Genomic DNA, 72089 nt, shown 5'->3' with positions numbered 1-72089 from the left:
AAGATAATCTTGGTGACAAATAAAGAGAGCGGCGGAAGAAGAGGTCGGAATAGGAGGCAAGGGGAATACACTATCGAAAAAACTCTTTAAATTATGAAAATAGTTTGAACGTCAAATACTAACCTTCATTTCTAAACAAGTATAACAGTTGGACTTTTATATTTGTCAACGTATAATTTTGACCATTAATATTTCTGATTAAGTATTTATAAAAATTATAAAAAGTTGAAATTATGGAAATATTCATTAGAACAAATCTAAAATCATTTTATGCGATCGTTTTTGTTTTTAATATTAGTAAAAAACTATGATCAAAATAAAGTATGTGAATAGTGCAACTGTAACACCCCCGCCAACCCGAACCCTTTTTCATTTAATAAAACTCAAGATGGGAGAAAATTCACGAAGGTTCGACTCAACGGGCGTGCTACCACCGCACTCATCTCCTTGGAAATAAATGCAAGGCTAGATTAAAGCATACTCAAATTAATTAATCCTTACAACCAAGTAAATCGTTCATTAAATATTACTAATTATTTAAGTGTTTCAGTTCCAGCGAAAGTTAAATCATAAGCTAAGTGGATGACAACTCTAAATGATCTCCCTTTTGTTCCCTCGTCGATCACCCAGAGAGACAAGCTTCCAAAAATCAGAAAAACTAAGTAATCCCAACTTCATCCCGTAAAATACTTAAGTTGAAAATACTTTGTAGAATAGTAAGTTAATAGGTTTAGAAATCATAACACATAGACACATATATATAATGAATAATCACATAATTAATTCAATTAATCCGGTTATTCAAGGAGAGGAAAGAGAACGCTAATAAGTCGGGGTCAATCCGCTGTAACCACTTACTTCAACATTGTACGCCGGGGTCAATCCCATGTAACCACCTATGAATAACATAATGGCCATAATAATAGAGTTTAGAGTCCCTAGTGTGCACACCCCTTCTACTTGGATCACAACAAGATAGAAGGAAGACAAGTAACAGAGAATCAACTTAGTAACAAGATAAACATGTAGGTGGCCGTTGAACCTCCCTTGTAGGGCAACATGTTCATCATTTCCTCCGATATTTCACTTTAAGTGATTGATAGCCTTTTTAATTCAAGTCGTGACATAAAACATGTACGCATCTACATCATCTTATTTAATCAAGTGTGAACATATCCAACATGATTTCAATCCATACATAGTGGTTTCAATCATTTATTTCATAAACACAACCGTCACTTTGGTTTCATTTAGCACTCTAATTCATAATTATTTAATTATCACAAGTTCTTACTAATTCCAACTTTCATAAAATTCCAATAATAATAATAACAATAATAATAATAATAACAACAACATTACTAAATGATATTAAACGATTTTACTAACATAAGTAAAAGATTAGTGATTAAGTTGATATTAATAACGACGTTAACAACGTTATAACAATGATCATCTTATCATATCGTACATCGTCCATGGTCATGATTCATAATCGTAATCCATAGTCGTTATCCATTTTATTCTTTGTATTCATAATCCGCATTAAGTCGGTAGTTATAACCCATAATTATAATCCATACTTATGAATTTTATAAGCACATAATCACGAAATCAAATTGTTTTACACTTATGGGATCTACGTTAGATGGACATTGGAGATTACCTCGTGAAACATGCCCAAAAGTTAAGTTCATTGACGGATTAACACTCTTGATATTCCTCGTCTACACAATCGGAGTCTACAATAGACATTAACGACATCTAGGTTAGTTACCTAAATAACCCTTTTTTATATATAAAATAATTAACATAATTCAAATAACTTAAAAAAATTCTTAATGATTTTAAGAGAGTTTATAAATCAAAGTTTATGATTTTCAAATTATTTATGAAATTATTTTAAGTACTCAAAAATTACTTCAACTTAATTTTCATTAACTTAAACAATTATAGAAAGCTAACTTTATTGTACTCCCTACTTTGCTTAAGAAATATTTTCAATTTATAAAATTAATTAATCTAAAATACACCCACTTAATAAAGTAAGTTAACTTATATGAAAGTTATTGGTTTTGTTTTTCTTAAAAATAAATAAACTAATAAAAGGGAAAAGGAGGGGCTTTTGTTTTACTGATTCAAAGAACCAGTTTCACAAACCAAAAAAAGAAAAAAAGAACGAAGAAGGGAGGGAAAACATGGGAGGCACGCTGAGCAGGGGAGGAGAGCGAGGGATAGAGGCTGTGGTGGCTTGGCGCACGACGTCAAGAGTCGGGCAGGGTCAGGGTCAGGTGGTTCGAGTGATGGCTGGCACAATGCAGCGGCAACATGGGTGCTGCGAAGGGGAGGACGTGCGGGAGAAGGTGAAGGGCTGGTGGTTTCGTGGCGGTTGGGTGGTTGCGGTGGTCGGAGCGAGGTTGTTCTGGCGAAGATCGGGGTGGTTCGTGTGATGGTGCACATTTGTTACAATGGTGGGCTTTCAAATTTCGCTTATTTCCTTTTTTTAAAAATCAGAAATTAGAAGAGAACAAGGGAAGAAAGTGAAGTAACCTTCGAAAGGGTTGGTTGCTTGAGCAATTGAATGTGTTTGGGTTATATTTACAGAGCAATTTTCTGAATTTGTGGAGCTTAGTCAACCTCCATTAATGAAGGAAGTATAGTGTTGAGATTCTTTTTCTGATTTAGGAGAGATTTTGGACAGAAAAGTTGAGGTTATGGTTGAATTGTGCTTGATTTTCAAAGTCCTCTGACATGGAGTTGGTGCTACTGATTTTTTTTCTTTACTTTTGTGGTTGAGCATGATTCATGGTGAAGAAGAAGATGGTTTTCTGATTATTTTTTTCTAATTTTTTTCATTTCGTTAGTTTTCCTAATAAACACTAGTTTTCTCTCTCGAGACCTAATTAGCATACTTTGGAGATTGTTCAAGTTGAATTCAAGTTCTTCCTTTTTCCTTTCAATGAGTAATTTATTCTTCCATAGTTCTTTACTGCTTTTCAAGTATTTGTGTCTTTATTATTCTTAATGCTTCAAAGTATAAATATTTCAATAGTTATTACGTTAGTTACTTTTGCCATGAGTGAGTAGATTTGTTTCTAGGGGATAGTGAGGGAAGCAATGCTTATGTCATGATTTATTGTTCTTGATTTCTTTTAGTATTTAGGTTGTGATTAGAGCAATTCTAGTGTGATTCATTTAAGACTGCGATTTATGTTAGACCATGTTCATTTGAACTTATTTTGGCTGAACTGAACTACACTGAACTTGTAACTAGGGGTGAGCACAACCGGGTACCCGATAGAATTTCATAGACCCGGACACAGACCCGACCCAATGGGTATTAAAAATCTGGAATTGGAATTGGAATTGGTCTAACCGGGTCCTAAATTTTTGGACCCAGACCCGGAACCGCTGGGTACTAGGTCCAGAACTGGTTACCCAGTTGTAAGTTTAACAACATATTAAGATGCGCCAATTGAGCTATAAAATTTTTTTTAAAAAAAAAATAGGCCTAAAGGCTACTAAGTACTAACTTTTTATTTAGCAACTATTATCCTATTACAATTTACAAGCACCTCACTGTTTAGATATTACAAAAAACCAATTCTAAGTACCGGGTACCCAGATCGAGACCCGCTCCCATCGGGTACCCAGATACGAAACCGGTCCGGCAAAATTCTACCCAGAATTGAAATTGGATGCAACTAGGTCCCCTTTTTTGGACCCGGACCCAGTTAGATCGGGTCCGGATCCGGTGGGTCCATACTAGGTCCGGGTCTGGGTCTGGGTACCCGGAATTTATGCTCACCCCTACTTGTAACACCCCGATAAGTCTCTCTTTACAACATACCTTTTCAATATAAAACATATAGAATTACCAAAGTGTCATGATGTCATCACCCGTGTGACAACGTATTGGCTTATTCAGAATTTTGCAGCAATAAGAATGACACTCTTTTCCGTCAACCAAAATCAGACGCTAAAAACACGGGATCGGACGCTAAAGAGATTAGCGTCCGTTTTCGGACGCAAAAAGGCTGATGCAAAACCCCTGGTCGCTAATTGTCCAATTAGCGTCCGCTAAACGGACGCTAAACATTTAGCGTCCGAAATTTTATCATTAGCGTCCGTTTGCAGGTTGGACGCTAATTAGCGTCCGTTTGCAGGTTGGACGCTAATTAGCGTCCGCCTACAGGCGGTCGCAAATTATAAGTTTCGGACGCTAATGATGAAATTTCAGACGCTAAATGTTGAAACCAAATGCTCGCTCAAAGAGACCCATCATTATCAGCTTTCACTTGCCCAAAGTTTTACTTTATTATTTTTATTTAATTCATTTTATTAACTTATAATTATTATAATGTCAGAATAACAAAAATTGAGAATTAAACAAATGAGAATTTTATTTAAATTAAATATATATCATTAGAATCTAATACCAAAATTTAGTACTATAATAGTATAATTACATTGTAACTAAAATCTAATACAACAACTTCAATCTAATACTAGTCCGAGCCACTGCCAATGCCAAGGTACTGCACCACCAGGCCAGCCACCGCACCACCAGAAACCTCTTCCTTCGTGTTCTCTTCCTGAAGCTTTGCAAGACTCTCTTCCAATAGTTTTTCCACAAAAGCTTGAGATGTGCTGAGTCTTCGAGCATCAGACTGTTCTGATTGGGTTTCCCATTTGTGATGGTCTGTGGCTGCTACTTTATGAAGTAGTAGTCTTAAACTGCAATGAAATTTTGGAAACAGACGGTCAATCACTTAATAGATAGGAAGTTTTTATGTTGGTATTTACCCACAAAATAATTAGAGCATGGGAAAGAAAGGAACATAGTCTAGAGTCCAATGACACCCCAAAAAAAGAAAATAAAAACCATATTCAACAGCTGAAACTCAAGTTAGCAAATCAGAGATGGTGATCTGTTAATATTGAGTGCATTAGCACCACCTTCAGGCTGATCAAAAGTTTCTATGCTAGGTGACAATGAATCGACAGGTGTATCATCTTTGACTTCAACCTTCACTGTGACGACGTAACCAGCATACCTCAAGTTTATAGAGCTTAAATTGCTGATATCCTGCAATAAAAGCAGAAACTTCTGTTAGCCAACTTACTCCTCAATCAACCAAAAAATTTGGGCTCTTAATATTTTAATCATACATGAGCAGCAGTATACAAAAAATCAAACAAGGGAAATTTATAGTACATCTCATGACAAATACAAAAGATAATGAGGAGACAATGAGCAGATAAGGAAAATCAGATATAACCTTGAAGCGCTTCCATAGCTGTAAGTGCACATTTTGAGTCATTAAATTCAACGAAGCACATAACCGTTGCCTTGTCTCCAGTCTGAAGTATAAATACAAAGAAAATTTTTAGGAAAAAAAGAAGATTTTTTTTTTCAGCACCACTAGCAGCAAACATTCGAGAACCAGCATTAATAACATTTAATTCCAATGACAGACTGCAATCTCAATGTTCATATGATGTGTTATGATGGTTGAGACTGTATAGACTGGCATCTCTTACCATATTCTCCTTATCTTTTCCCATAACTCCATCAGCAAGTGAACTAAATTTAGTTACAAAGCATAAAGACATTACTTAAAATTTGAAAGAGATTGGAAACATTTGCCATCCATAATACATCAGTTACATAGCACAGGACAAGTTCCACTCAGCACATACACTCAAAACAACTTTTAATCAGCATGCCACTTGGAATTATACACTAAAAAACACTGTTTAGCCTAAGAGTCGATTTAAGATTAATGTCATAGCTTCTCTTGAAAACCCGCGCTGTCAATCTCCATCACAATCTCGTAAAACACCAACTAGTCTGCCATTGACCATAAGGATAATAGCAGATGCATTTACATGAATCATGGACCAATTAGTGGGTATGGCGAAATCCTCAAGAGATAGAACCGAGGCAGATGGGTTAAGGATCGAATCAGAACGTCTCATGGTAGACATAATAGATCATTAAACCATAGAACATGGAGTACTTGACTATTTAGTTAAGCTACTTTTATTGTGTGTTTGCAGGTATCGCGACTAGGACGCCTTTGATTTTACAGCTATACAAGATAGAGCAAGGAGAAGAGGAGTATGCAAAGTTTTATCACTTGCCTGAAAAAGCGATTCACATATTTTCGTATGTTTATTTTCTTGGTTTTCTTCTTTGTTGGGGTTTCAGTATTGTATCATTGTATTAATTTTAAGAAAAAAAATCATAGGTTTCATTATGTAGAAACATCTTTGTTTATCTTATGGCTGCCAAAACCAAAAACCAAAAAATAGAACAGAAAATCAAGGATGCATCTAATTCTAGTTATCTATTATATTTTTCATAATTTTTTCTAACTTGATGACACATATCACTCAATTACTTCATGTGTTGATAAACCAAACTGGTCATCCATCATGTACAAACAAAAATGTACTCAAAATCCAAATCTACAAGACTTTCACAAAGACAGTCTAAAATCCTCGTAAATTTCATAAAATTCACTAAAAATGCTATAATTTTAAGGACTTCAATTAGATCCTACAGATTATAGAAAACATCTACACACAAATTTCAACATACAACAAATCAAAACTTTTGAAAAACATCATTCTGAAACGTAAATCATTAGATCTGGCATTCATTATATCAAAATACCATAGACACCAGATCTGCATACATGTTTTACCAAACTACGAAAGCTTAAAAAATTAATATGACACCAGATCTGCATACAAATACCATAGATTTACATGTTCTACCAAAATGCGATATCAAAATCAACGAATTCAACCAAATCAAAACAGTATAACATCAACTTTTCGGAATATAGAAACATTAAAAATGAAAGATCGAAAGAACAAGAGAGATACCTGAATAGTGAATACCGTGCTCAAGACAGTAAAGCTCCCAGCAGGCATTTCCGACCTGGATACCAGCTTGACCGATGTGGATTGAAATGCACTCCCTCATTTTGGCTAAAGAATTTAACTAGATCTGAAACGAAGAAAGAATGTTGAATAGGAGAGAGAAAAAGAGCATAAATGAAGAAGAAATCGAAGGCGTTTATGAAGACGCCTTCTTTGAAGAACAGGAGAGAGAAAGAGTAGAGCGAAGAAGAAGGGTTTTTGCGTTTGTGAGAGAAATGAGGAAGTTACTGGACGGTTTGGTTTGGTCGATTGATTTTGGTAAGACCAATAAATTAGCGTCTGCCAAACTGACGCTAATTTACTTAACGGACGCTAATTAGCGTCCGTTTTTGTAAACAGACGCTAATTAGCGTCCGTTTTTGTAAACAGACGCTAATTAGCGTCTGTTTACAAGAACGGACGCTAAAAAATAAGAAAGCAGACGCTAATCTGCGTCTGTCATATATCAAACGCTAATTTAGAATTTACCGTCCACGTATATTGTCGGACGCTAAATTTAGACGCTAAAAAGGAAGATTCTTGTTGTGAGAAAACATATATAACTAAACTTCATACTTTAATATAATAAATAAACAAGTACTTAAAACCAAACACACTGTAAATGTCTACTTCAAAACCAAACTTAATATAATATGTTCCTACTAAAGTAATAGATATAACAATTTGTTACACAAGCTCTCTATTCCCAGATCCCCATGATGCAACATCTGCAAACCTATAGATGTCAATGCTCTAAAAAATCTGCTCACCAAAATGGGTCATCACTTGATCAATAAGGCAAAACCATGATCACACACACAAACAAAGCACGTAATCAGCAAAGATGAGTACTACATAATAATACATAACATTCCTAAACATGATACTAATAAATAATAAGCAGAGATAAATAATAATATAACAATCTAACATTATGCATATAACATTTACTGAACTAAACTTCAACCATCTTAATTTTATTATTTTAATGGAATATTGGACCGAGTTGTCCAACCAAAACATGCCTTCACCTAGGAAGACGGAATACAGGCGCAACTTCGTATTTCAGAATGACTTGCGATATCGAGGAAGCTTTGAAAAATAGGAATGATGATCGTCCAAAAAAGCCATGGCACGCTCACCATGAACCCCAATTCCTGATTGTACAACTTCAAACGTGCACCAATCTAAAGTTTATTACTATCCATGTTATACTTTACGTGATTTACAAATTATTACCTGTTATGACACACAAGTAACACGGACTAATACAATCAAACATTCACAACAGAACTCCTTTTTATCTTAGGATTAAATAAGTGATCACACAACTTACAGTCCAACATTAATTCATTTTTACTTCAATCTTTCTTATTTGTTGAACCTAGCCAACAATCAACTTACCTTTCATATGCGTAACTTATCAAGTTACCAAATAAGGCCTACAGTCCTCATAAAGTACTAAAAGTAGTGAAAATAATAATATAAGGGAACACATGATTCAACATAATCCAACTCAATAAATATATTAATTTCCCCATGTGAATTAATAACTAATATTCCCAACCAAAATGCTTGCATCAATATTTCATACAAATCTTCAACTCACAATCAAATCTCATAATTAACATGCTTGCACACAGGCATAAACACATTTAAAATCCAATCGTAATAGAAATCACATACGAACTTACAAAGATCCTATACATGATACTACAACTTTTCCTTCCTAAAATCATGATACTACATCACATAACACATAGGTATGTACGTACCTTGTATAAACAAACTGATAAGCCACCTTTGATCACTTTAAAAGTCACAAACTGAATAATCTCCGCCTAAAACAACCAATTTAAATCAAAGTCAATACTCTATATAAAATCCATCAACTATAAAATACTTTAAATAATCCTCTTTAAAAATATCTAAAAGTTGTTTTTACCATTAAAACTTCATTTACTTATTTTATCTAGCATAGTACTACTATACTAGTAATTAAAGTACATAAAACTCCATTATTATTAAAGCCCTTTCTAAAAATTTCAACTCTCTTTAAACATACTTAAACATGCTTAAATTCATAATTTAAATCAATTCCATGGTTTATAACATGTTACTATGATTTTCCAATATTTAACACCCTAAAAATTCATGCTTTGATAATTAAAACTCATATCTAAAAGTAATAATCAAATCTAAAATTTTATTCTTTTAATACATAATATATAGAAAAATTATTTTAAATAAGTCAACCTTTGCGTGATCTTCCAATTTCAAGTCTAACTTTTAATTATTCCTAGTCAATTTAGGCATGTAGGGCTATTTTCTTCTATTGAGTGTTAACCTGTTTGTGACCTATTTAGTAGGTTACATGTGCCACGTGTCGCCAAATGATTGGTTTGCTATTTTTTTTGTTTTATTTTCTCTCTGATCCCCTCCTAGCTCCTCCTGTCATCTTTCTCTTCCCTATTCCTTAGGACCACTCCACACCCACCCCCCACCCCACCCCTCCCCTTCCTTACCCCTGCACCCCCACCAGCAGCGTCCACCACCCCACTCCTCCCCTCCCCTACCCCTGCTGCGTTTCCACCAGCAGCACCCCCACCCCCACCTTGCCCACATGCACCTTTCCTCCTCCCCCCGCAGCCCCCCACGCCTCCCCCTCCCTCACTCTCGCCGGCACACTCGTCTCCGTCCTCCTCCCTCACTCTCGCCGGCAGTCCGCAGCCGTAGTACTTCAAATCAGTCGCCTCTTCCGTTTCATTCTGGGAAGAAACGAGGGTAGGAGAGGGGGGAGGCGCGGGATTCAATTCAAAGGGGTGAGGAGGGGGAGGCGCGATCGGAGGGGTGGGGGAGGGAAGGCGATTTTCCGGCGGGGGAGGGGAGGGGGAAGCGCGGGATTCGAAGGGAGACGGGGAGGGGGAGCGATTTTCCGGCGGGGAGGAGGAGGAGGAGGCGCGAGATTCGAAGGAGGACGGGGAGGGGGAGCGATTTTCCGGCGGGGGAGGGGGAGGGGGAGGCGCGAGATTCGAAGGGGAAGGGGAGGGGGGTGGTTGGGCTGTTGTTGTTGTGGGTGGGGTGGGGATGGTGTTGTTGTGGGTTAATGGGTGGTTTTCAGTTTTGGGGTGGGTTAATGGGTGGGTTTTCAGTTTTGGGTGGGTTAATGGGTGGGTTATCAGTTTTTGGTGAGTTATCAGTTTTTGGGTGGGTTAATTGGTAAAATTTTTTATTTACCAATTTATCAGGTTACCGGTCATTTATCCTAATTAAAGTTAATGGTGCTACAAAGTTGACTTGACTAGGAATAATCAAAAGTTAGACTTGAAATTGGAAGACCACGCAAGGATTGACTTAATTAAAACAATTTTTCCTAATATATATAATCCAAGATTAATCATTAAAATAGTAAATTAAAGTTATTAATCATGATTAGTACTAAAATAAAACATAAAAACATGATCTTTAAATAAAACTTGAGGAGGAAGAAAAGAATTAAACGAAAGAATAAAGAAATAAGAAGGACAAGGCGCCGACATTAAGGCAGCAGCACCGGCTGCAGTGGCGCACAAGGAGGACGGTGGTTGTGGAGGTGTGGTGATGTTTCTTGGCGAAGACGAAAGTGTTACTTGAAGAAGAAGAAAGAAAAAATGGGAGAAAACAAAAACACGTGAAAGAGAGAGGAGGAGGAAGGGGCCGACAACTTGGAATTGTGAGGAGAGAGAATAATTTTTTTTGTGTGGTAAAATAATTGGGTTTAAGTATTTATAAGTAGGCTTTTCCTTTTAATTTGGGCTTAGGAAAAGGAGATTGGGTTTAAATAAAGTTTGATGATGAATAGAATCGATGAATTAGAACTTCTAACATCAACACAAATCCTTTTCCTAATCCACTTAGAATTTGGATTTCTCAAGCCCATTTAAACTTCTTTTCCAAATCCAATTAGTATTTCAAACATTTTTCAGAGCATGCCTTAACAAAATATTTTTAACTTCCTTAAATCCTTATAATAATTTCTTTGACTTTCAAAATAGTCAACCTTCTTTAAATAAATAAATCATTCTAAACTATACTATGTTTAAATATAAATATATAAATAATAAAATATATTTATAAAATCCATAAAATTACGGGGGATTACAGAACTGAACTGAATTGCGCTGAACTGAACTAGATTGCGCTAACCTGAACTGAACTGGGCTTGAACTGAACTAAACTAAAGTGAATTGTATTAACATAATATTATCAATACCTACTACTATAATAATCGATAATAATCAATAAATAATAATAATAATAAATAAATAAAAATAAATAATAATAATAATAATAATAAATTACTTAAAATAAAAAAAATTAAAAAAAATAAAAATCAAATTCATCGTAATTATAATTATAATATTAATAATAATATTAATAGTAATAGTAATACTGAAAACAAAAATAATAATTATAACATTATTAGAGAAGACTGGACTGAACTAAACTTATTTTGGTTGAACTGAACTGAAATTATTTTGGTAGAATTGAAACTGAACTTATTTTGGCAGAACTGAAACTGAACTTATTTTGGCTGAACTGAAACTGAACTTATTTTGGCTGAACTGAATTGAACTGCACTAAACTGTGCTGAACTAAACTAAAAATAAGTCCAAAAGAACAAGACCTTAGTGTACAATTTCATGAATTGTAACCTGGCTAATAATTGTTTGTATTAATGAAGATCCTACTTTTAGAGGCCTAGAACACACTGGTGAGTCTGATTATGTGAAATGACCATACTGGATATAATGCTTTAAGAGCATTAAGACCTGACCATAGGATTAACACCTGCTATAATTGCTTGATAAGTGCGTTTCAAACGTACTTTATAGACTCCTTTTAGCTCATTTTGATCCCCTTTCTCCCCTTTCTTCCCTCTTTCTTCTCCCTTTTTCCCTTCTATTTCATTCAGTTGATCATACTTGATCATAGTGACATTTTGCTAGATTTTTTAGCCATTTTTGACCGAATTTTTGGTACATTTGCTTTCACCTTGTTTTGCCATGTTCTTGATATAGGTGAAACTACTAAGATGGCTACGATTTGTAAAGTTGAAAAAGGTAGCAATAAAACAAAGCACACATTGAGAAATGGTGCGCTTGCACCATTCCCCATGCCCACTCACACAAAGGAGCACATTGCATAATATAATCTTGAACAGAGAACTTCAAATGGACATAAATTTCAAACCACAAATCAGATGAAGGTAATTCCAGTTGGAGGTGAAATCTCGTTTTGATATATTTTCAACGAATGGTCATAAGCTTGATTTGAATATAAAACGAAGAAGTTATGCTCGTTTTAAGTTGAACTGTCCAAGTTTGAGGCAGAAGGGTGAGGTGCGCCCGCACCTATTTGTGGTGCGCCCGCACCTATTTGTGGTGCGCCCGCACCTATTTGTGGTGCGCCCGCACCCTTCGTTTCCGGAAAGAAAAAAATCGAGCCTTCATTAAAAACGATAGTTTTGTTTTTTAGTTTGGACTTACGTTTTATTCTAGTTTTTAGAGAGTATTTTAGGGTTTTATACTAGAGAGAAAACACTTGAGTTTTGATTGAGAATTGAGATCATTAATCATAGTTTGTGATTCCATTAACATCGAAGGTACTTTTTATTGAATTTAATTTGAAGTTTTAGTTTTTATTTCATTCTCTTAGTGTTTGTTCTTGCTTTTAGTTTATTTTAGATCTTCATTCTCATTTTCTTATAATTGTGATTTCTATTAGTTTAATTATCTTTTAATCATATTTAGTCTTAGATTAGTTATAGATTTTATGTTTAATTGCTTAAAATCCATGATTAGTGAGTAGTTTCATATCTAGGGTTAGGGTGAAAGTATGAATTAGGGTTTTAAATGTTTTGTTGATGAGATTGTGGTGTTCTAAAGAAGTTATGCATTGATCTTGGTGTTTTGAAACCTTAGGACAGATATTGATCACATTTATACTTTGGTATTCTGAAGTCAAATATTCTTAAATCGAATTTTGAACTCTTTTATCATCCCCAAGAATCAACTTAATTTCTATGCCAAGATATTGGATAGAAATTAAGGGGATCCTTTATTAGGGGTTTTTCGAATTATTGAATCTCTTAATCAATTAACTAAAGACCATTCGAGAGAGGATTTAGTTGATTGATTAAGTGATTATTCTTGAGGACCATTCGAGAGAGGACTCGAGTATTTTAGAGGGAAACTAAACCTTGCATGATCGTCTCCATTGCTTTTACAATCCCATCAACAATTATTATCCATTCTTATTCATACTAGTAACCTTAACTCTAGTGTCTTCCTATTTGATACTTAAACTCTTGTTATTTGCTAGTTATAGTTTTTAACTAGTCATAATTGTTACCAAACCATTTCAAACCCTCAAATACCGATCAATTAGGTAGTCTGAACTTGATAGACTTTAACTAATCCCATTTTCCCTGTGGATCGACCCTTGACTTACCCTTACTATTTTCTTAGTAATTGCTTGTTAGGACTAATAGATGTTATTTGGAAAGCGGTTTTTGGTGCCTTAACGACACACTAAAAACCTCTTATCATTGCTCGACTCTATATCTAAGTTCTATTAGTTGCCTGAATATCCCTGATTGGTATAAGCATGGTGGACCGATCGAATGCCCTAGATTTTTAGTTATTTAATAAATATTCATCCATTGTAATCTAGTTTATTTTACTTTAGTTCTTACTCATTCAATCAATTTCTCTCTTGAAATAGTTAAGTAATTGAACATCAATCTATAGAAATCCTCTCCCTGTGGATCGACCTGTATTTGCTAAGTTTCTTCTAACAACAGACATCGTGCACTTGTGGTACTATTTTAGAACCCATCAATCGGCAAGGCGACAATGTCTTGGTATAGAAGCGACTCGGCTTACCCTAGTTCAGACCCGACTCAACTCCTCTTGAAAGTTAGCTTAAGCCCACCCAAGCGGCCAAGTCTATCTGAAAAGACTGTTTGAGCCAACGCAACTTCATCTAGGCTTTTGGTATAGCGTAAAACGTTTTCCAGAAAAACTGTTTTCCTCTATTTTCAGTTTTACATTGTTTGGTTGGCAAAAGAGTGTAAAGCCATTTTTCCTTGGGGTAAAATAACTCTCACAATGATGGAAAACCATTTTCCCTTCAAAATGAAGGGAAAATTGTTTTCCTTATCTCTCTTGTACATTCCTCTCACTACCTTCTTGCTTTCCCTTTCATTTTCCTTTCATTTCATCATTTTTCTTACATGGAACCAAACAACGGAAAACTAATTTCGGAATTGTGTTTTACATTGTAAATTGTTTTCCATGAAAATCATTTTACACTGAAAATGTTTTACGCCCTACCAAATGGAGCCCTAATTCCGGATTGAGTCGACCCAAGTTACTCCGAGTGACAACTTAATTAAGCCGACCGAACTCTTCTGATGTCGGCTTGAGCTAACCCAAATCATTCCGAAAGCCAACTTGAGTACACCCAAGTCAATTCGACTCCGGCTTGAGCCTTCTCAAGTCCAATCGGTGCCACCTTCAGCTGATCAAAGTCTTTCTTTCGATTTGTTTAGACCCAAGTCCATACGAGAGCCAATTTGTTTCAACCGAAATCCTCGACTTCAACCTATTCTATTTCGATCCAACTTTACCCAACCCAACCACCAATCGATCCAACACCACCCTCACCCAGTTGTACTCGACCTAAGGCCATCCAAACCCTCCATACCCGTCCCACAACCCACTCTTACCCAAATTATTTTGATCCAAGATGGGTCAAACCATACCCACCAAGTGACCCATTCAATACGACTACTTCTCAAACATCCATAATTTATTTTAATACCTAAATGTTTTTACACCTTATCATCACTCAATACCAAACCAACCAAAGGTACTTTCCCACATTCCCACTCACTATTTAGTATTTAGTGGTTTATCTTTTACTCTTTGCTAACTGCCCCTACTCTCTCTTACCCACTTTATCGGTGTATTATGCTCCGATCATTACCTCGACCTCTAATCTTTTCCCGTCCACTAATGTCGCACTCCCCCGTCGCTTCAGCTGGCACTTTCACCGGCACTAAAGCTAGGTTACGAGGCGTCGTATTCGACATGGATGGGACTCTCACTGTCCCAGTCATTGATTTTCCGGCAATGTACAAAGCTGTTTTAGGAGAAGATCGCTATTTATCCATTAAATCCCAAAATCCTTCTGGAATTGATATTTTGCATCACATTGAAACGTGGACTCCTGTTCAACAGCAGAAAGCTTATGAAATTATCGCCGATTTCGAGCGCGAAGGGCTTGACCGCCTTCAAATCATGCCCGGTCAGCTTCATTTCTCTCGTTTCTTCTCCTTTTATTATTCAATTGTGTTATGGATTCATTGGAATTATTTTTTATTTCAACCTTGTTGCTATGACGGTGGAAGTAGGGTTAGGCGTTACTAACTACTAGATGACGGTAATGATTATGAAATTGTACATAATTTGTAGGAGCACCAACATCAAAATGTTGTTATGCTCTAGGAGCATGGTGCATTAAATTTTTTCCACTTTTGATAAGTAAATGTTCCATTTCGATAAATGTTCTTAGCATGTTTTTGAGCACAAAATATTTTATTTTTCATGAAAATTGTTCTATTTTTTATTAGCAAATGTTCTATTTCAACAAATGTTCGTTTTAAGCTTATCAAATATGTTCTATTTTTAGTGAAAACTGTTCTATTTTCGATAAGCAAATGTTCTATTTCAACAAATGTTTTTTTAAAGCTTATTTTTAAGCTAGAAATATGTTCTATTTTTTTTTTTGAAAATCTGTTCTCTTTTTTGTGAAAGTATGTTTTATATTTGATGAGCAAACCTGTTCTCAATGAGCAAATGCTCTATATAAGTCTCATATTCATAACTTTTTAGTCCTAATTTAGTACATGTTACATTTATATGTTCGAATATTTGGTTGTATATAATGAAACAAAAATTATATGAATCACACTTGTTAGAATTGAAGTACAAAAATGTGGAGTATAAGTTCATTGTTTTAAATTTAAAAATGTTTTTCACTTGTTCCTTATAGACACAATATGAACAAATCAAAAAAATAGAAAATAGAATCAAATTCTTTTTCGTTATTTTGATTTTATAAACTTTCTACCAATCTATCTATAAAATAGATGGGGTACTACCTTTAGGTATAGCCTTTGAGACAATTAGTAGCTTTCTTGGACTGAAACTTTCTAAACGTCCGTCATATTGCTCAAAGTGTTTTATATCTCTTACTACAACAGTTATGTGACACGTATGTTTTTTTATCATATAACTACGTCCTCGTACCTTTGTTTATGTTTATATAGTACTAGATTTATTCCGTTGTAAAAATGTTCTAATTCAACAATAAAATATTCATTTTTGTAATGCCTTGTTTGGATTAGAGCATTTCATTTCAAATGAAGAATTTGGCTAAATTCAGTTGTTTGGGAATAGAAAGCATTTGGAATTGGATTTGGTCCAATTTCATATACTTGCTAAAAACAAGCTAGAATGAGAGATTTCAAATCACACTTTAAAGATGGCATTTCAAATTCCAATCACCACATTTTCGCTGCTCCTTGAAAATCTCCATCGCCAACCATCACAATTCCCACAAAATCTTCAATCTTTCTATCCTCAATCCACTTCATCTATGAACCACCAAAAACAAAAACAAAGGAAAGGAAACTCCCTCCATTAATTTTAGCTGGGAAGAGTAGCAACACCATGAAAGTGAGCTTGGAAGAGTAGTAACAAATTTTATAATTTTTTTTTGTTTGAAGAGAGAGAAATGTGAGAATGATGAGAGTAATGGAAATGGCAGAGATCAAAAACTTCATTTTTTGGATCGCTTTTTTTTCAATTAGTTATATACAATTTTGAATATAAAATCTCCTTCTTTGTTTTTCTTCCAAAAAGTTATACATATTTGAAATGATGAATTCATAATTCTTATTTTTCCCAAACAGATGCTTTGAAATTGAATGTGAGTATTTGAAATGTAAAATTTGAAATGTGTCATTGAAGCATATGCATCTGACCTGATCTCGAAATTAATCATAAGTTGTTTCGCCTTATTATTACCTTTGTTTGGTGGTTATTTGGGTTGTGGAAGTGGTGGTTGTTCGTTCATTCGAACCGGTTTGACACAATTGTTCTATCCTTTGTTCTTTCCAATTTCGAATGCTCTTGTTGTCTAAGTCTTTATGTATCACTCATTTGAAATTAATTCATTCTATCCAAACACTACCTAAGTGAATTCTTGTAATGTTCCATTTCAACAGTAAAATGTTCGTTTTCGTAAGTAAATTCTTATAATGTTCCACCTCAACAGTAAAATGTTCCTTTTCGTAAGTAAATTTTGTATTTTGTATTATAAAAACACAGTTCTCATTGTGCTCCTAGGAGCAATGCACGGATTTAATATAGCTCTCGAAGATAACTATTTAACCCATTTTAAACTTTTGCTCTCCTCAAGATCACCCCTTCAAAAATTGCTGACAACGGTACACTCTTCAATATGCTCTCCGATTTATTATTATCTTTAATTCCTATTTTTGAATATTTTTGATGACATGTGTCATCATACTACGCCAAGAGCATGCTCTCTCAATGCATTGGGGAGAGCATTTCTCCAAGTTCTCTCCTCTTCCCTTATACTTCCTCCGTTCTTTTTCTATTGCAACAATTACCATTTTGGGTAGTTTTACATCTATTGCAACAATTCCAATTTTTGTAAAAAAAAGCTATTTTACTTGACGATATTGCCCTTACTCTATCTTACCAAAACCATCATCAGTTACTTACTTTGCCTCATAAAGTTGCATTTACTTTATCAATGATTAATTTCTCTCCTACTCTAGTTAATTAAAGGGGTACCTTTATGCTAAATGACCCACTTTTTCTATTTCCTTAAAAACCGTGCCCAAACCCATTGTTGCAATAGAAAAAGAACGGAGGTAGTATAATAGATGTAGATTCTAGTTATTATTATGGTAATGGAGTTACATCTCCAAACATGTGATTTTTTATTTTATATCTTTTCATTACCGCTTAGTGCCACCTCTAAAGTTATAATAGATGTCAATGCAAAATTATGAAGAGAAACAATTTTTAGGGGTTGATTTTTATTACCATGGATATTGACATGTGCCTTTTCTTAGGTCTTACAAAACTATAGTAAAAGTTATTAGGAATTGCGGAATTGTTACGTAAGTGTCTTACAATCTAGTAGACTAGTATTGTTATGAGTTTGCTGAATTATGTACCTGTCAATGCTAAACTTTCATTTATGTGATTAGAAGAATTTAGGTTATTACAACTTTACAATGGTATATGATGTGCCTTTCGCGTTGTAGTATGTTCATAGCCTTTCTGCTCTAAAAGCATGCTGTACCAAGACAAGAAGAAGATATATTGTACCTAGGAATATAGTAAGTAGTAACCTAAAAACACTAGGAAAAACTCATTGAAGCACGTCTAACTACTTTGATAATCTACTTCAAGAAATACTCACATGTTATGTGAATAACATAGGGAACTTGTCTAATGTTATTATCCAGACCATGAAAAAAATGTCGTGCAGAAGTGCTATTTTTTTTACCCTTGTGATAGAGAACTTTTAAAGAACCTAATCTTATAAGCTTAGTAAATATTGATGGCAAAATTTGATTTTATGAGAAGGCAATCAGCGCATCGCTTGATGGTGCATACTTAGGGTCTATTCAGCCCAACTTATTCTTCATGAACTTATTATTTTTACTAAAACTTGGTTGAGAATTTTCTATAAAAATTTTAGAACTTTTCCTGATTGATATTGCCAACTCTAACTTAACTTGTTTAATTAGATAGGTTAGTTGTGTTGACCCATTTAGTAAAGTAGGTTGAAATCCCAACCTTAATGCTCTATATGACGTTGTGTCAACCTTTGCTGATCAGTCCATGACATGAGAAAATAGTCTTATAAGGGACTTTTTGGCTTGTTTTGTATGAGGTCATAAATTGAGGTGATGACAACGATTCTATTTGTAATTTTACATGGAACTTTCATGTGTATGTCCTTGGTAATAATTCTCCACCTCCAACAATGTTCGTCACATTACCACTCATCTCAAACTTAGGTCTAATTGAATCCTTTTGTGATGCTAAATTATCTATGCTTGTTTGGACACTAGAGAACTATATGCAGTTTAATCATTAATGTCTGACTAGTACTCAGTCTGGGTGCAGGTGCAGCACAACTCTGTGGTTTCCTTGACTCAAAGAAAATAAGGTAGACAGCCCTTCATTTTGGCTCCTTGGTTTAGTTCTTAGAATAATTTGAAACTATGAACCTGTTAAAGATTTAGATGCAATTACATATTAAGATTTAGGAGTATTAATTTTGTGTTCCAAACTCAATCTTAGACTTTGAAGATCAAAGTTTTTAGGAACTGTTTTCTATGTTGATCCATATATAAGGATCATTGCAAAAATGATGCTTTTGTGCCTTACTCTTCGAAACACATGTTAGAGTTGAAGCCTGGATAATTTGATTAGTAGTGGAGAACTAGAGAAGGTTTTCTTTTTAAAATTTATTTAAAGGTGTTGTATGTCACAAGGGAAAGTTCCACAAGTGAATTCTAGAAACTATTAATGGTGTTGCTTATTTGATTCACCAAATTACTATCGCAAGGCATAATATTTGACTTTTGAAGCTTAGCTTTAGTGGCTGGAGAGGCTTACCTCATCAAGCTAGTCTAAGATGTCTATCGAAAGGTTTTTTTTCCTCATAAATATCATTAGTATTTTTGTAGGGGCTATAGAAAGCATGACTCCCTCTATCTATAGCGTTTGTTGCTTTGTAGAAAATTGTGAGTTGTTCCAAGAATTCTTCTCCAACATGTTGCAATGGAGGGAGTATTGCATACTACACTGACTAAGAAACTCAGGAAAACCTTGCAAGGGTGCAAATCTGAACATTGATGATGATTCAGAGCTGGTACTTGGTAGTAGCTGTGGTGGGAAAAAGTAAACAAGTTAAAATGGAGGAGGCAAAGGTAGTGAATCATCCACTACCAATTATACACTCCCTCTCTTGAGAGGGAATATCAACTTTTCATGCAAGAAATTGGGTACTCTTAAATGCAGACTCTACCTCAAAGAGCTGTAGTAGCAATCATGTGCAGCTTGATCATCGAAACAACCATAAGAAGGTGCATATAGATTATAATAGACGTAACGGCGAAATAAGTGCTGTACAGGTTAGGGCATTTTTGAAACCTTGGTATATTTCTTGGATATCTCTATTGAACCAGTGCAATCGCTTGTATTACAATGTTGACAACCAGGTTGTAGTTTTAAAAGGTGTGCATAGCACACATCTCTTGTGTGGCCGCTAGTCTTTGCTCATTGTTGCTGTGTGTATCTTAGTCCACAAGAACAATCCACATGACCAGACTAACTACAGCGGTTTAATTCCTTTACTTTCTTGTGTGATCCAAGAAAGCTTTCATCTTAGATGAGAAATTACTTTTAGAGATAGAACCTGATACATTCTTTTTAAGAGCATAAGATGCTCTCTTCAGAGTTCAGACTAGTATAGGATTACAAGAAAGTATGCCAATCATACTTAGTACTGGACACTGGAAGCAAGAACTTGGAGAAAGTACCCAATACAAAACCCATTAGTTATAAATAATCATTTCGTTGCAGTTAAATTGTCATTTCATCACAGTTAAAAAAGGAATTTGGTTATGATCTTTGTACTAATAGATTATTTTCTCTACTTTTAGTTTTTTGCCATTTTCCCTGGAAATGCTTATTTGAGGAAATATGTTACTTGGGATCCTTAAGCATCTTGCTGAGTTGCTCATTGATGTTGCACTTTTGATAATGTACTCATAAGTCATGATCTCCCACTTGTTAACCAAGTTATCTATGCAAGGCATCTCATATTAGGAAAGTAAACTCTTGGAATGCAGATTCTCTGTAAACGCATGGATAAAGATTATGTCTTTTTTGGGTTTCCGGTCTTAGTTTAGAAAGCTTGGAACCACTCAACGAAGATTTTTGTAATATATATTGGTGTTTACATAAAGATGTAAATTTCTATTGTTTTTTTCCAGTTTCAAGGTATTCAGCATTGTACATGACTAAAGAGTAGATTTTCTTGCACTCCTACTGGGTGTATAGTTGTAATTTGTTTCATATCTGGTTTGGAGTAGATTATGAATAAATCAAACCTAGCTTTGTTGTCTAGCCTTGATCCAAAAAGTATACGAATCTCTAGGTTTCTCTTTCATAAAATGAAAACCTAACATTCTTTTACTATATTTTACTTTTAATATGAATCTGAGGGATTTAAATTAATCTAAAAGAATAGATCTTCTTGCACTCCTACTGGGTGTATAGTTGTAATTTGTTTCATATATGGTCTGGAGTAGATTATGAATAAACCAAACCTAGCTTTGTTGTCTGACCTTGATCCAAAAAGTATACGAATCTCTAGGTTTCTCTTTCATAAAATGAAAACCTAACATTCTTTTACTATATTTTACTTTTAATGTGAATCTGAGGGATTTAAATCAATCTAAAATTGGACTCATTGGAACTGGGGAACATGATAAGCTAAAAGAAATGTGATAGCGAGTCTTGAAATCAGACTAAGCAGAGGATTTCTTGTAAATGGAACTTTAATCTTCTTGTTAGCGCAATCTGTTGGATTGGGGATTCGTCAGTCAATATATGGTAGAAAAAGAAAGTAGAATGGAAAAATATAGGTGGATGAATGAGAATATAAAAGGAGAAATGAGAATCTAAGATATGATGAGCAATCTTATGTAGACATCTATTACTAATTGAATGTCTAACCAAATAGTACTCTGTTGCTGAGTCTTACATTGTTAACAATCGCCATTAACATCTTCAAAGTTCAAAATTTGTAAGAATCCAAAACTTAAACAACATGATATATTTATTGCACACATTAAAATTTTATTGGGTCAAGGATACTGAAATGTTCAATCAGCATACAATTAATCATACCATTTTTTTGTGCTAAAAATCATACTGTCTACGGACCATTATTTAATCTGTGAAATTTGTGAATAAAACAAGACAAAATATTGGAAAACATATCTAAAATTGTAAGAAGGCAAAGTAGGACATCACTAGTAACTTTTGAAATAATTGTAACTCTGAATTTTACTTCAGCTTGACTTTGTAAGTTGTATCCCGAAGTGATATTGTGTTTGCTTAAACGAGGAAATGTGAAACTCAACAAATTAAAAATCTATAGATTAATCAATATTAGTTAGACTGCCTTCGTGGAAAACAGAATAAAGTAGAACACTTAAGATTGCAAAAAATATTGAAATTGATTGAGATGACATCCTCAACCTCAAATCCAGATTTCGAAGCCAAAATGGATATTGCCATGGCTAGAACGTACTATGCTCTCTATGCAACTTTGCAAGTATTTAAAATCTAGGACTTTTAGCTCCTGCTAACTCATATGTTCATCTTTGTCCTTTTGGTCACTGACTGAGTGACTGTAATACTTGGCAAACTTTTTTAGTAGTCCGCCAATCTAATTGGGGTTTCCTCCTAATAAGTTAGTTGTACGTTTTATAGTTAATGCATTTCCTTCTCTCCAAGTGGGATACCTGATGCTTGCTCATTACTGCACCCTTACCTGTAATCATCAAAGGGTGTCTACTCTGTAGGCTCCCCTTTGATATGCTTTTTAATTGTTATCTTATACTTCATAATGCCCTGTGTGGAGGTATTACACTAATACTACATGTAGGCTTCCATTTGATATGAATTTAGTAGTATGGTGATTGCAACTTATTGAAGAACACTTACAACAGGCGGCCATAAGTGTCAAAACTGTTACTCTTTCTTGTTAACTTCAGAATTGGTATTTTTAAATCTGATCTGTAATAATAAAAGTTTAAATTTGGTTTTTAATAGCCAGCTTACATATAAGAAATTTGATGAATTAGTGTTTCAGTCAGAATTTATCATTGGCTTGGTTAATATCTGGAGTTTGATATATCTAGAAAAATGTATATGTGAAGGCCTTCTCATGATTTGTTGCTTTGGTTGAGGTTTGCAATTATATGAAACTGTAGAGTAGTTTCTGATATAAGTAGCAATATGGAGATTAATAGGTGATATGTCATGTTCTTTTCTATTGCGAATTAGCTTGTAAAATTCTGTTTCTTGCTCTATGGGTTCCCTGGTGGAACAGATGTCTGTGTTCTCTTGGTCGTTTGATTTGCTTTTCTGAGCTTTAAAGTCATCTTAAATTGATGCTTATTACAGTTGTATTCATGAATTATGCACGTGGTGCATTGTGATAAATGTGTTATTCTTACCTCCAGTGCGTGAGTTTCCTCAGTTTTTGTTTTTAGCAGATGTCAAGCTTATTTGACCTTTTCCTATTTGCTCCGAGTTCTTACATTTGATTCTTTTTAACTAATTCACTTTTCATAGGAGAGGACTTATCACAAGGAATGTGAAGGCTTCAGTTGATATTTTTCATCTAAGGTTCGGGGTAAGCGCCTTTTTAGGTGTGTAATTAGGTACCTGGATCAGGTATTACAAACTTCTTATTGCTGTTTTTGGGGGACAGATTCTTGCAATATGGAACATATTGTTTTTGCAAACTGTTAGTCGTAATTCGTAAATGTTCTGTTATGATATTGTATTTGCTTATTTGCATGCACTCTCTGATCAAAGATGTATTCAGTAATATAAGATGGCTGATGCTGAAAAATGCTAACAGGTTTGATATAGACTTCATTGCATTTGATATGTCATGTTTGGTACTTAGCCTGACATTGCTGGATATTAGGTAAAATCCTTCGATGCATATGATGCTGTCTCTTTACCTGGGATCTTGATAGTGTACATCAGTTTATCTGTTTCAATGAGAATGCTGAATCTTCTAGTTTCTAGTTTTTCAAGGAACACCATGGTATCTGGTATGTATGACATGTCATGGTTGACACATATCCATGACTGTTCCAATTTATTTAACAAAAAGTATCTTAAAATTTTGATATCTGGTCTGATACAGCTAAGCTTCAGTAGTGGTTAAACCTCTTACTGATCTAGGAGACTTTATTTTATCTGCATATTACATGCTATCTGAGGTTTACTTTCAGCAAGATAGAGAACCATTATGTAGATGTTAACTATCATCCAAGTAATCTGGTCTAGTTTTTGCTGATGATTTCGTACTTGAAAGTTTATCAAGCAGCAAATAGCAAATAGTGTCTTCTACTTAAAGTTGACTTGAGTTATGCTTTCTGACACCTGATCATGTTGAAATGGTTGGCTCAAAGTTGTATGCTTGACGGTCATATTTTATCTCTGCAGATGACATTCTCTCCCGCCCTCAGCAGGGAATTTCGCCCCTGCAAACCTGATCCAGCTCCGCTGTTACATATATGTTCCGCTTGGGAAGTTCAGCCAAATGAAGTGATTATGATTGGCGATAGCCTCAAAGATGATGTGAGTGTCCCCCCCCCCCCCCCCTAAGTTATCTGCAATAATTGATTGGTTCTTTCTTCACCATTTACTAAGCATCCAAGAGAAAAGGCTGGGCATTATGACTTATGAGAGAAAAGTTCCAATTGTCGGGAGGTGGCGAGAAGAGGAGTTTAAATGCTATCACTGTACTTAAATCTATTTAGGAAACAGGGAGTGTGATGTGTACGGTTCAGACATTTTGTCCTGCTGGCCAATGAAATTCTTGAGGTATGTCAATGTTTTACTTGAGTGTGTAGCAATTAAGCTAAATGAGACACGTGTTGTACATGGCTTAAGTAGTTGAATGGGAGTGAATTTACCAGTAGTCTAACACTAAAATTAAAGCATAAGTTCTGAGCTGTGCGCGTGTGTGTGTGCATGTGTGTAGGCGTGCGTGCGCACGCGCGCTTGTGTGTGTGTGTTGTGTGTGGCAAGGGAGATGTATCACTCTATGAACGCTGCACCATTGCATGACAGTACAGTCATATTGTTTTGCTCTGCCTTTTGTTTAGAAGTTCATGCATTTGGATTGCCAATCTCTGTAAACCTCCCTCAGAAAGTTTTTGTAAAATGCATTTTTACTGTAGGTTTGTATGTTGGGTGGGAGGCATGGTGGTAATGCTGGTGCATCCCAGAATTAGCCGATATGCATTCTGAGTATGTTATATAGTTATGACAGAGAAGTTTAAAATGCATCTAACAGACTCAGATGATATTTGGAGTTTTGCTTCAGTGGAAGTGATCTTTGGTCCCTTTGTATCTTAATTTTTTTTTTTTGAAAGAGAAAATTCATTAATTGAAGGCCAAACGACATCTACAATAGATATTAAAGTAAAATAAGATATAATCAAACAAGGTTAAATCAAATTCGTTTTCGAGGAAACTATAATGAATCAGATCGAGCAATACGTCGCATCCCCCTTGTATTTGGTGAATCAAGCAGCTATTGATGAGAAAGTCTATCATTCTGACATAGTTTGGGAAGAGCATTCTTTATCGAGCCATGTTTACTGCATCCGAGATTTCAATATCTTCATGTTGAGTCTCGAACTTCAACCAACGAGAACAATTTCTCATACTTAAAAACAATAATACCATACTCACAACTCCCATAGGAGAGAAGGAGATCTCCACAACAGAGACTAAAGAAATCTCATAAATAGATACTAATTTATTCAACAAAAAAAAAGAACTAAAAACTGAAAATAAAAAGGGAGAAAGGGGCATACCATGGATGAAAACATCCATGGCAACCCCTAACTGATGAAGAAGGGGTAGGGGAGGCTAGGATTTTAGAGAGAAGAGAGAGGGGGGCGGCCTTGTAATTTTTTTTTTATCTTAATAATTTGTTCTTCGTTGTTTCATATAATTTTTTTTTAGTTTATTGATGACTTCCAAAACAAAAATTCAGCTTCTTTTTTACGTCTCAAAGCTAATCTTTTCTTTACCAATAATATCTAGTCCAAACAAAGTCTTCAAAATTGTCTCCCTAATGGCCTAATCTATAGAAGGGGGAATGGGGAATTACTTGTGATAACCTTGAGATTTAGCATATGTCTTTGAATAATCATTATAATTTGGAATTATTGCTGTTAAGCCTCCAGATTGCTTTCCACAGTTTCACTTAATCTTTATCTCTCTTCCTCCTCCCTTTCTCTTTCCTCTTTCTTCCCCCATAACATAATAAAGGAACAAGGCTAGCCTATCAAGAAAATTTTTCAGCCAAGGGTCAAAATTATTACACAAAGACCAGAAGAAGTAAATGAAGATTCAAGAAGAATAGTGTTCGCCCCTCCACAAAACTATCTTATGTCTTTAACTCCAAATTCTGTCAAAATTGAACTTTCCTCCAGTGGAAGGGGAGTGGTTGGAGTAAGTGGAAGGGAGGATCTACGTGTGTTGCTGTAGGTTAAATATGTTGTTTGAGTAAAAGAAATTAGTTCAATGAGGAGGTAAAAAAGACTTGAAATAATTAACTGCTCCTGGTTGCTTGATAAGAGTGAGATTGAGGAAGATGACTTGCTTGATGATGATTTCAAGAGAAGGGAAAAAAAAAAGAGAGAAATTGCGTTGATATCTGTAGTTGTTACTCTGTTGTGTAGTGTTTTAATTATACCTTAAGAAAGAAAGAGAAAAGGGCTTAATGTGTCCAATTTTTTACCATAAGTATGTGTATCCCATGAGGACCTTGATTTGATAACCAATCAACCACAGTTTGAGTCATCTTAATAATTGTAAAATCAATCAAAATCGACTCAAGGATGCATCAGAAAGAACAATCATGAGCACACACACAAACAAAGATGAAACTGTGAAAGGCAATGATAAACTCCTGGACCCATAAAGTGGTATCAAATCCTAAAAAGACAAGTTATATTGTAACACGTATTTTTTCTAGAAGTAAATAACTACTTGGAGATACAAAATTCTTATAAAAAAGCAAGATGAGATAGATTTGGGGGAAAATATCATGTAAATGCAAGTACTTTGGGATATGCAATGGTTTCGTCTTAATATGTAGTGGGTTCATGATAAAAAGAACACGTTAGACAGTGCAACAGGTTGCTCTGTGCTAATAGGGGAAGATGGATGAAAAGAGAATGAGGTTAGGAAAAGTAAAGAAGAGAAACTGGAAGAGATGACCTGATTAAATTGTTGTCACCATTAAATTAATTGAGGATTAACCACATTAATAATTTTAAAGTACGAGGGATATTTGAGAATTATGCTAAACCTTAGCGTGGTCGTGTATATCTCCCAAAAAAGAAAGAAAGAAAAAAAGAATCAACTCTTGTACTTCTTTGTGAATGTTTAATTATTCCTTCTTTTTAACAGGTTGCTTGCGGGAAACGAGCAGGTGCATACACATGCTTGCTTGATGATACTGGGAGGTACGACTCCCCTGAGTTTGATTCAGTTGATCACAAACCAGATTTTAAGGTCTCTTCTCTGGCAGAAGTTCATTCATTGCTAGAAACCCATTTTGACTTGAGACCATGATGGCTAAGAGCCCTATATGTACTAAAATGACAGCTAAAAGGTCATAATTGAGCATTGTGCATCTTGTGATAAAAAGAACTCATTGAGCTGTATGAGAATGTTCTCCTTTTCGTTGGCCTGGAAAAAGAAAAAAAAACAGGAAGGGAGAAAGAGAAGTGGTTTGTGATTGAAGTTGAGTCGCCACTTTCAGATTTTGGTGATTATAGATAGAGTTCATGTTACAGACTTTCTCATTCAGTCCTATAAAGATTGTATAATCATGTGTAATTGCATGTTTGGGAGAAGATTAAAAGAACCTCCCATGATTGTATTCTGTATGTCCTTGGACTTGCAATTACAGGACAATTCTCCCCAATAATTTAGTTTGGCAGCTAAGCTATGTACCATATTGAATTATTGATGACATTCAGAAAGACAGGTGCTCAACCCAGATAAAGTAAAATTTGCCCTGGTTTTTTCAGGTTCCGAAATGTCGTTAGCCTTTAGCATCTTTACCATACTACTTTCTCTAGCTTTTTAGCTCACTCATTTCTCTTGTGTCAATGTACTATTATGAGCATTAATATTTGTAATTATGTACTCACAAGTTAAAACTATAAAAAAGTTATTTTTAGAAAAAATATATAGTGAGATAAATCTTATAAAATATCACATGAATATATGGTTCTGTTTTTTCTACATAAAATACAAAATGGTCAAAGTGATTTTGTAAATCACAAGTTATGGTAAAACTTAAAAAATGGAGGTGGTATATGTATCATGTGGTGAAAGACATACCAACAGAAACCACCTTATAAGTTAGCACATTTTCAAAGTGTCTGCTCGCAAACTCAGGTCGGGTTAACTTGTGAGAGGTACTGGTTTGGCATTGGTAGGGTCCTTTATCTTACCATGGGGTTTCTATTGGGGGGCTTTCAGAAAAAAGTAACACATTCTTTTTCTTAAAAAATAGTGGGGTTACTAAACTAAGTTTGGCCTAGTGGTAAGCAAAGAATCTTCCAATTTCAAGGTTGGGGATTTGATCTCTACTAGGAGCACTTTGGGAGAGAGTTTCCCTTATCATCCCCCAATCTCAAAGTGCTTGCCTACAAACCTAGGCTGGGTTAATATGTGAGAGCGGTCGCTTTGGCAGAGTTCTTCATCTTACTATAGGTCTTCAGTAAGGAAAAAAAAAGATTAACACATTCTTTTTCTTAAAAAATAGTGGGGAATGCAATTGTTATTGCTGTTTATTTTAAACGGAATTTTCTGATCAAATTTATTTTTGACTCCTTGAACTTTTTTTCTTTAACTAATTTCAATTCTCATGAGACAAGAAAGTGATTGCTAGTGGGGTTTGATGGACGGCTTAGAAGGTTCCAGGATGGCATAGTAAGTAGAAGCAAATTCTGGAAAAAGCTTGAGCCTATAATATGTATAAGGTGTGTGATCCTGGGCACACTTTCGATGTAACAGGTAGATTGTCGTGTTTGGTGATTCTAGATATGACGAACCATATTGAATTGGTCTTATTATGATGTGGTTTTCTGGGTGGATGTTGATGTATAGCTTTTCTTATGATACTAACCTTTGACTAATTATATTGATGCATACGACGATTTTAATTTTAGACTGCAGTTTTGTCTTGACTATGTTGTACTTAGTTAGCCGACATATACCTTAAGGAAATATTAAGCCCGATACTTGTGTTGTAGAAGTGGAACTACGGAAGAAAGAGCTTGGCTTAGGCTATGTTCAGTTCACGTTATTTTTGCTTATTTCAGATCTAATTAGATCAGATCAGTTCAGATCAGAAAAAATAAGTTCAGGTCAGATCAGATCAGATCAGAAAAAATAAGTTCAAATCAGATCAGATCAGAAAAAATAAGTTCAGATCAGGATCAGATCAGATCAAAAAAAATAAGTTCAGATCAGATCAGATCAGACCAGATCAGATCAGATCAGATCAGATCAGATCAGATCAGATCAGATCAGTTCAGATCAGATCATGCTTATATTTAAAAACTCATTATTACTATTAAATATCTTTCATTACATATTAGTAAAAATTATACTAATTGAATATTAATAAAATACTCATTGAGACGAATCAAACAAGACCCCACATGACTATATTTTTTTCTTATATATTGAGAAAAATCTAAAAGATTCTCTCTAATTGTGAATAGTGCCAAGATTCTAAGTGAGAAAGATAAAAAAATGCAAAGGGAGTATTATTATTTACTAGTACATTTGTTCAAAAGGATTGTTGTTGTTGTTGTTGTTGTACTTATTAATTATTAATATTGGTAATTATTATTAATCTTGTTGTTACCATTATAAATGTCATTGTTATCATTATATTAAGTTATTTTGTTGTTATTAAATAATAGAAAACTAAAAGCCACGTGTTAAGAACATAAGATTGACGCAAAAATAAGAAATATATATAATATGATAGCTCAAATCCATGACAACGAAACTACTAAGTTCGGATTACATTTCAAAATAAGCCAAGTGTGAGATACAAATCATAAATTTAGATTCGGTACACCTCTTCCTACCGAATTCCAAATCTCTCTAGCTATTTGAAGTTGCACCCTATTTATTTCTTTTATGCACAAGTCATAGTTGTTTGTATATCTTATTTTATTTTATATGAAAAAAAAGAGTTGAGTCTGCCGACTTCTCAAGTGTGAAACAGTTTTTTAAGGGAAAGTGTGAAACATTGTATACATGCTCTTATAAATTAATGACTTGAGTTATATAATTATTTTTAGTAATAATTATTATTATTATGATTATAATTATTATTATTGTTCTTATAATAATATAATAAAAATAATTATTATTATTAATAAAACTTGTGTAAAAGTTGTAATAGAAATAAAATGATAATAATAGTAATACTATAAAGAAGATCTTATAATGTATTGCATAATAATGAATTACAAAGTAATAATATAATAGTAATAATATATTTTATAAAAGATAAGATCTTGTAAATCAGATTAGTTCAAATCAGATCAGATCAGATCAGATCAGATCAGATCAGATCAGACCAGATCAGACCAGATCAGACTAGATCAGATCAGATCAGATCAGAAAAAATAAGTTCAGATCAGATCAGAAAAAATAAGTTCAGATCAGATCAGATCAAATCAGATAAGTTCAGATCAGAAAATTTCAGGTGAACTAAACATAGCCTTAGGGTGCGTTCTGTTCAACTTAAAAAATTAAGTTTCAGGTCCAATAAGTTCAGATAAGTTCAGATAAGTTCAGATAAGTTGCAATAAGGTCTAATAAGTGCAATAAGTTCCAATAAGGTCTAATAAGGTCCAATAAGTTCCAATCAGGTGCAATAAGTTCCAATCAGGTGCAATAAGTTCCAATCAGGTCTAATAAGGTCCAATAAGTTCCAATCAGGTCTAATAAGGCCCAATAAGGTCCAAATAGTCAATGTTTAATAAACATTTGTATTATTGTCCACTATTTTGTTATTCATAATTTCATATCACTATTAGCGGATTATGTTATTATTAGAATTTTAATTAAAGTACCACAATGATTATATAGTATTATACTTGTATTAGTGTTTACTATTTTATTATTTATTTGTATTATGTCTATTATTTTATTATTTATTTGTATTATGTCTATTATTTTATTATTCATATTGCTATTGGCTGATTATGTTATTATTAGAATCTTTTATTAAAGTACCACAATGTATAGTATTATACTTGTATTATTGTCTATTATTTGATTATTCATATTGCTATTGAATAATATTATAATCATGGTCAAATAATTAAGGTTAACAATAATAATAATAATAATTATAATTACAAATATTTGAGAGGTGTTGAAGCTACTATGTTAAGAAGAAAGGAGAAGAAAGGAGAAGTGATGAAAACAACACTATTAGATATATTAGTGATGAAAGTTATGTATAGGCAAATATATAAATAGTAATTTTTTTGTTAAATTAATTATCATAAGAGATAATTAATAATCATTATTTATTAGAGGACGAATTATAATAATTATTATTCCATAAAAAATTTTGAGGGGTAGTATTTACGTTAGTGGTAATATTTATGTTATTCATGGTCAATGTTTTTGTCTAATAAGGTCAAATAAGTTTCAATCAGGTTCAATAAGGTCTAATAAGTTTCAATCAGGTCCAATAAGGTCTAATAAGTTTCAATCAGGGTCAATAAGTTCCAATAAGGTCCAATAAGGTCAACCAGGTTCAATCAGGTCCAATAAGTTCCAATCAGGTTCAATCAGGTCCAATAAGTTGAATCAGGTCCAATCAGGTCCAATCAGGTTTAATAAGTTCCAATAAGTTCAGTTCAGGTTCAATAAGTTCAGTTCAGATAAGTTCCAATAAGTTCAGGTCCAATAAGTTGAATAGAACGCACCCTTAGTGGTTTAATATATTACTTCTCCCGTTTCAAAATATAAGGTATTCACACTTTATGAAAATTTGTTTTGACCACAAATATATTTTATAGTATGATAAATAAAAATTATAGAAATTATACCGTTAGATACGTCATGAAAAATACTATAATAACATTAATTTTTTAATTTTTTTATCCACATAAATTGAGAGTAATTAACGGTCAAAGTTCGACCTCTAAAGTCGTGCGTGCCTTATATTTTGAAACGGACGGAGTACTTAGAAATGTAGAATCATATAATCTTTACCTTGTTGTAAGTCATGAGATTGAGCCGAACCTTGGAGTAATAATGAGAGCAGCTCGTCTATAAAGATCTTGACATTATTGTACTTTCAAAACCTAGGTAAGGAGGAGAAAGAAATAAGAGTGAATACTCTTTATCTAAAAACAAGATAATATTTATATTTTTAAATAATTAAGTACAAATGTATATATTAATATTCATTAAGCTAATGCTAATAATAGCATGTCCTACTTTTTTTTTTTTAAGATACTCTTATATTATAAAAAAAGCTCTTCAAAAATTTTATAACCTTCGTACTTAACACTATTATACCATTATTCTTAGGGCCTATTCTCCCCACCTTATTTTTAGTTCAGTTCAGTTCAGTTCCAATAAGTTCAGTTTAGTTCAGTTCAGCTCCAATAAGTTCAGTTCAGTTCAGATCAGTTCAGTTCAGCTCCATTCTTTTATAATCATTTTGTTAAATATTATTATTATGTTGGTATAATTTATTTTACTAATTACTCTTATCATTATTATTATTATTATTATTATTATTATTATTATTATTATCATTATTATTATGATTATTATTATTATTATTATTATTTAAATATATATCATTACTATTAAGTAGTATTATTATTATTGTTGTTTCTATATATTATTTTGTTTATTATAGCTTTACTCATTATTATTACTATTATTATTAGGAGGAACATGGTTTAGGTCAAAGCACAAATAAACCCACTTTTTTAGCCCATAAACCAATCAAATCAAGACGGTTTATGATGTAATTTTCGCGGTCCGACCCAATCATTATTTTTATTACTAAATATTTTTATATTATTAAATCTACTTATTAGAATAGTAATATTAATTTACTTCTTAGATATTATTGTTATTATATATCATCATCAAGTATTAATATATTAATACAAATAATAATTATTAATTATCATTATTATCATTAATTATTATTAATAATAATTTATGATTATTAATATTATTTATTTATAACTATCATTTAAAAATATCCAAAATATTATTATTATTATTATTATTCATTATTATTACTTATCATTATAATTATTATTTAATATTATAATTATTATTGTTTAAAATATTATTTATATATTTGTAATATTCAGTTTAATTCAATTTAATTTAATTCAATTCAATTCAATTCAGTTCAGTTCAGTTCAGTTCAGTTCAGTTCAGTTCAGCTCCAGTAAGTTCAGTTCAGTTCAGTTCAGCTGTTTTATGCCGAAGAGAACAGGTCCTACACAATAACCTAAATTTCAAAAACAATATTGTATCATATTCTTTGTAAGTAATTATATATTTATATATATGTACTCTCTTAAGCCGAGTGTTATATTGATAATTAACTCATATTATAATTTACTATCTAGATTACTTAAAAGGAACTGTAAGATCATTTATCGGACACAATTCAATTCATATAACTCTGTTTTTCTAATTCTCTCAAGTGTTTAATTTAAGACTTCAAAAACACATTGGAAAATGATCCGAGGCATTGCTGAGCCAACAACTAGTTATAAACTACTCCCTCCGTTTCCTAAAGATCTTCCCTCTTTCCGTTTAAGGGTGTTTTCAAAAGATCTTCCCTCTTTTGCTTTATTCCTTATTTGGCAAAATAAATTTTCCTATTTACCCTCTCATGTCACTATCATATGGTCCACCATTACATTATTAATTCAATTTTACTCCTTTTCTCTCTCTCCTACTTAACCCTTTTATTTTTATTTATCTTAACCCCTTTCTCTATCCTACTTTACTCACACCATGCCCCACACAACTTGATTTTCCTTGGTATCTGTAGGAACAGTAAGTGGGAAAATCTTTAGGAAAAGGAGGGAGTAAAAGATAAAATTCATTTATATTTTATAAGCATCTGATGCATGAATCTTTTTTGGATTTAAAGCATATTCCTCAATTTTTTTCAATTGTATAAATTTTATTATTATGAAAGCATGTAGAAAAAGTTATACTTAATTATATTAATATTGGTTTCTTATGGAGCTTAATATTTTATTATTATAAATGTTGTTTTTTTTTTCTTACTGAACACTATATAGAATTTTCGTTCTTTTTTACTTCTACCATTCCTAGTCTTCAGGTTTGCTAATGCACAATTCTGTGTGGTAAAACATTATTATCTTTAGCTGTGTATTAGTAAAAATCTTACAGTGTTGATATTATAAAAATATACGGTGAGGAATTTAACAAGATTCACATAACTATATCTTTTGCTATGTATAGTAATATAAATTGGTCGAAAATTGAGTATTAGATACTCCATCCGTACATGAAGAATGATCTTTATACTGTAAATACACTTTAAAGGTAGTTGGGTGTACATGGTTTATTTCTTTTATTTAGGCTTTGTTCTATTCAACTTATTTTAACGTATTTTAGAAAAAATAATATCTTATACGATAGGAAAAATTGATGGGAATAAAATCCCACCTTTGTGCGGTCTTCTTAAAACAGTCCCACTTTTGAGTTAACTCAATAAAATCCCACCTTTTTGTCTTATCTTCTTAAAATGGACCTTCACATGTTGGTGACCTACAATTGCAAGTTACTCAATTATGTGACACACGTGTCTTTTTTTTTTGCCCGGTATAATAAACTGAAATCTCCTTCTTCTCCCTAATTTTCTTCAACTCTTCTTAATCTCCTTCTTCTCCCTTTTACTCTGCCCTTGAAAATTTTCCCCAAGAAATTCGTTATGGCGGGTGGTGTAATTTGAAGTTCATCTTCAAACAATTCAGTTCAAGAATTCCTAACCCAAAGATGAAGATGAAATGTCGCCATGAAGTTGAGGTTGTTAGAACGTGCAAAAAAGGTTCTAATGGTAGGAAGAAATTCCTTTGTTGCTCTTTTTAGCCAGAAAGTTTAAATTTGTTTGTTTTGGTTGAATTTGGTGCTGTAATTTTAGGTTCCTTTAATTTTATCTTTCGGGTAAATTTGGCGCTATAATTGTTTTGGTTAATTTAATCTTCATGCATTAATTTGTTTCCTTTTTAATGTAGGGGGATGGTAGTCGCTTTTTCATGCGGGAGTCCAAATTTATGAATACTAATAATCACTCTATTGAGATTGAAGATTTGCATTTCAAGCTTCTTGAAAAGGACACAATTATTACCGAGCTAGAATTTGAGAAGTAGATGTTAGGGGAGAAGTTGAAGAAACTGAAGCTACAAAAAAAGGTCATGGAAGTGGAGTTGCAGCAGTTGAAGATGGCTAGATTAGGTGGAAATGATAAGAATATTACAATGGCAATTGTTGTATCTTGGATTCTACTAGGCATCATTGTTAACATATTAAAGTAACTAGTACTAAGGTGTAGGTTAGTTATTAGTATGTGGGATATGAGTCATTGTTTATATATCCTCTAAGGTGTATTTTCATGAGAACTTGCTGTTTTGCATGATTGGTAATAATACGAGTTTTTACCCAAATCTGATTGCAACTGTCATAACTTAAAATTTGAAGCAAATCACATATGTTTGCATACATGCTAATATATATGTTGACCCAAATATTGTCTTACAAAAGTAAATTGATATTACATACTAGTCCTAAAAAATAGCTAACTCAGGAATTAGAGGGTTTGATTGAAGGTTGAGGTTGAAGTTTGACTTGCTTGTTGGTGACTAGTGTCAATGAATGAGCTTTGGCTGAGTACTCTTGACCTTGAAATTGGAACAACTTTACACAATGAGTATGATTAAACCAAAGCAACATAAAATTAAACTAAGCATGTCAGGATTGAAATTACATTTGTCATTGGAGTTCTATCATTGAACATAATCCCAAAGCCATGAGGTGCCTGTGAGGAAGACATAAACATTTTAAGTAATTGCATCAATAAGGACAACAAAAGAAAAGAATATTCTTACCCTTGCACTTGAAGATCTACCACCACTTATCTCTCTTGTGCCACTTCTTCCCCTGGATAATGTACTAGTCCCTCCTCCTCTTGTGTCACCTCTGCCACTTGAAGTGTCGGCCCCTCCTCTTCTTCCACATCTGCCCCTTGAAGTGCTAGCCCCTCCTCTTGTGCCACCTCTACCACTTAATATGTTGGCCCCTTCTCTTATGCCACCTCTTGAACCCCTTCATCCTCTAATCACCATCCCTCCTCTACTCAATCTGGTTGGTCCAGCTGTGGAGGTGTGATGTGTAGCTTCAATGGGGGTACTTGACCCTGGTTGTTGTCCATCTACCTTAGGTCTTCCCTTATGTTTTTTTTTGGGGGAGGAGGTTGAACTGTCCCAGAGTCTATGTTAGGACACCTTCTCTTATTGTGCCCCTTTCTCCCACAAGTACTGCAGGTCATCTCTTACCATGCCTTGACAAAGTCCCTGGTTTTTTAGGATCCTCATGAGGGGCTTTGATCCTATTCTTTCTTGGCCTCCCAGGCCCAAATCTGATAGGAGGTGGGTCTAAGTGAACTTCAATCCTAGGCCAATGCCTCTCACCTTCTAGAGGTAGAATTGAACCTGCATATGCTTTGCCCATGTTTCCTTTTTATAGCAAGCATCCACAAAGTCCTCAACATGCATGTGACTGAAAGAAAATGGCAGAGATGGCATGAACACCAGGGTATTTCAGTCATGTTCCATTTTCTACAGGTGCATGACGTATTCTCCAAATCAACAGCCAACCTATCCAAGTTGTGATTGATATGGAACAAGGTTGTGGATGAAGGAAGTACATCACAACTTGTAGCTTTTTCCTTCTCTTTTTCTATTTTTTTTGACTCATAGGACACATGACAGTTGTGCATTTCTCCATTTCATCCCTTTTTTTGAACCAGCATTTGCATTTACTAAGCTCTAATATCTTCAAGCATGTGAATTAAGTATTTTGTTCTAGCATTTATGATGTAATTAACCATTAAAGGTCCCAACTATGTTATTTGTGATTGAATCAGATTTAGTGCCAGGTTTCATGAAGGCCCTAGAAAACACCTTAGAGTTGTAACTCTTAAATCCTAAAGCTGCTGCCTCATCAACTTTCTCTAATTCAGCTAAGTTCTCATTGAAATTTGCCATATTATAAGAGAATGCTATGTTCCAAAACAATTTCTTAAATTCATCCCCTTTGTGATCTTTATTCCAATGAGCATAATTGTGACTTGCACAGTGCATGTGTTCAACTTGTGGTAGTACATTAGCAACATCATTTAGAATAGCCAACAATTAACATTAGATAAATGCATCTATATTAAATTAAAACATGTTAAAAAAAATTGACTAGATGTGGTAATTATGCAAATAAGGTGACCTGATCTTCATCTGATACTACTGAGTAGTCTGATTCATCTCCAAGTGTCAAACATGACTACAAAAGCTTGAAGAACCACTCCCATGAACTATTATTCTCTCCTTTCACCACAACGTAGGCAATGGGGGTACATTTGATCATTGCTATCTCTCCCCATTGCTGAGAGAAGCTGCCCACCTAGGAATGTCTTCAAGAAGCATGAATCCACATATACTATCTTCCTACAACCTTCCTTCCAACCCTTCTGAACTCCCTCAAAGCAAACCAAAAGTCTCTGGAAAATAGGAGGGAAGACATGCTAACTTGGATCAGTCACCAACTCCACAACAACACCGGCCAGGACATGAAGCCTTCAATGCCTCAATGTATCTTCACACTTTTTGGTAATGGTCCTTCATTGATCCATGAAGTAACCCGTGTGTATAATACTTCACCTTATGTGCAAAGTCCTTCTTCACAATTACCCTATAGGCCCTCCTAACAGTCTCCACAATCTCCATAGTTGGCTAGTGAGGTATGATGTTGAATACCTCCAAAAATTGCTCAGCCAGCCATGTTGATTTTAGTTGTTTGTTCCTCTCCATGTTTCTAGTGCACAGATGTTGCTCAGTGACTGACTTTAACATAAAAGTACCCCTCCTAGTGTCCCATGAAGCATAGAGACTAAAAGGACACCCCTTGATACAGCACACCCCTACTCTTTGACCCCTGTTTTTATTACTAATAGCCAATTTCAAATTTCTAGCCTACATAATAGCATACTTAGTAATAGCCTTCTTGAAATCAGCTCTAGTGGCAAATCTTTGACCAACCTTCCACTTAAACAAGGAAAAATCTTTGTTTTGGCTCACTAAAACCCTTCTCCTAGCTTTCCTAGTAGTTGGTGTATCCTCATCACCAATTTCAGGTGGAGTATGTAGGTCATTCTCTGAATCTTTATATTCATACATCACATCTCTTTCTTGGTCCTCACCTTATGCAGTAGATACACCTCCCTCTCTTTGTTTAACCCCTAGTCCGCCTTCAGCTGCATCTTTTTGAAGTTCTTGTGCAGGTTTCAATAACTTGTCATTACTCTCCTTTACCCTATTGTAAGCTGCTCTTCACTCATCATCACTGTCTTCAATATCTCCTTCAAACCCCACAAACTCACCTACAAATATTTCCTCTTGCTCATCAAAGTCACCCTCATTCTCTAACTGCTCTCCATCCTCATATTCACCATCAGCTTCACCACCATTCTCAGCTTCAATATCTCCAACAAATCCACCCTCATAATCACTGTTAGGTTCTTCTTCATAATCTGAATCACTATTCTTTTCTTCATTGTCATCCCCACCAATCAATTCTTCCCATCCTAATGGATTTTCTGGTCTAGGACCGCCTCATTCATTACCTTCGGGCACATTTTTACACCTAGCCCTAGATCTGTTACTAGCTCTGCAGGTTAATTAGTGTTGTTGGTATGTGAAGGAAATGGGGGTGGGTCAGTGTTGTTTGTTAGTGAAGGAGATGGAGGTGGATCAATGTGTTGGACTGTGAAAGAGGTGGAGGTGGGCCAGTGTTGTTGGTCTGTGAAAGAGATGGAGGAAGTTCACTGTTGTTGATCTGTGGAGGATATGGAGGTGGTTCAGTGCTGTTGGTTTAGGGTGCTGATAAAAGTGGTGGTGTGTGAGTTTTGGTTTGTGGGGGAACCTCAGGAATGATATTCTGTAAAGGGGATGATGGATTGTTAGGTGTGTTATTAGTGTTGGTAAAGGGAGGTTCTTCTAGGATAAGTGTTGAATTGAAGTCATCTTTTGGGGGTCCCACATCTGTTGACCTGGCATAATCTTTGACAGAGCAAGACTTTTCCTCCCCATGCTCAGGAAAATCTAGGGTTTTTTTTATGTTAATATCACTTCTTTCTCTACCCTTTCTGTGCCCCCTTCAGCTTTCTTCGGTGCTCTCTTTGGAGTTAACTTCTTTGCCCTCTTTAGTGAACTCACTTTAGGAATTGGTACACTCAAACTCACTTCAAGAATTGGTATGTTGTACTCAATTGCTTCAGGCAACACATCAAGCTCATCAAGCCCATGAACCACAAACATATCAAGAAATTCGTTTTTAACCAACACCCGGCCCTAGTCATCTCCCTGACCTCATTATCATCATAAACGCTATTAAACCCTTCCTCCAAAGTCTTGCCTAGAAATAAATTGTACAACTTATAAATTTTCCTACAACTCCTACACTTATTGGCTAATTCCTCAATCCACCACCAACAAAGTTCATCTGGATCTACCTCAAATGTTTTGCTCTCCCCTCTAAATACACTAACCCATTTTTCAGTGTTTTAAAGATCCCACCATGCCAAAACCGTAATGTGGCTGTCTCCATAGAACACAACCTAATTTCCAACTAGCAACCTACTCCGAACAACAACAAACAAATGAAAAAGCCAGCATCACAATCAATTTGACGTTTATGCAGAAAGCCAGCCACCTAGTAATTATTCCACATTCAAAGTACAATATAATAACATTCTAACAAAATTATACTCCCAAAATAAATCTAGCAAAATCGCAAGTTTTAGATTACCCATCAATTTAAAAAATGTAACAGCAAGATTATTAATTTGGTGCATATTTTAAAATTCAAAATTTTTTCTACACTACCTTCGAAACTAAACATCCAGAAATTTTTTGTCCACAATTCACTGAAAAATTAAAAAATTAAAGTTACGCAAAGAAGAAAGAAAGATAATTTACCTGATTTCCCCTTTCACAATGTACACGATTCGTCAAAATGCTTCCACTGAGATGGAATTGCAACATGGCTTGCACTTTTTTGTTTGTTTAAGACATCATTAGTGCAAGTTAGATGAAAAAGTAAAACCTACTAATATTTAGCAGGTTACCAATAGGTAATTGGTTAACGGGGACCATTTTAAGAATATAAGACAAAAAGGTGGGATTTTATTGAGTTAACTCAAAAGTGGGACTGTTTTAAGAAGACCGCCCAAAGGTGGGATTATTCCCATTAATTTTTGAGATAAGATAAGATAATATAAGATAAGATAAGATGAGATAAGATATAATAAGAGGTTAGACAAACACAATAAATTATATTAAAAGACAAGATAAGATAAGATAAGATAGTATAAGATCAGATAAGATTTTATAAAATAAGATAAGATAAGATAAGATAAGTTGAATCAAACGGACCCTTAAGGAGAAGAAAGATTGTGGTATATCCTAAAGATAACTTATAACTTTGAGATAATCCACCTAAAGTTTTATTTTCTTAAAAAGTCATGTTATTAATATCTGCATCAAAATCATACTACATGTATTTAGGCTTATTTAATTATAGGCAACCCTCTAGTCTTCTATCCCTTACCACAAACACAACCTAAATAATAAAAAGATTTGAACATATTCAAATAAAACAAGATTCAAATTTACTTTAATTTCTATGTAAAAACAAAATTAACACTTAAATTATGAGAGAGAGAGGGAGTATAATAAAACAAGATTCTACTTTCCCTTAATTCGCGTGTCAAAACAGAATCAAGACATTCTCTGCACATGTCATTTTTTAATATTTCCGTGTTTAGTATTTTTGTAACGCCCTGACTCCGGGATATTACAATTTTTATTTTTAGCTTTTTATATACATTTTCTGGCTTCGTACATATATCATTTTTTTAATACTTTTTTGAATATAATTAGCATGTTAATCTTCCCTTAAAAAAAAAAAAAACATGTTAATCTATTCATGGTAAACACTTGTGAAATCTTCACACATTCCTAATACTTCAATTAGGGATTAATTTAAGGAGAGTGTGAACCTCGGAATCATAGTAAATGCAAGTTTCCAGAATTCTTGGCATTTTGTTTCTTTAATGAACAGACAAAAAGAGGTTAACATCTGGAAAACAGATCTTTTACAAAATTTAAAAATCCTGCAAATTTCTTAAATTCTCTTCTCCCTCCTTCCAAGTCGGCAACTTTTAAATGACTCATGTTCAAGATTTGTGTTTGCTAATTGCACAAAAATCCCTTCCCTACACTACACTCTTCTAGATCAATGGCTCAAATATTTATCCTCTCTTCTTCTTCATAATTGTTGTTAAGAAATCAAGAATTATTTTAAACAGGGCATCATCTTCTTCGTCTTCTTTTCTCTTATTATCTTCACTCAAATTTATTCCATTTCTTTGTCAATTAGGCTGACATTTTAAAAAAAGAAACCATGGGTTCATTGCTAATTTCTGATGGATTAATTTTCAACCCATTAATCAAAACAATCCCATTTGCAGCAATTCCAAAATCTTCCTCAATTTCTTTTAAAAAACCCATTTTCTTTTGTCTTAAATCACAAAACTCAAAATCTTCTAGTCCCTCTGATTATATTAACAAATTCTTGAAACCCAATTCAGAAAACTATCTGAACTCCATTGTTTTAGCTCCAAAAGCTGTGCCTTACATGGAGGAGAGAAAAAGTAGGAGAGAGAAAAGAGGTGATGAGTTGGTTCTTGATGAGCAAGAACAGATGATTGGTTGGGGTAATAGATTGGGTAGTAAGCAAATGTTTGTTTTGTGTGGGTTGAGTTATTGGGTTCAAGGATTTAGGTGTTTTCCATGGTTAGCTCTTAATTTTCACATGGCCCACAATCTTAATTTTAACCCTTCAACTTTGCAGATGGTGCAAAATTTTGGTCTTCTACCTATGGTGGCTAAACCCTTTTATGGGATTTTATCTGATGCTCTTAATATTGGTGGTGCTCATAGAATTCCTTATGTTTGTATTGGAGGTTAGTTTCTTATTTCACTCTCACTTTAATGCATATAATTTTTGGTGTCTTGTTTGTTTATAATCTGGTGGTTTGTGTTCTGGTACTATCTCTACGGCCTTCTGTTTGCATGTAGTAATTAGATGCTTATGTTTCGAGCAATGCTCGAAACTTGAGGTAATGGCCGAGTTTGATGCTTGGACATTTATCTCTGCTGGAAAGATAGGGTGAAACTTTTATGTAATGTGTCTGAAATGAAATTGGATGGCGCAGGACACTCAAAATTCTCATGTTGTTTTTTTGCTTCACTGCTGTAGACCTGTAATGCTGTTTTCTTATTGATTTTGATTGATGGTAGTGCATTACATGTATAGGTCACTATGATTTGTGACTCTGAAAGAGACCAAAATTATGGAAGTAACACAGTGAAAATAAAATAAAGGGAGCTATACTTACTGGTCTATCAAATGTGGGCTGGTTCTGTTTAAAGCTGGTGTTTGCTATCAGAAACTGATGAATATTGAAACATGTTCCGAGTTCTCTTTTGTATATACAATTCAAATAACACTTAAGTTTTTGTATTAAACCATGTCAACTTTTGCCATTAATTGTTACTACCATGTCTACCAATTTACGTCAGAGTGTGAACTGTCATCGAGTTAAAGAAGAAGTAATAAAATCTACATTGGACAGGAAATACATAAATAAGTTATACAAATACTAGAAGAGTTATAGAATTACAAAAATGTAAATGTCAAAGAAACAAAGGTCAGACTGGTTCAGCCGCCATTTAGTTGAAGAACAATTTATGGAGAGTTACTTTAGGCAGGTAAAAAGTTAAATAAGTTATACAAATTCTATAAGAGTTACAGAATTAGAAAAATGTAAAAGTTAAGAGATGAAGGTTAGAAGTTGCGGTATGACAAAATGTTTGATTAAATGAGCATGAAGCAGGTAACATCATGATTCTGATGGACTAAGGTGTTATTTTTGGCTCTTCTAAGCTGTAAGAACATAGAACTGCGAAAGTTGCTTGCTTGCTACAATAAGAATTGATTTGAGCAAGAGAGGGGTTATGAAATGGGAAAAAAGATGGAAGTATGAAAGTTGTGGTTTTTGGTTTCTTGTAAGGGCATATAGGCTACTTGACGACTAAAATAATGTAGGACATCGATTGTGTAGAGTTAGAGATTTTGGAACGAAGAACATGAAAAAACTGAATTAGCCTAGTTTGCACTTTGCAGGGTTGAAGCCCGTCCCTCCGAAAAAAATGAAGAAAGAAAAAAGAGGACACGAGGAGGTCTTGAATTTAGTACCATCAGCCTGCACCTAAATTTATAATAGTTGATTATGCTTACTCCGTAGCTCAGTCTTTTCATGTTTGGCTGTTGAAGTTTGCCCACAATTTAGTTGCATTTTCCTGGAAGATTTTGTGGAGAGTGATTAATATGTTATCGTCATCTGTTGGTGACTTAAAGCTGAATTTTACTCTAATACTGCATGCTTCTGTAAGGTGGTGCATTTTTTTTTCATCATTGAGGCTAGGTCTTATTAGTGATGCTCATAACTATGATTATGCTGTCTAGTTCTTTTGCAGGTGTTGTCATGGGGACCTTTATCTTTAATCCCAATTGTGAGTGAAGCCCTTTCTACTCTTATGGCATGCGTTCTTCTCAGTAATCTTGGGGCAGCTGTGACGGAAGTTGCACAAGATGCTATTGTTGCAGAATATGGACAGAAGCACAGAATTATTGGGCTACAATCCTATGCATTCATGGCAATAGCAGTTGCTGGAATTTTAGGAAACTCATTGGGTGGTATACTATTATCAAAAGCACATCCAAGGACACTGTTATTTATTTTTACCCTCCTGCTTTCTGCACAACTTTCGATTTCCTTTATGACAAAGGAAGAGTCCCTCGGTTTATCGAAACCTTCAAGTCCTGTTGTTGAACAAGGTTCAGTCTTCAGCAGTATTAAGAGACAGTTCTCCAACCTTTTTGTTGCCTTGAGTGGGGATAAGATATCTCTCCCTCTAATATGGGCTGTAGCTTCTATTGCTGTGGTGCCAATGCTCACAGGATCTATCTTTTGCTATCAAACACAATCTCTTAATCTTGATCCTTCAACCATCGGAATGTCCAAGGTAATTGGGCAAATGCTGCTCTTATCATTAACTGTGCTCTATGATCGGTTTTGGAGAAGTATTCCCATGAGGAAGTTGATCAGCATAGTGCAAAGCTTATATGCTTTCTCTCTCCTCCTTGACCTTGTTCTTGTCCAACAAATCAACCTGAAGCTAGGAATACCAAACAATGTCTATGCTTTGTGCTTTTCAGGATTGGCTGAGACCATTGCTGTTTTTAAGACCGTACCATTCTTTGTTCTCATTGGGAGCTTGTGTCCACCAGGATGTGAGGCCTCAGTGACGGCCTTCCTCGCCTCAGCGTTGACGTTGTCATCAATTGTTAGTGGTTTCTTTGGAATTGGATTTGCTTCTGTACTTGGTATAACTACACACAACTACTCTAGCCTCTCTATTGGAATTATGCTGCAATTTTTTGCTGCTTTGCTGCCTTTAATATGGGTCAAGAACCTGCCATGTTCACAACCTGCATTTGAAAAGGAAAGGAAGAAAGGGAGGAGTAAGAGGAGTCGAAGAACCCGCAGAGTTGGAAGAGTGCCGCTTAACTCGGTCTTTTCCTATCGACAAGAAAGAGAATCAGAGACACAAAGATGACCACATTAAATGTTCTGTTATATAAATACGGGAAGAAAGCAGAATGTTGTACTGGATACATTTTGTCTTGTGCTTTGGTTCTGATGAGGTAATGATTCGGCTCAAGTACATTGGGATTGCTCAAAAGCCTCCTAAAATCTATACTCCTGGTGATTTGCTTTTGGGCGTCAAGCAGAAAGGTAAATTATTCTGATTTATCATTGCTGTTTGAGATTCAGTTAATTCTTCATTTAATAAGCTTTTTGTGCTATAGCCTATAGGATTCTTTACTCTTATAAATTATAATGCCAGATTTTCTTCTCTTTGTTTAGCTGTGACTTTCGGAGTGCTCAGGATGCGGCTCTTCCCAGCGAAGGAATTATACAATTGTTCTGGAAGACAGTGTCATTGCTCGAGGATCATCTATGGCTGGGTAATCGAATGCTGTGTGTTGGGTCCTTCAGTTCCTCCATTGTTTTTATGCATATCTATGAAGATCTACTGGACTACTGCATCAATTTGAACAAGGACCATATGTGTCAACTAGTCATATCGGTCATCTGTTTATCCTCACGAGTAAAAATTGTGACAGATGACAAGGATTTTGATGCTGGCAATCGATGATGCCTTTCTTCTCTTCCTTGTATCCATCCCGATAGGTTTTCCAAGTCCTAAAATCTCTTATAAATCCTCCATTGAAAAAAGAATCACCCCCGGATAACTAGTTTTATCTTTGAACAAGTAACACACAAAGCAAAAAGTTGCATCTTTATCAACACTATATTCAAGCCAATCATACTTGTCAAACCAAGAAACACTAAAACGACGCATACCTCCTATTTCCCTTTGAGGAAAATCATGTGTCCTTGGTCGACAAGGCTTTTTAGTAATGTATCCTCTTGTCACGGCATCTTGATCATTAGGAGGATATGATGTAATTGGCCTCCTAGTTTTCGGATCATGTGGTAGGAGATCAAGATCATACATAACACTTGAAGCATTAGTTCTAAAACTACTTTGAGGAGTAGTTTCGAGCGGTGAAAAATTAGGCAACTCATCCTCATTTTCTTCTTGAATTGGAGGAGCTTTATGATTAGTTTCTTCAAGTATTGGAACCTCACGATTACATTCTTCAATTAGAGGCTCCTTTGATGTTGGAGAAGATGAAATGATTTTCCTCCACTTCTCCTCCAAAAAGATTCTAAACTTTTGTTTTTCGTCTTCCAAATCTAGTATAAGTAAACATATTATTAGATATTAATACCAAAGTTCCTTGTTTCAAATTACATTTCACAACATTTAATTCCATATTCAACTAATTTCAATTCACAACCTCTATTCAATTTTACAATCTCTAATTTCTTAAGTAATCTCAATTTCAATTCAAGTAATGTTTCAATTCAAGTAATTTCAATTGAATTGTTCAAGTAATTAGTAATCTCTAATTTCAATTCAACATTTAAATCTCTAAGTTCAATTCAAGTAATCTTAATTTCATAATTCACAATTGCACGACATTTAAATTTCATTTTCATAATTTTTTATTTCAATTTAAAATATTAATTCTGAATTCATATCAAAATGAGAAATCTATCATTTATAAATTAGCAGAAATTATAAAAAAAAAAAAATAAAAAAGAAAGTGGTGACGGCTTACAGTTACTGAGTTCTGCTTGACTGCTTCTTAATGTCGGCAGTGGCGTCTCGTGGGCTCGTGGCGACAAGAAAAACTCTGGCAAAGGGCAAAGTGGCGACAACTACAACGTCTACAAGTTGAAGTCGGCGTTGCAAAATGGCGACAACAACGTCTACAAGTATGGGCTTCGGCTCACCGGCTGCAAAGTGTGAAAGTGGCTCACCGGCACTCCGGCGGGCGAAAAACAAAGAAAGAGAGAGAAAAGAAAAAAGAACCGTTACAGAGGAGAGAGAAAGAAGGGGAGTAGCATTAGGGAATAGTAGACGTTGCCAACAGTGCGGGCCAATCCAGCCCATCCAGTCCAGCCCACCTCGTGGTTCGTGTGGGCCGGGTTTGCAAAAAGCCTGGTCTAGCCCAGCTCGAACCGTGAAATTGGTGGGTGGGCCGTGGGCCATATTTCTTGAGCCCAGCCCACTAAAGGCCACTACTAAAACCTCCCAGCTCGGATCATAAAACCGGTCCAACCCGACCCATGAACAAGACCAGCCCAATCCAAGTAAATATTGAACCAAATTGTGTATATTTTAATCAAATTGTATATATTTTAATCAAATTGCATATATTATAATTCAATCAAATTTAAAAATAATGAAATTACTCATTAATATTTATATTTGTATATATTTTTAATTCATTTTAAAAATTTATGTAACAATAATGAATAATTTCAATGATTAAATAATTTTGAAAAAAAAATTCTCATGCCGACCCGTCAGCTCGGTCCAGACCACCAGACCCACGAACCGTGAAAACCGGTAACAGACCGGTGTGGGTCAAGATTTTTCAGCCCGTGGACCAACCCGCCCAATCCATGAATTTCACGGTCTGGTCCTGGACTGTGAAATCTCAGCCCAGCCCACTACGACTCATGGTCCGCCCCGCCCAGCCCGCACCAGTGGCCATCACTAGGGAATAGGGATGCGTGACTCGTGAGTGAGAGAGGAATGAGGAGCGTCTTTTGTCAGTCTTGGACCCCGTTTTTTTTTTTTTTTTTTCCTTTTTGCTTTTATTTCCTTCAAATTTTTTTTTGAAAATGGGGGTACAACTGTACCCACTGTACCCCCAGTAGATCAGCCCCTGGCCAAGCTATGGAAGTTGACTGCGTTGCTTAATCTTACATCACTTGACAAGGGATTTTTTATTCATTAAATGTAATACCATCTCAGAAAGATCAGCCACCCTAGCTAATGGGTTTTGGGGCCTTCACAATCACCACATATGGGTGCAAGCGTGGGAGTCGGGATTCAAACCCTCCCTAGCTAAATGTAATATCGGCGTTGTATGGGTAAAGCTACCAAAGCTACCCCTTGAACTTTTCCGACAAGCTGTCCTCATTAAAATAGGACGCAAGTTGGGCTAGCTAGTACAAAATTGACAACACTCTAAATGGAGAAGGTAAATGTTATGCTAATCTATGCGTTTTGGTCGAGGCCGAAAGTTCTTGAAGAAATATAGATAGAGAATGTTTACCAAGAAATAGAATACCTTAATGGCCTTGGTTTTGTAATGGACGTGGAACATTCGATTATGGAGCAAAATCTTGTCCTATAAATTTTCCAAAAACAAAAAGCTTCCATCTGAGGAAGAAGATTGATTTGCTGAACAAAAAATAATCCACAAAAAGAAAGAAAAAAAGAAAAAGCAAAAGAAAAAGAAAAAATTAAATCCCGCATTTTATCCAATAGGCCCCAGTGAAATCTTAAAAACTGCTCCCTACAAATCTCAACCAAACCCCCATTCTTTCTCATCTCCCTACATAGCCCCCCCCTAAAACATCAAATCTCAGCCACCTTACTCGAAAACCAAAACACTTTCCAAAATCTTTAGGCTTTGGAAGAAGAAGTGTTTGTAATGGCCTCTAAATTGTCGAAACGTGACTCAGATCCTATCAACCCCCTTTCCCCCCCTAAAAATACCATGTTAAACCCCCCAGAAATGGCAGATCTATTCACTGTATCAATAACCGAATTTTAGAAAACCTCATCTCATTTAAAATAACCGAGCAACTGAAAATGGAATCCATCCCTCCCCATTCATCAACTTCACCACCGCTAGCGTCACCAGAAAGTTCCCCGTCCCCACCCCGCCTAGTTATAAAGGAGTGAAATTACCTATGAATTAACGCAACCCCACCATTGCTACTAAAGCCAGAAGTCAAACAACCCCACATTTTCTATCTATAAAAAGAGGGAGAAAACTTCATAGAGATATTTCTCCAAGAAGTCAAGAACCTGATCCTCATCCTTACCCTAGTTCCCTTTTACCTTATAAATCGCTTGATGCACAACGAAGAAGGAGCCATAGTTCTTGTCCACCTTCCACAATTTCAAGACACTCTACACTTACCTCATATCCCTCAAATATTTCTGAAATGGTTGATGGAAAAGAAAGTTGAAAAGGAGGACGAGGAGAGACTTCTTCTTCTCAAGATGGACCACGACTAGACCCATCCATTCTCCTGCCCAAGATAAGAGACGTATTCAAGCTCAAAAGAATGTCAATGAGATGGTCATTCACAAGCCACACAAATGCAATGATCAATATGAGAATTTCCCATGAAATTGATGGATAAACCAAGCCGCTTGTACAATATGTCCATGATTTTTTGGAATACAAGGGGAAATGTAAGGTCCTTGTTTAAGCTGAATTGCGCCACATTGTTCAAACTCATCACCCGTATATCATCTTCTTAGATGGAACCCACTCTAGTCGTCAAAGCACATCAATAATTATTTTATTCCTTCGCTTTGAAACCTGGTAATTGGTGGATCCTCTTGGGTTTGCGGGATGAATTCTTTTCCTTTTGAATTCTTCTAGATTTGCACTCACAATCCTAGGTGAGAAATGTCAGGGCCTTCATGCGGTGGTGGAGGTAAAAAATCTTTTCCAAACTTTATTTTATCTCTAGTTTATGCAAGCATTACTTTTAATTCAAGAAAAGTCTGTGGTCAAATCTAGCTGATATTGCAGCAACTATTGATATTCCATGGGTAGTTATATGTGACTTTAACAAGGTATCTTCCCAAGGAGAAAAATGGGGTGGAAGACCATTAGTCAAGGGAGAACATATTTTTTTTATAAGACCCTGGATGATGGTAAGTTAATTGATTTAGGATTTTGTAGCTCTAAATTCACTTGGTATAACAAACGAAAGCATGCCTCATTCATGAAAGACTTGACCGTGTTTATGTAAATGACATGTGGTTCAATATATTTTCAAAATCCACCCTCCATCATCTCCATGAAATTACTTCCGATCATTGCTCCATTTTTCTTACCCTAGACTCCCCTTTTCGATCTATGGATCCAAAGCTTTTTCGCTTCGAACCCATGTGGGTTCTTAACCCCACTTTTCACCAAATAGTGCAATTAGCTTGGAACTATACCCCTATTTTTAATCTAAAATAACAAATCTAGAATTGAAAAGAGTTCTTTGAAAGTGTTTACCAACGTAAAATCATGCTATTAAAAGATTAAAAAGGGACTCAACTCAGCCTTCGAAAACATCCCAACTCCTCTTTCTAATTAAACTTAGAATAAGAGTTCCAAACTAAAATTATCCAGATCTTAGATCAAGAAGAGATTCTATGGCTCACTAAGATCCTTATTGATTGGTGCTCCCATGTAACACTTCGTCCTTTGATAAGAGAAAATAAAGAAAAGGTAGGCATTTTAGTAAAGAAAAGACGATAGCGAAAATATCGTCAAGATGGAGATGTCACTCTACGGTTTTCATAATAAATTAATCAAACTAAATTTAAGTTCAAAATTAAATTAAACCAAAAGTATCCAAAAGGAGGTTTTAGTCTGAAATAGATAGGAATTTTAGTGTATGAAAGTAGAGCATACACTAGTGGAAAAATGAAGAAGGGCTGCGCTGAAAATGGCCTGCAGGGCTGCGCTTTTTGACAGCAGCCCTTTCAATAGCAGCCCTTCACTTTTTAAGTAGGGTTGCGCTAGTAAAGCGCAGCCCTTCACAACGAAGGGTTGCGCTTTTTACTAAAAAGCGCAGCCCTTCAAGCTTAAAAGGGCTGCGCCTTTTTAACTAGCGCAACCCTTCTAAGCTTGAAGGGCTGCTGGCTCCAGGAGCCATGCTACTATGAAGGGCTGCGCTAGTTGGAACTAGCGCAACCCTTCTAAGCAAGAAGGGCTGTGCTAGTTCAAACTAGCGCAGCCCTTCACTAAATTTTTTTTTTGACCCTGCTCCTGCTCCTGCACACAACAGCCCACCCTCCCTCTGCCACTGCCCACCCTCACACCCACCCCTGCCCACCCTCACACCCCCACTGCCCACCCTCCTCAAACGTGGTGTGGAATTCGCATAAACTTGCAAAACAACCAAGGAATAAACACACATATAAGAATTCAATCATTTTACCGTAGTTAGTACTTCTTAAAATGACATATACCTTCCCGAAATTCAATCAAAATCAAATGCAAGCCTAAAAGTTTACACACTAGTTATAATATATCTCATATAATCATGTTCAAAGATGATTTGGGGTTAAATGACTTGATAAGTACATTTTGGGAGCGAAAAGGCCAAAATAGGCCGGAAATGGCCTCTTCGTTCCCGAAATGCAACCAACAACAAATGCAAGCCTAAAAATCTACATACTAGTTGTATTATGTCTCATATAATCATGTTCAAAGAGAATTTGGGGTTAAATCACTTCATAAGTACATTTTGGGAGCGAAAAGGCCAAAATAGGCCGGAAATGGCCTTTTCGTTCCCGAAATGCAACCAACAACATAGCAAGCCTAAGAATCTACATACTAGTTATATTATACCTCATATAATCATGTTCAAATAAAATTTGGGGTTAAATCACTTGATAAGTACATTTTGGGAGCGAAAAGGCCAATAGGCCGGAATTGGCCTTTTCGTTCCCGAAATGCAACAAACAACATATGCAAGCCTAAGAATCTACATACTAGTTATATTATGCTCATATAATCATGTTCAAGAGAATTTTGGGGTTAAATCACTTCATAACTACATTTTGGGAGCGAAAAGGCCAAAATAGGCCGGAAATGCAACAAACAATAATGGGAAACCTAAAAGTTACATACCTTTCGAAGATCACCAACATCTTTGCAATGGTTGACGATATCGAGCATGAACCTCATGACGTAATACCCACACGCACGTCCACCTACTTGTACCGGACACTAAAATTCACCAAAGATGCAATAAATGACATGTTAGATGTGTATTATGTGTTTCTATAAAAGGATGCAAAAAATTACTCATGTTACCTCGACTAAATGCCAAACAGGAGGTTTTGGTTGTCGAAGTCCAGATGCAATAACTAGGGGTGTTCACGGTACGGTTACCGTACCGTTAAGAAATTTTGGTACGGTAACCGGAAGTGTCGGTACGCCATTTTCAAGAACCGTAATCGTACCGTTTAAACCGGTTACCGCCGAAGCGGTTACCACTTAATTCGGTACGGTAATGCGGTTAAACGTAACCATAACGTATTAAAAAATAGTAAATTAGAGCAATAAATCCCTAAGTTCAATTAATTGTTGAATGTCAAAATACAACTTTAATTAATACTTAAAGGTCCTGGAACAACCACAATGCAAAAACTGCAGACATTATAGCAATAATACAAATTACAAGGCAGCAATACACTATAGCAGCGATTCAAATTACACTAGCATTACTGAAAAAAAAAAAAATTCACTAGCAGACATAGCAGTCCAGCAGCAATACAGAAGTAGTATGGCTGTATGGTAGCAAATACAAAGGCAGCAGCAATACAAAGGTTCAGTTGGCAGTATGTAATACAACTCCAAAGCTTCAAACCTCCATCAATCATCAGTCATCAGAAGTGACTCCTCGACAATTATTGAGGGATGGTCTATTGTTAGATCCACCATATCTACATATATATAAAATAATAAAATTGTTATAAAAATGAAAATAAGAAAAGGACAGCAAGAAGGCATATAAATAAGGTACAAACAAAAGCACTTACCGGCTTCCAAATCCTCTAATGCAAGTATGCTTTCCTCTCTCGAAAGTGGAGAACGAGTAGTCCTCAACCAATCTTGCGCACAAACTAATGCTTCCACCATTCTTGGCGTCAAAGAAGTGCGAAAAGAATCTAATACACGGCCTCCTTTGCTAAACGCAGACTCCGATGCGACTGTGGAAACTGGGATAGCAAGCATTTCTCTAGCCATTTTACATAGAATGGGATACCTCCTTGTTTGATCCCTCCACCACCCCAAAATATCCAAACTAGTGTCACTTGGTTCACATTCATCATTTAAATACTTTTGTAGTTCATTTTTTTTTCTCAATGTCTCCCACATCTCCCTTGTCCCTCTTGTATCTCATATTCATTAGTTGTTCAGGATCCAGTGTTCCCCTCTCATGGCTAGTAGATGCATTGGAGGAATGACTAGGTGTTTTCTTTTTTGGTTGATGTAAAGTAGAGCTATATGATTCAAATAAATCACGTAGATCAACATTAATCTTTGAGCACAACAACTTGGCATTTTCGAGATCATAGAAATTCATAATTACCCATTCCACATAATCCCATTTATGCCTTGGATCCAAGATCAAGGCAACAAACAAAAAGATATTAATGTTGTCAACATTTTCCAAATATTTGTCGTACTTTACTTTCATCTTTTTTGCCATATTCCGAATGTTAGCGTCAATGTTATCGCAATGATCAGAAATTAAGAATCCAACACCGTATATCTCAGGCACATAACAATTTCCAGTGACATAAAGACTACCGGACATTTTTAAAGTAGCATTATAAAAAATCCTTAAAAAAGGAACCAAACCAACAACATTATTCCAATCATTATCTTCAGGTGGGCCACCAAATTTCCTCAACTCCTTAATGTATTGCCCACCTTTAGATCGCAAATTCTCAAATGCTAACCTGAACTTCAATGCACTTTCAAGCATAAAAAAGGTAGAAATCCATCTCGTATCAACATCTAAACAAACAAGACTTTTGCTTTCCATTCCCTCTTCGATTATACAAGCTTTAAATTGGTTAAGCCTAGCGTGAGATGACCTAACATACTTCACTGCAGTACGTATTCTTAACACAGAAACATTAACTTCACTCAGTCCATCCTTAACAACCAAATTTAAAATATGGGTAGCACAACGCATATGTAAATACTCCCTCTGTTTTTTTATCATTCTCACTTTCTTGTGCGCGTCTTCCAATGCACGTTTTAAAACTTAAATATCTTTCATTATATATTAGTAAAAATTATAACGATTGAATATTAATAAAGTACTAATTGAGACAAATCAAACAAGACCCCACATGACTATGTTTTTTCTTATAAATTAAGAACATTTGAGAAGATTCTCTCTATGCATGAATAGTGTCAAGATTTCAAGTGAGAAAGATAAAAAAAAACAGAGGGAGTACTTACTATCTAATATACTTCCACCCCAATGATTAGCTCTCCTTTTCAAGTATTGAATTGCCAAATCATTTGAGCTTGCATTATCAACTGTCAAAGTCAAGATATTTTTCAAATTCCACTCAAGAAGACACTTCTCAACATGCTTACCAATGAGCTCACCACTATGACCACTAATGGGACAAAAATTTATAATACGTTTCTGTAACTTCCAATCATTGTCAATAAAGTGGCAAGTAAGGCACATATAACTCAGGTTTTGACCCGACGTCCACGTATCAGTAGTGAGACAAACTCTAGAGCTCAAGCTATTCAAAACCAATTTTAAATTCTTTCTCTCCTCAACATACAACTTATAACAATCTCTCGTCACTGTGGAACGTGAAGGGACAATAAAATCAGGATTCATAGATTTGCAAAAGTCACGAAAACCTTCATGTTCAACATGACTAAAAGGTAACTCATCCACAACGATCATCCTAGCAAGATAGTTCCTTGAGACTACTTTATCCCATATCCATAACTTTGGAACACTAACAGTTTCAGCAATTCCATGTTCGTTCACAATTGTTTGAGATTCAAAATCAAGCATCCTTTGTTTCTTATCTAACCTAGCAGGGAACTTCTTGCACCTTAATGTGTGATTTTTCATACCACTAGTGCCATTTGCAGAGCTAGCAGCAATGTGAGTCTTACAATATTTGCATTCAACGGAATTAGGTTCATTGGTTTTATTATAATGACCCCAATATATTGAAGTTTTCTTCCTAAAAGCAGTAGGGGTAACATCACTTACAACAGAGCTCTTGCGCTTTTTCCCCTTCTTCTTATTACTTGTAGTAAAATTAAATCCCTTGGGAAGAACTTCTACCTCGTCTTCAGAGCTATCAAGATCACCATCCGATGATTCGATAGGATATCCTGGTGTTGGGTCGAAGTTAAAATTTCCACTGCTAGAATCCATCTGTGAAATATGAAACAAAGTTACAACTTACAAGCAAACCCCATTTCATAACTCATAGTCTCATACTCTGTAACTATCTTATTGCAAGATTTATAAAATTTTAAAGCAGATAATAAATATAAAAATGAACATTGGAATATAGCAGAAATAGAAACATAATATACGGAGTCCTTCCTAAAATATACGAACAAATTTAATATGCATAATATACTAACATCAACTAGAACAAATTTAATACAAAAACACATAATTAAACAAAAACTGAAATTAAACATCAAATTACCGATTATGCGAAAGTGAGACAGAGAGGAGAAGGACGTGTAATAAAAAGAGTGAGACAACCTTGCCTTTTGAGTTTCGATGTTAGAGTTTGAAAGGGAAACTCTGTAGATCTGAATTTGTTTGGGTTTTAGTTCAAAGTTGAAACTTGATGAAAGAAAAAGTGAGAAACTTTGGAGAAGAAGATGACCTAGCGGCTTGCGGCTAGCTTGAGCTTTACTTCGTGATGAATGAATGGTGAGTGGATGAGTTATTCTTCAAAAGTGAAAAATTTGGGATAAGTATATTTGGGCTTTGGTTGGGCCATATGGCCATATGTGGATGTGAGTAGTGCTTATTCACTTATTTGCCCAACAGTTCAGTTATTTAGTATACAGTAATCAGTAATAAGTGTCTCACTGATCCCATTCTTAAAATTATTATTTTTAAATAAAAATTATTATTAAAAATAAATTAATATTAAAAACTTATCGGTTTTTTCGGTAAACCGTTTATCCAACATTTGTAACCGTAACCGACCCGTTTAACCGCTAATTTTACGGGTTCGGCAACCGAACCGTTACGACAAATTTTACTTGTTCAGTTACTCCCGTTTAGTCCGGGTTTTCGGTTTTTCGGGACGATTTTTCGGTTTCGGTTTTTATGAACAGCCCTAGCAATAACCCCCTTCATCACACTACATCAATACATTATTATAAGATTAAATGTACATTTAATATTAATAAGTGTGCATATATTGAGTTTCGATTAGGCTACCAATTTAACAATGATCTGACTAGTAAGGACCGTATTGTTTCTTTACGCAAAGAATCAAAGTGGTAGACTTCATTACGTGACAAACATATTGCAATCAGTGTCCAATGGTTCCTACAACAATAAAAATGTATTATTATCGTAGAACAACTAATAGGTCAATTTAATTAAAGTAATAAGCGAGTTTAAGAAGCATACGATTCAATGTAAGGAAAAAGAATGATCTTATATCCAAGACGAGAACATGCTTGCAAAGAATCCTTGAGATATGCTTTCACCACCTTTTGGTTTTGTACGCAACTGTGATCTCTACTAAGCTTGGACATAACCAACCAAACATTGGCTCACTAGATGGCCTCAAATCATTGTATAATAGCCTGAGAAATCATATTGATTAAAATAAAACTTACTTATTATGGAAGTTATTAGTTGGATTGAATACTACTTAATTAAGGCATATATGTATATTTATTAATTTATATACTAATAAAGTATTACCTCATGAATGTTTGTATCATGGAAACATTCAACTCTTCCTCAAGTAAGAATTCTTTAATATCAACCTTAGAAATGAAGGTCGATGAATCCTCAAAGTAGTGGAATTGGTGGTGCGACAACTTAATCTCAATCATTGCTTCATGTCTACATCGCTAGCGCACTCATGTAGCCAAAAGACGGTTGAGTAAGGCCTTGCACCACCTCGATCTCCGTAATGAGTGGAGACTTTGCCGTAGAAACATTTACTTTCTCCACTTGGCACGTCGGCCTTCCTGAGGTGAAGCTACCTTCTTTCCCTTCCTGTCGGCCTTCCCCGAACCCTAGTAATTAGTTAAATTAAAAGATATTACTACAATCATATATAGGAACTATAAAAGAAAACTATGTATATAACTTATGTTAATTATTGTACCTGATCTGATAACCGCACCAATGCACGCGGCCATAAAACATAACTGCCAAGGGCATCAGTCACTGAGTGTACACCAACTTCTGCATTCGGCAGCGGAAGAGGTAAACCTTCGAAACCGGGCACGATGTCTGAAACGCTGACCACATAGTGAATATCAGCGACTGGCTAGTTGTGCAATCGTACCCGGTCCCTAGGGGGTGTGCAGAGCCATAAGCAACGACAATGAAACTGCCATGACCATCTCCTTGAGCTAATAGCTCACATGGTGTCTCTTCCTTTAAAAAAAACTCTATTCATAGTTAGTCTATGAAACAACATATTTAAGAACAATAGTTGTGATATTAAATGATTACCGTGAACTCCGGATCTGGATGAGGCTGCGTAGAACAGGCTGCGTAGGAACACTGCCCTGCGAGAAAGCACCAAAAGTCGGTAAGCCCATCTGCGCCAAAATGGCGTTGAAATTCTGAGTCATCTCCGCTCTGAGCTCCTCCCGAATCTGGGCTTTCATAGCCTCCACATCTATGGAAGCTGCTGAATTGACACTAGAGGCACTGGATTTTGACGTAGAGGTGTATTGATCACCATACACCTTTCTCACCCCGAGGCGGACACCTCCTACGCCCCTCACACGTCCATATTGGTCCCGTCCTAGAGTCTCGTGTAAGGCATCAACTTGTCCTCTAGGAGTGAACTCACCAGTTGCCTCCTTTTCCTTCAAGCCAATCTGCATAAGGATAAGAGAGAAATACTCGTGAGCGCACAAGTTATATTATTATGTTACCTTATCAAAAACTTATAATATGTACTTACAATGGCATTAGCTATCTGTTTTGTTCCGGGATCAGGTATGACTCTCTGTCCCTTTGCATCAACCCCATGCATGGAACACCACCAATCGAGCACTCTATCTGGTTGCCGAGCTGTGCAACTGTCGTCGTAGAGCTAGTGCCCGATGCCGTGGTCGACGCAATCGTGGGGTAATGGCTATACATCCACGATTCTCTCGCCTGACCATACGACTGAGAACCCAGATGGTGATAGTACTTCCTAGCTTTTGCATTCGCGCTATTTTTCCACGAGATGCCTGAAACACACAAATATAAACAAAGGTTAGATATGGTGTTATACAATAATATTGGATCTAAAAGTATTAAATCTTAGCTAGTAAAATATTCTTACAACAGCTTCGGGGTTGTTTTTTGTGCAACAAATGCATGCCACTCCTCAGGTGTGATATGCCTCCATATCTGATATGGAACTTGGAGGGCGCCTCAAATGATGTGTCCGGGAAGCCTCAGAAGAAGAATGTGTTGCTCCCCGTAGATTTTCTTCTTCTTTGTACCCCCGACTTTTCTCCGCTTCGTGATCCACCCCGACACTAGCTTGGCCTTGAAGTCTCGGAACCTCTGGGCAACCGCGGATAGAAACACATTCTTCTTGTTCATCATTTGCAATATGGAATTGATTCTACAAAAAATGCATTTCACAAATTAGTAAATATTACATAGTATATTTAACTAAAGTGTTAAGATTCTAAACGTTATTGTACGCGAAGCTTACCATAGTATCTTCCCAAATCATCTTTTCAAAGACTCGGGCACCTCTTTCCATGAGTGGAGAATGGAGAGCTTATGCATGCAAATCCCAACTTGCATGGCATACTTTTGACGCCATTTTCCACAAGGTTGCCCCAAATGATCGTACTCCAAAGTCATTAGGGTGGGTTTCCCTAGTGACTTTGTAGGTCCCCTTCCTTTCCTCTTTTTCGTCTCCAAGTTCTTACTTGGCCTTTGTAAACCTTTTTCTTCACGGCGAGCCTTAACCAATTGCCGCCGTTCCTTTTCGTAATCGAAACACTCATCCTCGGTAGTGTGTTCCGCACTCGTATCCGTATGCACCTCCGCCATGTCCCTGAAATTGTACAAACATACGCATTAATTAAAAAAAAACACATTTAGGGCGGGAGGGGTGAGTGGGGAGGGGCAGCAGGGGGAGGGCGCATGGGGAGGGGGCAGCATGGGAGGGGCAGGGGAGGGGTGTCAGGGGAGGGGAGCAGGGGCGGGGTGAGGGCATGGGGAGGGGTGCAAGGGGCAGAGGGAGGGTGTGCAGGGAGGAGGGGCAGCAGGGGAGGGAGCAGCGGGGGAGGTGCAGCAGGGAGGGGGGCAGCAGGGAGGGTGCAGCAGGGGAGGGGGCAGTAGGGGAGGGGGCAGCAGTGGGAGGGGGCAGCAGTGGGAGGGGGGCAGCAGGGGGAGGGGAGAGGGTGCAGCAGGGGAGGGGATGGGGAGGGGTGCAGCAGGGGGAGGGAGCAACAGCCAGCAGTGGGAGGTGAGGGGAGGGTGCCGTGCAGCAGGGGAGGGGGCAGTAGGGGAGGGTGCAACAGGGGGAGGGGGGCAGCAGGGGGAGGCGGACGGAGTCCAGCAGGGGGAGGGGGGAAGTGGGAGGGTGGGGGAGGGGTGCAATAGGAGCGAAAAGGCCAAATTAGGCCAAAATAGGCCGGAAATGGCCTTTTCGTTCCCGAAATGCAACCAACAACAAATTAAAGCCTAAAAATCTACATACTAGTTATATTATACCTCATATAATCATGTTCAAAGAAAATTTGGGGTTAAATCACTTGAAGTACATTTTGGAGCGAAAAGGCCAAAATAGGCAAATAGGCCGAAATGGCCTTTTCGTTCCCGAAATGCAACCAACAACAAATTAAAGCCTAAAATCTACATACTAGTTATATTATACTCATATAATCATGTTCAAAGAAAATTTGGGTTAAATCACTTGATAAGTACATTTGGGAGCGAAAAGGCCAAAATAGGCCGGAAATGGCCTTTTCGTTCCCGAAATGCAACCAACAACAAATTAAAGCCTAAAATCTACATACTAGTTATATTATACATCATATAATCATGTTCAAAAAAATTTGGGGTTAAATCACTTGATAAGTACATTTTGGGAGCGAAAAGGCCAAAATAGGCCGGAAATGGCCTTTTCGTTCCCGAAATGCAACCAACAACAAATTAAAGCCTAAAATCTACAACTAGTTATATTATCTCATATAATCATGTTCAAAGAAATTTGGGGTTAAATACTCGATAAGTACGATTTGGGAGCAAAAGGCCAAAATAGTTACAAATTGGAGAAATTACACAAACCTGAGTTTATGTCTCATGATTTATTGAGCTTCCGCCGTTTCTTAGGATCCTCAAGTACATGTATCCCTTCCGTGTGATCTACACGCATATAGTTCTCCGACATATTCACATCATCTTCCACACAATTTAGGATAGGTAAAAGGGGGGAGGTCCTCAAATGCATCATATTCTTCCTCATTATCAACATCACCAATACCGAGGATACTCCTTTTACCAGGTACAACAATTGACCACTTATGATCAGCAGGATCAGTTACAAAAAATACTTGCTTGACTTGTGATGCAATTACAAATGGCTCCTCAGTTTCACGTAGACGACTAAGGTCAAAAGAGTGAAACCGCAAGGATCATCGTTTCTTACACAACGTCGATTATGTCAACCCACTGCAACACAAGAGGCAAATATTAAAAGTACAGTAGTCCAGCTCCCATATTTCTTGTATTCGCCCATAATAGTTGCTTTCAGCATGTACAGCGACTTATCTTTCGAGCTTGCATATTGTGTAGACGACGCCACAAGTGAAACACCACTATTTTGTTGCGATCTTGACTTCAGATCTTGACGTTCAGTCCAAAACGTATACCCATTAATATCATAACCCTCATAAGAGCGTACAGTTCACGAGGACCAAATGCTAACCACTTGACTGTTTCAGGAACACTTTCATCCAAATCATTGAGTACTCGTTTATGAAACCAATCAATGAAAGTCTTGTTATGCATTTGCGTCAATGCCCTCACTCCTTTTCCAGGATTGCTAACACGTAATTCCTCCATATGTTCACTTAAATAAGGATGGACATCTGGTACGTGATGCAATACAAATAAGTGAGCTTGTTTACGCTTTTCTACGGAAGGTGTGATCAATTTTGAACCAATTGTACCCTTGCCCTCAAGTCTGCCCTCGTGTCGGGATGTCGGAAGTCCAACAGGATCAACACTAGCAAAATACTCAGCCACAAAATTACTGATCTCTTCACCCACAATCCCTTGAATTATACTACCTTCTGGTTGTGCAGGATTCCGAACTTTATCCTTCAAAGTTCCCATATATCTCTCAAAAGGATAGCACCACCTCAAAAACACTGGACCACACAGCTTAATTTCTCGAACTAGATGGACAATGAGATGGACCATAATGTCAAAGAATGCGGGGGGGAATACATCTCAAATTTGCATAGAGTTTCAACTACTCTGGCTGCAAGGAATCGAGGGTCGACGGGTCTAGGACTTTGCTGCAGATTGAATGAAAAAATGAACACAGTTCTGTAATGGTGTGCCTCACATGCTTTGGAAGTATCCCACGAATTGCAATCGGTAAGAATACTTGCATCATGACATGACAATCGTGCGATTTCATACTCGATAACTTCAACTCACCATTTAAGGTAACAAAGCGCTTCATATTCGATGAGTAGCCAGTAGGGACCTTAATGCCATACAATGACTCGCAAAAAATCCGTTTCTCTGCACGCGACATCGTGTAGCAAGCTGGTGGCAAATAATTCTTCTCCGAATCCTCCACCTTTTTACTTTTCTGAGTTTCATCATCAACCCTTTCCTCCCCTCTTTTCTTCTTCCTTCCGTCCCTTTTCTGAGCCCACAACTCTGGTCGAATCCCCTCTTTTTCCAAGTAAAGTCGTGACGCCTTAACATCTTTTGTCTTGCCCGGAATATTCATAAGTGTCGCGATAATAGCTTCACAAACATTCTTCTCTATGTGCATGACATCCAAACAATGTCTGACCTTTAGATCTTTCCAATATGGGAGTTTCCAAAAAATGGACTGTTTTTTCCATAATCCTGTAGGTCGTATCAACCTCACTAGCAGGTTTACCAAAGACTGTTTCAATGCCCTTCACCTGATTATAAACTTCAGTACCAGTTAATGGTCTATGAGCAACTTCTTCTTCAACCGTCCCATCGAATGCCTTCTTCTTAAACCGATAGGGATGGTCGCGGCTGAGGAGCCTTCGTGTGCGCATATACACATGTTTGCAGCCCTTAAGGTGTGTAGATTTCATGTCATCTAAACAAATCGGGCAAGGTTGTTTTCCTTTAGTCTTATACCCAGATAAGTTCCCATAAGCTGGATAATCGTTCATAGTACAAAAAAGCATGGCACGCAGAGTGAACATCTCATTAGCATACGCATCAAATACTAACACTCCTTCGTTCCACATCTTCTGTAAATCTTCAACAAGCGGCTGAAGGTATACATCTATGTCATTTCCAGGTTGTTTGGGCCCCGATATAAGAAGCGGCAACATCATGTACTTGCGTTTCATGCACAACCAAGGAGGCAAGTTGTAAACCACTAAAACTACTGGCCATGTACTATGCTGCGAGCTGAGATTGCCAAAAGGGTTCATGCCATCCGTACATAATCCAAGCCTCAGATTCCTATCCTCATTACCAAATGACTTATGCACCCTGTCGATAGTTTTCCACTCAGGCGAATCAGCCGGATGCTTGAGCAGACCGTCTTTCTTCCTACGATCTGCATGCCACCTCAAATTCTTCGCATCTCCTTTAATTGAGAACATGCGCTTAAATCTAGGTATTATGGGTAGATACCACAACACCTTGGCTGGTGGTCCTTCACTACCTCCAGCTCCTTCACGCTTGTACCTCGACAATCCACAACGTGGACACTCATGTAAATGCCATACTCATTACGATAAAGCACACAATCGTTAGGACAAGCATGTATCCGCTCGTACTCTAAACCCAAAGGACACATCAGCTTCTTCGCATAATAGTACGACTTTGGCAGTTCATTTCCATCAGGGAGCATCTCAGCTAAAACTTCCAACAACGATGTGAAACTAGAGTCCGTCCAACCAGCGTTCGACTTAATGTTGAACAGTGTTACCACCGCGGAAAGTTTGGTGTACTTTGTACAACCTGGATACAACGGCTTTTCAGCAGCCTGAGACATAGACTCAAAAATACGAGGTCGTCTACACGACTGATCTTCAACCTCGTGTATCATCTCGTCTACCCGATCCCTATCGTCATCTCCAAATTCATCATCCAAATTCTCATCCCCTAACTCATCATCATCCTTCTTTTTTCTTCACATACATCATTCTTTACTCCAGAGCTTCCCATATACCTCCCCTGCTCACCATGCCAAACCATACGTGGTATTGAGGCCTAAACCCAGGCGAAAGACATGCTCCCTAACCACATGTATACTACTAACCTTGCTCACATTTCTACAATCCAAACAAGGACAATAAAAGTCGACTGCTCCAGAGGATGTTTGATATTCTAATGCACTTCTACAGAATTCCGAGACCCCATTCACAAACTCAATCGATTCACGACTACCATACATCCAAGTACGATCCATCTCATTCAAGAAGACCACCTCTAATAATTAAACACAACATTCATTATAATGCATCAATCATTATTAAAGTACACACACTCACATATTCAAATCACACACGTATACAACAAGCTAAGATAGTGACATGTTCAATTGTATGCATGCAGTCAAAGGTCCTTATCACTCCAACCTAACCCATCCTTGGACGTCTAATCTCACTAGTGAATATATGCCAACTTTTCAATTCTAAGGAAAATCCGGCAGCATTTCCCTACAGTTCTCCAAGTACACAATGTAGATAATTGCTTATCTACATATGTACCCAGAGAACAATGTAGAGAAACGATAAGCCAAGATTTTCCTCAGAATTGAAAAGAAGACACACATTCACCACCTAAGTGAGATCAAACGTCCAAGAACAGTCCCAAACCGGGGACTATTCAAGACTTACTCCTAATGAGTAAGTCTTGAACGGGTATCTAGGCATATATGATGATGATTCAAACAACTTGTAGATTTCATATATAGCTAAATCACATTGCGTTTTCATACAATCTCATATCAACAAATATATATACATTATAAAATACATATATACATCACTAAATTATCAACTTTGTGTACATGTTAAATAGTTACCTCTTAACACCAACGACGAGCAATGAAAGAGAAAACTTCCTTAGCCTCTTCTTCCTACAATTGACAAAACCCACATTGCACATTCATTTAATTCAATTAAGAAAAAACAAAAGTAACTTAAAAACAAAATTAATTCATACCTAATTAACCACTCAAATGGGGAGAAGAGAAGAGAAGAGAAGAGAAGAGAAGGGTAGTGGTGGGTGGCGCGCAGGTAGTGGTGGAGCAGCAGAGTTAGGTCGCGCAAAGTGTGGAGCAATGTGGGTGGCGCGCAGCAGTGGCATGGGCAGCAATGGCGTCGGCAGCACTGGTGTGGGCAGCAGTGGTGGTCGCGCAAAGTGGTGGAGCAATGTGGGTGGTGGTGGTGCACTCGAATTAGGCTCGCAAGGTGGTGGTGGTGCACTCGATTTTTTCGCTCGTAATTCTCTAAGAGGAAAGTGGGAAAAATAGAGTTGGAGTATATGGGTTACTGTACATGCGCGCTTCAATAATAATAAAAAAAAATTGAACGAAGTGGTGCGCGTTTTTAAAAAAGCGCAACCCTTCACTCTGAAAAGGGTTGCGCTTTTTGAAAAAGCGCACCCCTTCACAAAGTAGGGCTGCGCTTTTTCAAAAAGCGCAACCCTTCTCAAAGTGAAGGGCTGCGATTTTTTAAAAGCGCAGCCCTTCTAATGTGAGAAGGGCTGCGCTTTTCTTCAAAAGCGCAGCCCTTCTGTTATGTAGGGCTGCGCTTTTATGAAAAGCGCAGCCCTTCCTGCGCAGCCCTTCCTTTTTTTCCCCTAGTGATAATTGACTGGTTTAGGGAGGAAATATGACTAATGTAAAAGAGGAGTAAAAAGGGGGGGGGGTACAATAGCTATAACAAAAGGGATTCAATTGGGCATTAAAGGGGGGATTACAATAAGGAGGGTTACAAGCTTCAAAAGTCATTTTTGTATCTATCAAAATATATGTTTTTTGGGCAACTCTTTTAGGACCCAAACTCTATGTCCAAAAAGTTGTTACGACGGTCCAACGAGCGACTAAGCGACAAAATAAAATGCATAGATAAAACACAATATTCAAATACTAGGACAAGATCTTGTGTTCTTCTTAAACACGTGGGCCCTAACCCACAATGGTCTTCATCATTCCCTTGTCGGATGGTTCACCTTAGGAAAAATTTCAGAGAATATTTGCAACATTTTAATTTGTTTAATTCTTAAAGTGGATAACCCGTCCTCAGTCAAGCAACTAAGACCTATTAGCCTTTGCAATATATTATAGAAAATAGTGACTAAGATCATTGTCAATAGAATAAAGCCTATCATTCCTAGTTGGATCCCCACTAATAAAAATTATTTTATTATAGTTAGAGGTCCGAAAGTTAATATTGTTCTTTCGCTTGAAATACTTCATTCCATGAATAACAGGAAAGGAAAGGAAAATTTGCTTGGTTTACCCTAAAAATTGATATAGAAAACACTACAAAAAAAAAAATACATATAGAGGCAATCCAAAATTGCATCTAAATATATATTTGTAGCCTCTAATGGTGTTTAGAAACAATTTTTTGTTGCCTCTAATAGTCCGTCGCTAATTATAGGTTGCCCCTAATGCCACGTTTTAGAGGCAGACAAGTTATGGTGTTGCTAAAGACTCTTATGTTTAGAGACAACCATATGCCTGTCGCTAATTAAAGGTTGCCCCTAATGCCATGTTTTAGAGGCAGACAAATTATGGTATCTGCTAAAGACTCTCAAGTTTAGAGACAAACATATGACTGTCGCTAATTATAGGTTGCCCCTAATGCGTCATTTAGAGGCAGACAAGTTATGGTGCGGCTAAAGACTGATAGAATGTATTTAGAGGCAACCATATGTCTGTCGCTAATAATAGGTTTCCCTAATGCCACCTTTTGAGGCACACAAGTTACAGTTCTGCTAAAGCCTCTTACGTTTAGAGGCAACCATATGTCTGTCGCTAATAATAGGTTGCCCTAATGCCACCTTTTTGGGGCACACAAGTTATATTGCTGATAAGACCACTTATATTTAGAGGCACCATAAATCCATCTCTAATTATATGTTGCCTCTAATGCAACCATAAGTTAGTCGCTAAAGATGTTTTTAGGTGCAACTTTTGACATTTTTATTAAACTATTAGGGGCAACTACACATTTTACAGTATAAGATTTATGAATTATACATATATATGCTATATTAATACTAAAAGTAAACAAACAAAAACAATTTAATGAATCAATAAAAAGCTACTATATAGATAAAAATAATTGTCATTTATATAAACACCTTAATCAACTAACATGTCTAGTTGGTTGTTCACAATTGTTACAGTAAAAAGAAATTGGAAACTACAAGAGAGAGAAAAAAAAGATATATAATAGTTTGAATAGTGTCATTCCATTTTTCAATTGCATCAGTCTTTGTTAGTGTCATGCTATTTTCTTCCTCATATTATTCTTCAATTGTTTGAATAGTTGGATTCCGCAAGCACCTGCAACACATGCATATAGTAAATATTAGTTTAATAACAAATATTATTATAACAAAGCTGTAATAACTTGTACAAAAATTGGCTTAGCCGGTAGTAGTAGCACGCAATGGCATGATATTATTTTTAGTTGCACGAAAATGAAAAAACTAACATTCAGATAAGAAAATTAAAACAAAAAATGAAAATGGAAAAGCAAGCAAATCAGATATAGAAAATGAAAACAAAAAAAAAATCGACAAAGCCAACAAGTAAAGCATCAACTCCAAAAACACAACATCAAATCTAGGCAGAAAAAAAGCACAGATGGTTGAACAAGAAAACCCACAAGAGAGAGCAAAACTGAGTTGCATATCAAAGAAGAATTAAAAGTGCTGCTATTATCAGTGAAAATTATAGTGTAAAAACTCGAAAAATGGATGTGATAAAAATGCAGCAAATATCTTCTAGAGCAATTGAGAAAGTATATGTGATAAAATTATAGTGTAAAATATCAAATCTTCACCACCAAAATCAAGTCCAAAATGGAAGATCAGTGGCAAACATAACAGTAAGAGGTGAACCATAGAGAATGATCCCAAAGACATCACAAAAGATCCCAACAAAGTTAGACAGCGAAGTATGACTGTGGAATACTAGGATTGCGATGCATATTAAGGCAGCCAAAAACAACACCTCGACGAGATAATACAGCACCATTGCTTTCCTTTTCTTGTTGTCAGAGTACCTCAAGTATATCAAGTTGTAGCGTATGTACGTAACCAGCCCAACACTATTGATGGTTGTATCAAGAATGCTATGTGGATGTACAAATGGCATTGAGTAAAAAACCCACATAATACAGTTGATTATTCCCGCCACAATTGTGTGAAATTGGAATTCCTCCACTGATTTATTCTTCCATATTCTCCATATTGTAGGCGCCGGGGAAAGGAAGAGGAAGAAAGAAGTGACATTCCCAATTATTCCAAGAACACTACGAATAATATCTGGATTCACCATTTTTACTTTCTTCAAGAATCAAAAGTAGTAACTGAAAATTGACGAAAATTCGGAAAACTACTTAAGAGATATAAAGAAGAGAGAGAAAGAGAGAAATGAAAGAATCAACAAAAAAAAAGTGAACTCACTCTTCTTTTCGATCCATCTTCTATTTCCTCTTTGTGAAACCCTTTTTCGTTTTCCACTGCTTTCCACTCGAACGGCGCCGGTGAAACTGCGAAGACCAACAGCGGACAACGACGCGTAAGAGAATGCTGAAGATTCAATGGTGTACGTGAAGATGGAAGAGGAATGAGGAAGATGAAGAGGGAGGCTGTGAGGAACGAGTATGAGAGAAAAGACAAAAGAGGGAGGTTTAGGGATAGGGAGGGATTCAATGGTTGGATTTTGATCTTTTTCAAATCAATGGTTTTAATTCATAATCCATGACATTCTTTTTTGACCAATGAGAATTGAGAATGTCCAATTACATGGATTGCTAACTTAATCAATGGTTGGATTTTCATCTTTCTAAAATCAATGGCCTTAACTACTAATAAACTAGTATTGTATTTTGATATTATTTTGATTTGAGTATTGTGAATTTCTAATTCTAATATTATTAGTTTAATAACTTTAAAAATTAGTAATGTTATTATAACTTAATAGAAATTATAAACTTTCAAAATTAAATTAGCATTATTGATTTTTAAGAAATTATTATTCTAAATTTATAATTAGAAATATGTGAACATGTTACATGCGGTGATTAGGGATTAATTTAATACTAACATGTAAGACGTAACACAATAACAGTTAACCTACTACTACTACTACTTGTATAGGTCTTACATTAATTAATACTTAAGTTATTGGTTATAAACTTATATTAATCTATTATATGGTTATTTCTTCTATTAAGGTAAATTTCTTATAATCTTACTTATACAATTATTTATTATTACTCAGCTATAATTTGATTGTATTCAGTTAAGTGAACTTCTATACGCTATAACAAGCCTTAATCAGTACTAGACCTTAGCTTATAGTATACTACATATACAAATTTTCGCTTTTCATTCAGTATCTTACTAATAAGCAATAAGGTTTACTATGACATAGTAACAATAATTAACTACTTGTTTCAATTCAATTAAATGATTTGGGTTTCGAAATTAACTTAACTTAAAGACGATTACCTTAGATAGAGTATTGTTATCTTCTATTAAGCTAATTAATTAACTTACATTGATACATTTGTTGATATTATCCAGTATCCATTATCTTAAACGAACTTACGCCATCTTAAAGATGATTAATTAGATGCTTTCGGTTCCGAAATGAATTCAACTTAAAGATGATTAATTTAAGTAGAATACTATTATTATCTTGAAATAAACTTAGGGTACTGTTTAAATAGATGTTTTGAGTTTCATTATGAATTTAACGTATAGAAGATTAACTTAAATGGAGTACTGTTATATTAACCAATCTACTGAGTTACATCATTCTACATTTGTTGCAACTGGATTAGATGCTTTCGGTTCCAAAATGAACTCAACTTAAAGATAATTAACTTAAGTAGAGTACTGTTATTATCTTGAATTAGTTTATCGACTTACATTGATACACTCATTCCAATAACAACATGTTTCAATTTAAGTGAACGTTTTGAGTTTCAATTACTTTATCGACTTACGTTGATACATTCATCTAATCTAATATCAATTGTAATTTCTTTTAGTTTGGCTAAAATACGTGAGTTTCAAATTGAATATAACTTGTTAACGATTAACTTAAATGGAGTATTGTTATCTTGATTTCACTTATCGATTCACATAGATACCTTGAGCTAATCCATAATCAACTTATTTTACGTCGATTATAGGCTTTCAATTTTCAAATGCATAGAGCTTAATGACTAATATAGATATATTAATCCATTGAACTAATACACTAAGAGTAAGACATTAATATAATCAACTTTTTTAAAACGTATAACTTGTCTTTTGAGAAAGTTTATAATAATTTATATTGATATGAGACGTCCTTTTTAAACCAAATATGATATGATTTGCATACAACTAAAAGTTTGAATACCGACTTACATAAATTTGTCTTATTCCAAATCATATATATTAGTAATAAAGTACACTTTTACCGATGTCAATTTCATTCACGTTTTTATGAAGTACAACTGTTTTTTTGAGGCAATTGTGGAAGTGTCGACAACACTTATTCGTTGCATTAATTTTTAACCGGACCCAAAAAAACACTTGGCCAAAATCGACATGAAGCCCAATTTTTCCCGAACAAACACAACAGTGTGATTAACTTCTACCCGAACCGATTTAATTTCAAAATATATCATTTTTAGTTCTAATATAAACTAATATATGAAAAACTCTAAACTTCTAATCTTCTATATACTTTCGTAGAAACAAAATTTGCCGCTCTACTTTCTCAATTCTCAATCTAACTCTCACTTTTCGATCGTAGTTTTGCAAAAAATCTATACAGAAATGATATTTTGTGATGTATATTGAAGGTTTATTATATTTCGTAAAAAAATTACACTATACTCATTAAGGACCTTAGACCCTATCCATACCCTATCAAACCCTATGGGTACGGGTAATGATGATTGCATAAATTTTAAATGAGTTATCTAAATATATATCTTTAGTAATGATTGCATAAAGTTTATTAGAAACAATATATCGAACATATCTGGGTCAAAAACTATGGATACGTTCTCTTTGCTTGATCTAATCTGATAAGAGCTGAAATTATTAGAGGCCTTTAATAATATTTGACCGTCATTTAAATAAATTTATAAAAAAACAAGCGGGAGTTTTTTTTTTTGTGAAAACAAGCGGGAGTTTAAGCGTTGTTTTTTTTTTTTGTGAAAAGAGTTTAAGCGCTTTATTTTCACTAACTTTCTAGAACTCCTTTCTTTCCCCTCATCATCCACTCTCAGCTCATCCGGTTCCCTCTCTCTCCTCTCTGTTTCCTCGTCTATCTCAATCTCTATCTCAACTCACCTCTTTTTTCTCTGTCATCTCCAAGCACCGACGAACGTCGTTCCTCCTGTAAGTTTTTTAATTTTGTAATTTCGTTCGATTTGTTTGTTGTTTATTTTATGGGGATTTTATTGGTTTGAATTCTCAATTTTCAGGCTTTTCGTTTGAATTTCTGTTTGTTTGTTGTACAAATTTATTCGATTTATAGGTTTTCGTTTTGCTTCGATTTTACAGGGGTTTGGGGCTTTTCGTTTGAAATTAGGGTTTAATATTCCAGATTTGGGGAATTCGAATTTTTTTAGAAGTTTGGGGAATTCTATTGAATTTATTTGGATTTTTTAGATTTCGTTCAATGATTCGAGTTTCTTGAGTTCAAATTTTGTTTTGGGTTCCGAATTTCTTTCAAAAATTTGCTGTAGTTACAACAGCTTTTATTTTATTTGAACTGAAATATCGATGCTAATTATTAAGTTTTTCTTTTTTCCAAGGACAAGGTGTGGGGAAGTCCAGAATGGGACAACAATATGGTGGAAAATCTAAAAAATTTCGATTTGAATAGCCGTGAAGTTAAGTAGCAGTTTGGTGAGTTTCATGATGTAGAGTGTTGATGCAAAATCTGTCTTTAGCAATTTTTGCCTTGCCAATTTTTCTGAATGAGGTGGGTTGTTTCCTCATTAGCATTTCTTCTATATATTACTTCTTCATATTGGAGTACTATGCTTATAAAGCCAACAAATTATTCAATTTAGGGCAGAAGATTTGCACGCTTTTAGAAAAATTTCCAAGATTAACACTTTATCATAGACACATGTAGTAGCTGATTGCACCTTTTGTAGTGATTGTATTCAATTGGTTATAATCTATAACTTTTGAAATCATATGATTTGTAAAGAAGACATGATTTATCTTCTTTCTTGGTCTTTGTTTATCTATGGACTAATTACTGGGTTATGTGGCAGATCAAATCAAAGAGAATCATGCTTTTATCATTGAACTTTGAGGAGTCTATTAGTGGGTAAATTTTCTAACCTTATCCCTTATACATTCTTCTTGGTTTTAGTACTTTTTTGCAGCCATGGATGTGTCATCTGACCTTACTGAGCTGGGGAAGACTCCAGTAGCAGTGGTTTGTGCTGGTGCTAAATCAATTTTGACATACCTAGACCTCGAATATTTGGTACTATAAACCTATGAAAGATCCAAAATTCTATCTTTCCTTCATAACTTATATTAGTTCAAGGTCTTCATTTTATCCCATTTGTTTGGCACAGGAAACTTAGGAGGTGTGCAATTACTGGTGGCCTGCTATAGCCGTGAAGTCTGCGTTTTTCTTGTTGTTGCTCAATTTTTAGTTAGCTTAGAAATTAGATCATTGTGATTGCCTGATTGGTGAGGCATTAGATCTGTGTATTAAAATGTCGTTCGATTGATCGAGTTTTTTTTATTTTCCG

The 72089-nt window shown here is 35.6% G+C and overlaps 4 protein-coding genes and 1 long non-coding RNA gene across 7 annotated transcripts in view; 2 read left to right on the top strand and 3 right to left on the bottom strand.

The window, feature by feature from the left end:
• LOC104906840 (DEAD-box ATP-dependent RNA helicase 13) overlaps nt 1-105 on the bottom strand; it is a 21347-nt gene extending 21242 nt beyond the window's left edge. The window contains exon 1 of one of the 2 annotated variants that reach the window (XM_048641508.2): nt 1-105. This exon is cut by the window's left edge and continues 191 nt beyond it. The gene's annotated coding sequence lies outside the window, so the exon portion shown is untranslated. The other variant, XM_010695665.4, reaches the window with a different exon arrangement.
• A 14743-nt stretch (nt 106-14848) lies between these two features.
• On the top strand, nt 14849-27976 carry LOC104906839 (haloacid dehalogenase-like hydrolase domain-containing protein At2g33255). The gene is made up of 5 exons (XM_010695664.4): nt 14849-15285; nt 19215-19257; nt 23466-23526; nt 24354-24488; nt 27342-27976. The coding sequence occupies exons 1-5, from the start codon at nt 14949-14951 to the stop codon at nt 27504-27506; spliced, it is 741 nt and encodes a 246-aa protein (XP_010693966.1). The 5' UTR covers nt 14849-14948; the 3' UTR covers nt 27507-27976.
• Nucleotides 27977-41353: 13377 nt separating this feature from the next.
• Nucleotides 41354-46278, top strand: LOC104906837 (probable folate-biopterin transporter 8, chloroplastic). Of its 2 annotated transcripts, none has more exons than XM_010695663.4 (3): nt 41354-42297; nt 43863-45195; nt 45328-46278. In XM_010695663.4, exons 1-2 carry the CDS (start codon nt 41736-41738, stop codon nt 45014-45016), a joined length of 1716 nt encoding a protein of 571 aa, XP_010693965.2. In that variant the 5' UTR covers nt 41354-41735; the 3' UTR covers nt 45017-45195; nt 45328-46278. The 2 variants fall into 2 exon arrangements, with proteins under 2 accessions (XP_010693965.2, XP_048497464.1); XM_048641507.1 differs by having other exon boundaries at nt 42086-42297; nt 43874-45195.
• Nucleotides 46279-56118: 9840 nt separating this feature from the next.
• On the bottom strand, nt 56119-56741 carry LOC130590735 (uncharacterized). The gene is made up of 3 exons (XR_008968584.1): nt 56602-56741; nt 56302-56480; nt 56119-56217 (listed from the first exon to the last, which is right to left on the bottom strand). It is a non-coding gene; the product is annotated as an uncharacterized LOC130590735 (long non-coding RNA).
• Nucleotides 56742-67147: 10406 nt separating this feature from the next.
• LOC130590820 (bidirectional sugar transporter SWEET7b-like) lies at nt 67148-67636 on the bottom strand. The gene has a single exon (XM_057393382.1). It carries the CDS (start codon nt 67634-67636, stop codon nt 67148-67150), a length of 489 nt encoding a protein of 162 aa, XP_057249365.1.
• Between the last annotated feature and the right edge of the window lie 4453 nt (nt 67637-72089).

Source organism: Beta vulgaris, chromosome 3 (assembly GCF_026745355.1).
Source record: "Beta vulgaris subsp. vulgaris cultivar EL10 chromosome 3, EL10.2, whole genome shotgun sequence".
In the NCBI taxonomy this organism is placed as follows: Eukaryota; Viridiplantae; Streptophyta; class Magnoliopsida; order Caryophyllales; family Amaranthaceae; genus Beta; species Beta vulgaris.
Note: the sequence above shows the minus strand (reverse complement) of the source record. Positions and strands in the feature narration are given on the sequence as shown.

Bases quoted from the DNA above. Each gene is read 5' to 3' on its own strand.
- LOC104906839 (XM_010695664.4), top strand. From the start codon at position 14,949: ATGCTCCGATCATTACCTCGACCTCTAATCTTTTCCCGTCCACTAATG. The intron at 15,286-19,214 runs GTCAGCTTCATT...GTCTGGGTGCAG, and splicing joins CCGCCTTCAAATCATGCCCG to GTGCAGCACAACTCTGTGGT. The intron at 24,489-27,341 runs GTGAGTGTCCCC...TCTTTTTAACAG, and splicing joins GCGATAGCCTCAAAGATGAT to GTTGCTTGCGGGAAACGAGC.
- LOC104906837 (XM_010695663.4), top strand. From the start codon at position 41,736: ATGGGTTCATTGCTAATTTCTGATGGATTAATTTTCAACCCATTAATC. The intron at 42,298-43,862 runs GTTAGTTTCTTA...TATGCTGTCTAG, and splicing joins TCCTTATGTTTGTATTGGAG to TTCTTTTGCAGGTGTTGTCA.
- LOC130590820 (XM_057393382.1), bottom strand. From the start codon at position 67,636: ATGGTGAATCCAGATATTATTCGTAGTGTTCTTGGAATAATTGGGAAT.